The 70,715-nt window shown below is 49.3% G+C and overlaps 2 protein-coding genes across 2 annotated transcripts; one reads left to right on the top strand and one right to left on the bottom strand.

The window, feature by feature from the left end:
• The first annotated feature begins 21,461 nt into the window (after nucleotides 1–21,461).
• Nucleotides 21,462–32,803, top strand: LOC310883972 (unconventional myosin-VIIa-like). Its single transcript, XM_083805095.1, has 12 exons — nucleotides 21,462–21,880; nucleotides 22,990–23,143; nucleotides 23,315–23,470; nucleotides 23,677–23,782; nucleotides 25,070–25,183; nucleotides 25,981–26,068; nucleotides 26,255–26,361; nucleotides 27,283–27,468; nucleotides 28,419–28,535; nucleotides 29,245–29,328; nucleotides 29,601–29,720; nucleotides 30,720–32,803. Exons 1-12 carry the CDS (start codon nucleotides 21,754–21,756, stop codon nucleotides 30,807–30,809), a joined length of 1,449 nt encoding a protein of 482 aa, XP_083661221.1. The 5' UTR covers nucleotides 21,462–21,753; the 3' UTR covers nucleotides 30,810–32,803.
• A 498-nt stretch (nucleotides 32,804–33,301) lies between these two features.
• Nucleotides 33,302–65,303, bottom strand: LOC310880958 (glycerophosphodiester phosphodiesterase domain-containing protein 5-like). The gene is given in 15 exon segments (XM_083797510.1): nucleotides 33,302–34,892; nucleotides 35,986–36,068; nucleotides 37,183–37,330; nucleotides 39,059–39,136; nucleotides 39,138–39,370; nucleotides 39,898–40,048; nucleotides 40,903–40,985; nucleotides 41,328–41,473; nucleotides 42,960–43,053; nucleotides 44,374–44,472; nucleotides 46,042–46,101; nucleotides 50,653–50,746; nucleotides 51,594–51,697; nucleotides 52,436–52,644; nucleotides 65,210–65,303. Coding segments are annotated over 14 exon segments (1,803 nt in total). The 5' UTR covers nucleotides 52,619–52,644; nucleotides 65,210–65,303; the 3' UTR covers nucleotides 33,302–34,645.
• Nucleotides 65,304–70,715: the final 5,412 nt, after the last annotated feature.

Genomic DNA, 70,715 nt, shown 5'->3' with positions numbered 1-70,715 from the left:
AGTAGTTCCAGGATTGCTGTTGTTTTACATATCATTAGCAACCAAAGGAGTCAGTAGCATAAAGATATCAGTTCACTCGCTCATTTCAAAAAAAAAATAAAATGAATGCCCCTATGCTTCCAAGGAAACACTGTCCATGATCAGTTTGTTTTCTGTTGGCCTTGGTCTAAGAAGCAAGAGTTTTCACCATCATCTTGCAGGCAGATCTTATCTTCCTAAGAGCAATTGTTCTGTTTGCTTTCTCTTACAGGGCAGGTCTCCACGAAGCCTGACAGCACTAATAAAATAACCCTAAAAGAAATCCCAGTTGATTTTTCCTGTGATTTTTCTAGAATATCAGAACTCTTTGAAAGCTGTTTAATTACTTGAGTTGAAACGAAAGTGTGCGGGGAAGGACCTTGATTCACACAATTTGGCAAAAAGATCACGACTTGTCCAACAGCTGCAAGAAGCACACACAGGCTTTCTCCTTGCTCCCCCGAAGCATCCAGCGGTGCTGCAGGAGGGCTGCATGGTCCTGCCCTCGTTCCCCTTCCAGTTGTTTTAGCTGTCCCGATTGCTGCTGCCTGCTTCCTTCCCTCCTCAAGTCATCCACAGCAGAGAGCAGCCTCAGTGCTGGAAGAGCAGCTTGGCAAAAGCAGGAGGAGTCCAGCCAGCAGAAGATTTACTTTATTAAGATAAACATGGCCTAAAGGCTCCACATTATCTTTAAAAATAAACACAGTAAGAAATACGAAAACAAACTGGCTTTGCTACGGGTAGGTCAGGTTCAGATGTTCTCAGAAGATCTTCCCAGCCATAAAATATACCCTTCCCCTACCGTGCCCATCAAGGAGGATGGAAAGACAGTTCACTACGCAAGATCAGCAGCGTACCTGTTGCGTGCCCTCCCACATTCAGCAAACGATACATCTGCTACCCTTCAAGGCAGATCAAAGTTTTAAGAACACCCCTGTGAAGGAGGAGCAGGAGGGGACAGGGACAGGTAATTCGGTTTCTGTAGGGAACATCTAAAAGGCTTGACACGACGGCTGTGCTGGCTCCCCCGCTTTAATGGTTGTTCTTTGCTGCTTCTTTAGCAGCAAGAATCAGAGGAGTGAGACTAGAAAGAGGCTTTGCAATTTTCAGGAACTGGTGCTAGGAAGAGGAAAAAGGAAAAAAAAAGGTTACATTTCTCAGAACATGTCCCAAAAGCCTGGTGTTTACACAAAATATCAGGACCTAGACCTGTATGAACTCCAACAACCTCCAAGCAGGTGAAACAAAAAAGGCACGATGAGCAAGAAAGTTCACCGTGACTTTTGGGCCTTACCTGAACTGATAAAGAGCTTTGCACCCAACACATCCTAATTTCTCCAATGTTTATACACTCTCAAGACCAAGCAAGTTCTCCCAGGAAATAAATTCATGCAAAATCTACAGTGAAATTCTTTGTGGAAGGGAGGTGTAAGTAAAAGCAACCTGTGCAGTTCCAAAACATTGCACAGGGCTTCCTGCAGCAATCATCTCTCCATTCTTCCTTTCCTGTCACCACAGATCTGCTGAAAACATTGCCTTGGCCTTCTAAAGCTATTAGAAATTTTCAGAACAGCTGGGACTGAAGAGCACAGCAGGGAATTCACAACAGGACCAGTCAGGCCATCTCCTATACCAGGTGCTCTGTTCTGTTAAACAATATTGATTATCGAGCATGCAACAAGCAGTAGGTGGTGTCACAAAGTGCTTCTTGCAGCACATGTGGTGTTTGTTTCGGGGGCAAGGCTTAAAACATAACATCTGGAACAGAGGAAGAAGTTTTCCCTGTGTTCAGGGTTAAGTGGAAAGCTTGCAATACTCCAGCCTCGCAGAGAAAGTCTAGGTTGAGGACAGAGACTGACACAAAACAGCCAATCAGACGAGTGGAGGCATGAAGCCCACAAGCTGTTCAGAAAACCCAAAATAATTAAGTCCCCCAGGACTTCTGAGCATCAGAAGGGATCAACCACCCAATCTGAACATACTTCAGAGGTGGAAAAATCCGAGGCCAAAAGGTAAAGGCAGGCAGAAATGCTGCAGTCCCAATGTTCTCCTGCCCCAAGGAACACAACCCTGCTGCTGTCTGATACTCTGGAGCTGGCAAGTCCAGGAGAAAAAGTCAGCTTTCATCTACTGCCATTCTTTCTGCCGGTGATTAATGCTTCATTAGAGTCTCAGAAAGGCAGCAGCACTCCCAAAGCTGAACCCAGTAGACAAACTAAAGGAAAGAAGGGAACACCAAAAAAGAGACAACTGTCTCACAGTCGACGTCTGAGGGCCCCATCATCACCGATTTATTTTACAAAGAGCTGAAGCACGTTTTCCACCCCCGTGGGAGGTCTGACAAAAGGAAACACATGAACACTCCTCATCTGTGTTGGTAAAAAGCCTGGGAGCTTTGTCCTTCACTTTCACCACGAGTCCAGACAAAGACACCAGGTTTTCAGTGAAATAACTGAGGATTTCTCACAAGCTTGGTTCCATCACCTCTGCAGGAAGAGCTGTATCTGGCAAAATGTGTTAACGCCAAACTGCTGCAGTTAATGCAAGACGTGCCCCTTCCAGAAAGCTTTGGGAACTCTCCCCCAGAAGGGAGACAACCAGAGCATTCGATAGCTGGAAGCCCTCCTGTTATCCAAATGGGAACAAGCACGGCCAGACCGCAACACCACAGCCAGATGTTAGGGTGAGCTGCGTGAAGAAGCCACGGGAATTAAGGGGCTCGGCAGCTGGCAGGATCGGGGCACGGCAATTATTTGAGGTTGGTTACAGAACACGCTGCACAGCTGCTGCCAGTAGCAAGTACAGCACAAAAAGGAAAGTACTCTGTTAACGCTTCGTTAGGGATTTGGGGTTTTTTGGTTGGTTGGTTTTGGTTTTTTTTGTTCGTTTCTTCATGGTAAATTATCTCTGCTGTGCTTGTGACTTCAGATGACGCAGTATTTAAGACCCCAAATGACATTGCTCCACGTGCCTATTCTCACTCTAGAATGCTTAATTCCGTCCCGTTCCCCGGCACTTACCTGGAGCAGCTCTTTTGCAGAACCTCTTTTTTCCACGTCCATTTCAAGACAGCGATTTAGGAAGTCTCGGAATATGGGTGAAAGCTTTTCTGGATTCTGCAGTTCCGGAGTCCCGTTAGTAGCAATGAGATACAGGGCCTAAAGCAAAGCAAGCACCAAAGAAACAGGAGGTTACGAAGGTCAGACTCCAGCTGCAGATTACAGAGGCACCCATTTTTCCTCTCCCTCCCCACAGTTCAATGGGGAAAAACAAAACCAAAACAAACCCTTATCAGGGTGACTAATAAATGCTTAAGTTTCAGCAAAGAGAAGAGCTGCCGGCCCTATTTTTATGTGGATGGGATCCAATCCTTTCTTGCTTTACCGTCGTAATCTGGGTTTGGATCCTGCAGCCCTCTCAAGGGATTAAGAGGACAAAACCAGCAGTCCAGACTGTGTTTACAGAGGGAAGTTGGCTGGCACAGCTCTGCCAGTGCTCGACTCCTGCAATAACTATATCCTCATGGGAAGGTACCCCTGAAGAAACAGGAGGCTTTCTTCTCTCGATACTTTGCCCAAATGCACAAGGCCTAAAAAGTCAATACTCTAAAGATGCAGTTGGTCCCTTACAAAAGATGGCCAGTAGGTTCTCAAGCAGCACTTAACACCCTACAGAAACAAGTGGAGTCGTTTTGCTGCTGCTTGGGAATGAAGAATTCTCTAAGAATCAGGAAATTCAGAATTCATCCACTGCAAAATTTTACTATTAAAAGAAAATCGCTAGATGCCTTTTAAAAGGAAACAGACATCTGGCAGAGGCCTTCTGAGCTCACTGCTCATCACATCTCAAGGTAGAGGTCTGATAGCCTGGGAACTGCAACAAGTTAAGTTAAATGAGAGCAAAGCACCCCGTTGCTTAGCCATCCTCATTTAACTCCATACCAACTTTTTCCTTTCGCATTTCTTCACTGCTGCGCTTCTCTCCCAAAATCATCTCCAGTAAAAGAGGTGGAAACAAGTTAAACAGAATTGTTCTAGATCCCTTCGTCCTGTTTAGCTTAGAAAAAAAGCCATAAAACTGGCTTACACCAAGAACAGCCGCATTCCTACAAACTGATAGAATTTCCCCTTTCATTAAAGAATACGAAGGGAAAGACACCAGCAGGGGCAAAGCCTGACTAAAGGCTTGTTAAACCTGGAGCTTTACTGGGAGCATGCAAAGAGGAACAATGCACCAGCAAGAAAAAGCCCTGTTTATAAAAGAGTAATGTGGTATTCTTTGAATTCAAGGACAGCTCTCTTCCCCACTCACAAGGATTTAAGAAGCCGGGCGCTCTGGGGCCAGAAGGTGCCCCTATCGGCCTCTCCAGAAAGGGGGGAATTATGGATGCACCACATCATTAACTCAGACCCTACCTGAAGGTCTGCAACAGGAACAGCCTGTGCCCTCTGCCACCCAGAACCAGTCATGGCTTCTAACTTAAATGACCACAATCTTCTCACTACAGCATCTAAGGAGACGTGTAGCTGCATGTGATGAAACCACAGCGGAGGTTCACCTGCCTCCTCCAGAGCCCAGGTTAACCAGCAGGCTCAGCGAAGGCCTGAGGGCAAAAAAAAGGCACTCGCTTACTCTCAGGGGGTTTTCATTGAGGTAGGGGGGTTCTCCTTCGATCATCTCGATGGCCATTATCCCCAGTGACCAGATGTCCACTTTGGGCCCGTAGGCTTTTCGTGTCACCACTTCAGGCGCCATCCAGTACGGGGTCCCCACCATGGTGCTGCGCTTGCTCTGTTCGGGAGTGATCTGGGCACAGAAGCCAAAGTCAGCTGGAAAAGCAAAGAAGGAGGGAAGAAAAAGTTAGAAACCAGCAGGTTTCTCCAAAAACAACACGTACTGATGCCAATGCTGTGGTACAAGCTAGCCTGTTGCACTGCCTGCTACATTGCTGCTGCAAAGGAGGCCCTGGTTTTGTGGTTAACAAGGTGTTCAGGAGTAAGCTTCTAAATCTGACTCGCTGAGGCCATCAACATCACAGAGCTGCTCACTTGTCGATGTGATGTGATGGTGATCAGTAAAGAGCTGTACATGGATGCTGTGAAACGTGGCAGTGCAGCATTTGGCAGCTGTAATACACTGTGTAACACATGCTCTCAAGCCTGTTCCTGGGTCTGTGAAAACAGAAACCAATGCCCAGTCTGTCCTCCCTCCACCCACACCCACCAGCATTATCTGGTCGTATTTTCAGTCCCAGAGATAGTATTTCCCCAGAAGATGTACCATCTCTCAAACACGATTTGCTTTCTAGAGCAAATACTGTGTTCAGAATAAATTTAAGTACCTAATTTGGTACTTATTATTTTCTTTGAGAAGACAGAAAGCTGGAGAGCCTTCCTGTGGAAATTGCTTGGCCCTGTCTTATTTGCATTTGACTTTCCAAAAGATCACAGAATAATAGAATCATAGGAAAATTAAGGTTGGAAAAGCCCTCCAAGATCACCTGGTCCAACCATCCCCCTACAAACAATGTCACCCACGAAACCACGTCCCCAAGCACCACGTCCAACCTTGCCTTGAACACCCCCAGGGACAGGGACTCCACCACCTCCCTGGGCAACGCGTCCCAATGCCTGACCGCTCTTTCTGAGAAGAAACGTCTCCTAATTGTTTTAATTGGTGAAGAGTAGCACTCTTTGTTCAATTCTTTGTTTTAATTGTTGAAGAGTAAGGGCATGACGTTTCCATTTTTCCACTCACCAGTGACATCACCTGACTGCCAGGACTTTTCAACTGTGATGGAGAGCGGCTTGGCAACCCCATCAGCCAGTTCCCTCAGGACCGTGGGATTCATGTCACCAGGTCCCATAGACCTGGACCTGTTTACATTCAGCAGGTGGTCTCGAACCTGCTCTTCACTTACCGTGGGTGGGACTTTGCTCCCCCAGCCTCCACCTACAGGTTCAGGGAAATGAAAGACTTGGGAAGCCCATCTACCAGTGCAGACGGAGGCAAAGAAGTTGCTGAGTACCTCAGCCTTCTCCGTGTCTGTCGTTACCAATTACTCAGGTATAGAAACTCACTCCTAATATAAGAAATTAGCCACCTCTAATCGCTTCCACACTACTATTTTCACCCCTCAGTTTATTTTCACAAATGTTAAAGGCGCATGGTGGCCCCTGGGGACTCCTCCTGTCAGCCCAGCGCAGCAGCCCGAAGGGAGCTGGGTCCTCTCTTGTGCTCTTCCTCGAGGCTCTGTGCAGAGGGGCTGACACCTCTCGCACAAGGGCTGGCGGGTGGGAAAGAAACACGCACACAAGCCCTGAATATCAGCAAGAGTTCTTTATTGCCAGGTGTTTGGTGGCTCCAAGCTAATGCCTGGGATGGAGCCTGCGCGACGAGGAGTAGGGAGCTCGCCGGGCCCTGCTGCGTAGCTACCGGTGTTCTCTCATGGCACGCAGCAGAGAGCTGCCGGGGTAGTCCCAGGTCTGATGTGGCCGAGGTGGATCCACTTCCATGGGTTCCTCCGCCTCTTCTTGTGGATCCACCTCCATGGGCTCCACGGTGTCAGGCAGGAGGACAAGCCAGTCCTTGCCTGGGACTGCCCACACGGGATGCCTCCCATCAGCTGTGTTCTCCGGCCAGGGTGCCGAACGAGGGGGTCGCCCAGTTCCATTGCCTGGTCCCATGCCACTCTCCACTTGATATTCATTCGTGGGTTTCACGCCGCCATCTCTTTTACGGCCACGGCTGGGTCCCTCGCTGCGATCTGGCCGATGGGCACGCCTCTGCTCCCCACGGCTCTCCGCATCACGCTCCCGTCTTCGCTCCACACCACCACTGCACCTCTGGTTAGGCCCAGGCCCCCTGCTGCTGGATGTCTGAGGGGCCGGCCTGTTCCCCGCATCGCTGCGGTGCCAGTGATATCTCCAATAATCGTCTCTGGGCCGGGCAGCAGGCTTCCCCCAGGCACTGATGTCTTTTGTGCCGCAGGTGCTGTCCCTCTGCCCATGAGACATCTTTCTCCCATTAGCTGCCATCTTCTCGGTGCTTCCTCAGATCGCTTCGCGGTCCTCACACCGAGGAGGGCTGCCGCTCGCCTTGCTCCTTTCTCTGGCCTTCCTCCTGCCGCTTACGCTGGCTCTCAGAGGACCGAGTCGCTGAGCAAGTGGCGGGCCAGCGGCAGGGGGCCTCTTTTATAGGGCCCGGGGCAAAGGCGTGACAGCGGTGGCCACTGTGACCTCAGCAAGGCTCTGTGATGGAGTGGCCCGTGCGAGGCCAAAGGCGGCTGCGTTGGGAGAGGCCTGGAAGATGCCCTCATGTGGACAAGGAGGAGGGCTGGGGGGGCTGAGGGGCCCCTTTTCTGGGGCTGGCTCCCCCCCAGGCCATTTGGCTTGACAGAGAGAAAGGCTGCCCCATGCAATCCTGCCTCAACCCATTTTTTCTCCCCATCTCCAAGGCTTAGAATCTCTGGTTAACAAAAGAAAACTCCATCAACAAAACCAAACCAGACCCATTCAAAAGGCTAAAGCGGTCACAGCTGAAGTACCCATCTTCAGGAGATCTTTGATCTGTTTGAGGGCAGCACAGCCCCAGGAATTGGAGGGGAGCAGCCAGGTTAAGCCCGGCAAGCTCACGGAGTTCAAGCTCTAAATTCTCCCAAAAGATGAGCCTCGGGACCAAAACTTGGGACCCTTCTGGGCAATAAAAATCAGGGATGCAGGAAAAACATCACTTATATAAAGTGCAGCAGTTTTCCCTGAAGCATGCGATAATAACCCTCTCTTCCTCTCTTGTACCTACCAGCGTATTGCCTCTGCTCCTGCTCATTCCCCCCACTTCGCTCCCAAATAATAAGACCCTGCAGAACTGTTCCCACCAGTGAAAACGCTAAATTTAGGTATGAAAAAGTAAAAGTTTAAAGATCCAGGGCAGGTTTTGTGTGTCCCAGTGCATATTTAGCCTTGGGACACCCCTCTGAGATAACCACAGGTACATTTCCCTCCCGTGCAGGTGGAAAAAAAAGGCAGCAGTGGGATGAGAGGACTGGGGTTGGGAAGCATTTTGCAGCCACGAGGTTTCAACCAGGACCTCTGCAGAAGCTCCTCTCCTTTGCCATGGGACTAAAAATAAAATAAAATAAAATAAAATAAAATAAAATAAAATAAAATAAAATAAAAACACTCAAGTAATGGTGTTGAGGGAAATACTGGCAGAGCCACCAGCCCCGTTACCACTTTTTCAGGCACTTTTGGGGTACGTTACCAGGCCCTCCGGTCTGCCTGGTGCCCGGCTTTGTGAAGTTTCACGAGGGGAGCAGCAGGATGCAGGATGACACAGTTTGGCTGCCGGGCTCTCATGGGACAAGGACATGGACATGGGATGCACATCGCAGCAGTGCCACCACCAACTAGTTTGCCAGCTCCCCCTTCCAGACGTTCCCTTTTTCTTCCCCCTCCGACGTGGGGCTCAGCACCCAAATGGCTTGTGAGAGCTCGGCAGGGCTCCCAGTGCCAGGAGGCTGAGCTGGGAAAGTCCTCTTCACGTTAGGCTTGGTTTCTTGGACTTCCAGCACCCAGCTCTGCCCTACAGCCACAAGCGGATAAAATCCTACAGCAGGGGGCTTGTGGGGGCACATGTGTCCTCCCCTTAATATTCCTTAATCCAAGCTGGGACGAGGCACTTGCACAATTATGTAGGTGATAAACTCCTGCTCTTGTCATCAGCCTCACCCTACTGACCCCACATGTAAAAGTGATGCTGGGGAGGGCAGCTTTAGGGACCGATCCCAAATCCTCCCCCGTTTCCTCCTCTGCACCTGGAGCCGCAGACACCAAGCTCTACCTGGGGAGACAGCAAGCAGCCAGGAGGGTCCATTTCATCATCTGCCTCCTCCTCTTCCTCCTCAAGCTGGGCTCTACATCCTGCTTCCACACTGGTGTTTCTCAGAGCATTAATGACTTCCAAACAGGTGAAAATAAGCAGTAGAAATCACACTTTCTGCATCAGCTTTCAGCGTAAAGTCACTTTGCTCTATCAAGTAAGATCTAATTAAAACAGATCAGAGAAACACAACTCCTTCAAGCACCCCCCAATTCATTTCTGCAAGCGTCATTGAAACAAAGGGGAGGAGAAGCAGGTCATTCATTCAGGTTTTATTTAAGGTTTCAGCTTTGCTTTCTAAATGGCTGAGCTGACCCTAACAAACCGGGCACTACCGGAGAGTTACACCAAGGCAGTACAAAGAAAGAGAAACACGTTTTCCAGCTGATTTTAAAACGGCAAATGCCCTTGTTATTTCCCAGCAGGACAAGACACACAGACACCTGGCAGCAGGTCAGATTAGCTCCAGCTCACTTAGCACGAGTTGTTGCTCAAAGACATAAGGCTCAGTCCTCACTCTGAGCACCCCTTCATTGCACAGGAGCCCCCCGCTCCTTCCTGCTCCCAAACAGGATGCCTCAATCCACCGTAGGCTGCTCCAGCATCCTCCAAATTCCCTCAGCAGTTGGGAAACTGAGCTTTTACCTTTTGCTTCCACCTACACCTGCAACCATCCTCTTCCTCAGACCAACACCATCTTCTGTTGCCCTCCCACCCCTTCCCTGGGGGCATCCATTTCGGCTGCAAGTTTCCGTCCAGCCCCTGCCGGCATCGCTGTTCTGCCACCACCGGCAGCTCCCTGCTTCTCCAAGACCCCAGCCTTGATGCTGAGAGCTGTCATTAGCAGCAAACCATGAGATCCGCCCTAGGACATTATCTATATGCTCAATCCAGTGTGTTTACAACCCCAAAATACATCCACATGTTCTCTATTACTATCAAAATAAGCCACTGAAAAGTCTCCGTATTTTATGCTAGGGAGACAAACAGACTCAGCCTTCACCTTTGACAGCTTCCATATGAAAGATGCTGGGGAATCTGTAAGCTCATAATTAAGAAAGGCGTTCAGATACGTACCATTCTTCTTGGACTTTGGGCTGGACCTTTCACTGCCAGCTGAGCTCAGCAAACTTGAAGTACCAGCAGCCTACAGGCCACTTCAGCCCATCCTTGCATGGTAAATATCATCTGGTGATACCAACCCGTGATACCTTGAGACAGACACGTTCGGATACTAACGGAGATCTCAGCTCAGAAGCGATCTCAGCTCAGCCAGCCCCTCTCACCCAAACTCTTGGCCCCACTGAACTTAAATCAATCATTTGTTTAAAGAAAACCTAGGGCTGCAGTAATCCAGCTCAATATCAGCTCTTTAAATATAGGAAGCTTGAAATGCACCAGCTGCTTCTTAAATACGATATTCTTCAGTGCTTTGGAAAAAAAAGAGATGGGTTTTACCTTCCGCCACCACCAGGAGCTCTGGGAGCTGTAGCACGTTGTGCCATTTCGGCACCTAACCTGATGGGGTTGCTGAGGATCCCATAAAAACAAAGCAGGTTTTCAGGATGGATAGTCAAACTGAATATTTCATGTTCTCATATAGAAGAGAGAATCTAATAATCAAATAAATAAGGGCTGTGATTAAAAATGGTTCAGACTCAGTAGAATTAGTTCATACTGTAGGTATATTAAAATATATTTTAAAATGCTACCAAATCAGTTCTCTTCTCTTGGAAGTTGCGTTCAAATCCCAGCAGTAAGGATGTTCTCAGAAAAAAAAATAAGAATTATTAAGTCAGACACTTGTGCTAACAGCTCTCTGTAGTGACCAGAAAGTGCTGTAAAAGGCTATGCAGCAGCTGCCACCAGTGCTGAAGCTGAGCGATGCCCAGATGAACCTAAGAGTAGAGAAAAGGATCCATCTCTGGACAAAAAAAAATGTATCTCATTCTCCTAAACTAACTACATTCTTTTATTTATCTTTTTATTTAAGATTTCTGAGACCATGAAAACACGATGCGTCTGTTAACTTGGAATTGGGGCTAGGTACAAAGTAGCAAGTCAAACTCTTTCGCATCACAGGTTGGTAAAATAAAAACAGGAGAAGATGACATGTCTACAGCCGCTGTCTTACAGCTTCCCAGTGCATAGCTCTCAGTCCTTACCAAACCAGTAAGGACCAATCCACAGTCGAAGTCAATGAGACAGAAGCACATCACGGGCTTAAGAATGGGGAGAAACAGTCACTCCTGCAGATTCCTTTCCAATAGGCAACAGAGAATCCAGCAGAGTAACTTAAATACAAGTCACCCTTTTTACCATTTTTCCTCCTGCAGAAAAATAAGCTCACGGATTTGCTCGCAGGTAGGGCACATCTGCATTACCGCTCTCACCTCAAAGGGGTGTCAAGGATGGAGTGGGAAGGGAAGGCGAATGGAAGTCAGCAACACTCAGTACATTCATGGATCAGGTTTAATCCTGTGCTGTCAAAAAATGTCAATTGATGGGTCAATAAGACCAGAGCAACATTAGATTTTAGACCTAGTGAGATCTAGCCCATCATTCCTTCCCATCTACCCCACGCGTGGCATTTGAGACTTGCACAGAAAATAAAAGCAAACTCCTCACCAAAGAGAATTATCCGAGGGTAGTGGCCTTCCCTTTCCCGATCTCCACCCCAGCCCCAAGCAGAGGAGCTCATCAAGAGATCAGGTCCCCCCCCAGGGCTGGCAGCTTTGCTGCTCTGCCCAAGGAATTCATCTTGCGAGGGGAAACTCTCCATATTACATGAAGATGAAGAATGTATACAAGGGGAGGAAGGCAGAAGATTTGGCAATGGGCTTCAGACATTACAGACTCACGTCAGACAGTGGCCACCCTGTAGCCTGAAGGATGGGAGAAGACACCAAAAAAGCAAGGGACCTTACAGGCTTTATCTACGCCTGTAAAACCAGTGCAAGGGCTGTCACGTATCGCAGAGTGAATGGGGAAAAATATATGCATATATTTCAATCACAAGCCCAGGGCAGGGAGGAAAGGACTGATCCAGCAGCAGGTGTCAGCAAGAAGCAGGAATGAGTTTCTGTGCAACACAAGTGCTTTGGGGAGAGGAGAACTGGATTAAACTCACCCTGGAAATGACCAAAGCGATACGTACAGAGAAAGCAAGATCTTTTATCCGTTCCCTCTGTGTGCAGTTACTCCTCTTCAGAGCCACTCGCTATCCCACAGGACTACAGAAGCTTGTATCACTTAATGCATCGCTTGTAAGCACCCAGTGACGATAACATGAAAACCCATCCCATCCGACAGAGCTGTCTGGTGACAGTGAATTCTCCAACCCTCCCTCAGCCCCGAGTTAAGAAATGCAGCAGTCCTTTTATTAAAAATCAGGATACAGTTCAACATAACGCCAGTGTTTACACCCGATCTCTCTAGTAGTTCCAGGATTGCTGTTGTTTTACATATCATTAGCAACCAAAGGAGTCAGTAGCATAAAGATATCAGTTCACTCGCTCATTTCAAAAAAAAAATAATAAAATGAATGCCCCTATGCTTCCAAGGAAACACTGTCCATGATCAGTTTGTTTTCTGTTGGCCTTGGTCTAAGAAGCAAGAGTTTTCACCATCATCTTGCAGGCAGATCTTATCTTCCTAAGAGCAATTGTTCTGTTTGCTTTCTCTTACAGGGCAGGTCTCCACGAAGCCTGACAGCACTAATAAAATAACCCTAAAAGAAATCCCAGTTGATTTTTCCTGTGATTTTTCTAGAAATATCAGAACTATTTGAAAGCTGTTTAATTACTTGAGTTGAAACGAAAGTGTGCGGGGAAGGACCTTGATTCACACAATTTGGCAAAAAGATCACGACTTGTCCAACAGCTGCAAGAAGCACACACAGGCTTTCTCCTTGCTCCCCCGAAGCATCCAGCGGTGCTGCAGGAGGGCTGCATGGTCCTGCCCTCGTTCCCCTTCCAGTTGTTTTAGCTGTTCCGATTGCTGCTGCCTGCTTCCTTCCCTCCTCAAGTCATCCAAAGCAGAGAGCAGCCTCAGTGCTGGAAGAGCAGCTTGGCAAAAGCAGGAGGAGTCCAGCCAGCAGAAGATTTACTTTATTAAGATAAACATGGCCTAAAGGCTCCACATTATCTTTAAAAATAAACACAGTAAGAAATACGAAAACAAACTGGCTTTGCTACGGGTAGGTCAGGTTCAGATGTTCTCAGAAGATCTTCCCAGCCATAAAATATACCCTTCCCCTACCGTGCCCATCAAGGAGGATGGAAAGACAGTTCACTACGCAAGATCAGCAGCGTACCTGTTGCGTGCCCTCCCACATTCAGCAAACGATACATCTGCTACCCTTCAAGGCAGATCAAAGTTTTAAGAACACCCCTGTGAAGGAGGAGCGGGAGGGGACAGGGACAGGTAATTCGGTTTCTGTAGGGAACATCTAAAAGGCTTGACACGACGGCTGTGCTGGCTCCCCCGCTTTAATGGTTGTTCTTTGCTGCTTCTTTAGCAGCAAGAATCAGAGGAGTGAGACTAGAAAGAGGCTTTGCAATTTTCAGGAACTGGTGCTAGGAAGAGGAAAAAGGAAAAAAAAAGGTTACATTTCTCAGAACATGTCCCAAAAGCCTGGTGTTTACACAAAATATCAGGACCTAGACCTGTATGAACTCCAACAACCTCCAAGCAGGCGAAACAAAAAAGGCACGATGAGCAAGAAAGTTCACCGTGACTTTTGGGCCTCACCTGAACTGATAAAGAGCTTTGCACCCAACACATCCTAGTTTCTCCAATGTTTATACACTCTCAAGACTAAGCAAGTTCTCCCAGGAAATAAATTCATGCAAAATCTACAGTGAAATTCTTTGTGGAAGGGAGGTGTAAGTAAAAGCAACCTGTGCAGTTCCAAAACATTGCACAGGGCTTCCTGCAGCAATCATCTCTCCATTCTTCCTTTCCTGTCACCACAGATCTGCTGAAAACATTGCCTTGGCCTTCTAAAGCTATTAGAAATTTTCAGAACAGCTGGGACTGAGGAGCACAGCAGGGAATTCACAACAGGACCAGTCAGGCCATCTCCTATACCAGGTGCGCTGTTCTGTTAAACAATATTGATTATCGAGCATGCAACAAGCAGTAGGTGGTGTCACAAAGTGCTTCTTGCAGCACATGTGGTGTTTGTTTCGGGGGCAAGGTTTAAAACATAACATCTGGAACAGAGGAAGAAGTTTTCCCTGTGTTCAGGGTTAAGTGGAAAGCTTGCAATACTCCAGCCTCGCAGAGAAAGTCTAGGTTGGGGACAGAGACTGACACAAAACAGCTAATCAGATGAGTGGAGGCATGAAGCCCACAAGCCGTTCAGAAAACCCAAAATAATTAAGTCCCCCAGGACTTCTGAGCACCAGAAGGGATCAACCACCCAATCTGAACACACTTCAGAGGTGGAAAAATCCGAGGCTAAAAGGTAAAGGCAGGCAGAAATGCTGCAGTCCCAATGTTCTCCTGCCCCAAGGAACACAACCCTGCTGCTGTCTGATACTCTGGAGCTGGCAAGTCCAGGAGAAAAAGTCAGCTTTCATCTACTGCCATTCTTTCTGCCGGTGATTAATGCTTCATTAGTGTCTCAGAAAGGCAGCAGCACTCCCAAAGCTGAACCCAGTAGACAAACTAAAGGAAAGAAAGGAACACCAAAAAAGAGACAACTGTCTCACAGTCGACATCTGAGGGCCCCATCATCACAGATTTATTTTACAAAGAGATGAAGCACATTTTCCACCCCCGTGGGAGGTCTGACAAAAGGAAACACATGAACACTCCTCATCTGTGTTGGTAAAAAGCCTGGCAGCTTCGTCCTTCACTTTCACGAGTCCAGACAAAGACACCAGGTTTTCAGTGAAATAACTGAGGATTTCTCACAAGCTTGGTTCCATCACCTCTGCAGGAAGAGCTGTATCTGGCAAAATGTGTTAACGCCAAACTGCTGCAGTTAATGCAAGACGTGCCCCTTCCAGAAAGCTTTGGGAACTCTCCCGCAGAAGGGAGACAACCAGAGCATTCGATAGCTGGAAGCCCTCCTGTTATCCAAACGGGAACAAGCACGGCCAGACCGCAACACCACAGCCAGATGTTAGGGTGAGCTGCGTGAAGAAGCCACGGGAATTAAGGGGCACGGCAGCTGGCAGTTTCGGGGCACGGCAATTATTTGAGGTTGGTTACAGAACACGCTGCACAGCTGCTGCCAGTAGCAAGTACAGCACAAAAAGGAAAGTACTCTGTTAACGCTTCGTTAGGGATTTGGGGTTTTTTGGTTGGTTGGTTTTGGTTTTTTTTGTTCGTTTCTTCATGGTAAATTATCTCTGCTGTGCTTGTGACTTCAGATGACGCAGTATTTAAGACCCCAAATGACATTGCTCCACGTGCCTATTCTCACTCTAGAATGCTTAATTCCGTCCCGTTCCCCGGCACTTACCTGGAGCAGCTCTTTTGCAGAACCTCTTTTTTCCACGTCCATTTCAAGACAGCGATTTAGGAAGTCTCGGAATATGGGTGAAAGCTTTTCTGGATTCTGCAGTTCCGGAGTCCCGTTAGTAGCAATGAGATACAGGGCCTAAAGCAAAGCAAGCACCAAAGAAACAGGAGGTTACGAAGGTCAGACTCCAGCTGCAGATTACAGAGGCACCCATTTTTCCTCTCCCTCCCCACAGTTCAATGGGGAAAAACAAAACCAAAACAAACCCTTATCACGGTGACTAATAAATGCTTAAGTTTCAGCAAAGAGAAGAGCTGCCGGCCCTATTTTTATGTGGATGGGATCCAATCCTTTCTTGCTTTACTCTCGTAATCTGGGTTTGGATCCTGCAGCCCTCTCAAGGGATTAAGAGGACAAAACCAGCAGTCCAGACTGTGTTTACAGAGGGAAGTTGGCTGGCACAGCTCTGCCAGTGCTCGACTCCTGCAATAACTATATCCTCATGGGAAGGTACCCCTGAAGAAACAGGAGGCTTTGTTCTCTCGATACTTTGCCCAAATGCACAAGGCCTAAAAAGTCAATACTCTAAAGATGCAGTTGGTCCTTTACAAAAGATGGCCAGTAGGTTCTCAAGCAGCACTTAACACCCTACAGAAACAAGTGGAGTCGTTTTGCTGCTGCTTGGGAATGAAGAATTCTCTAAGAATCAGGAAATTCAGAATTCATCCACTGCAAAATTTTACTATTAAAAGAAAATCGCTAGATGCCTTTTAAAAGGAAACAGACATCTGGCAGAGGCCTTTGGAGCTCATCGCTCATCACATCTCAAGGTAGAGGTCTGATAGCCTGGGAACTGCAACAAGTTAAGTTAAATGAGAGCAAAGCACCCCGTTGCTTAGCCATCCTCATTTAACTCCACACCAACTTTTTCCTTTCGCATTTCTTCACTGCTGCGCTTCTCTCCCAAAATCACCTCCAGTCAAAGAGGTGGAAACAAGTTAAACAGAACTGTTCTAGATCCCTTCGTCCTGTTTAGCTTAGAAAAAAAGCCATAAAACTGGCTTACACCAAGAACAGCCGCATTCCTACAAACAGACAGAATTTCCCCCTTCATTAAAGAATATGAAGGGAAAGACACCAGCGGGGCAAAGCCTGACTAAAGGCTTGTTAAACCTGGAGCTTTACTGAGAGCACGCAAAGAGGAACAATGCACCAGCAAGAAAAAGCCCTGTTTATAAAAGAGTAATGTGGTATTCTTTGAATTCAAGGACAGCTCTCTTCCCCACTCACAAGGATTTAAGAAGCCGGGCGCTCTGGGGCCAGAAGGTGCCCCTATCGGCCTCTCCAGAAAGGGGGGAATTATGGATGCACCACAGGATTAACTCAGACCCTACCTGAAGGTCTGCAACAGGAAGAGCCTGTGCCCTCTGCCACCCAGAACCAGCCATGGCTTCTAACTTAAATGACCACAATCTTCTCACTACAGCATCTAAGGAGACGTGTAGCTGCATGTGATGAAACCACAGCGGAGGTTCACCTGCCTCCTCCAGAGCCCAGGTTAACCAGCAGGCTCAGCGAAGGCCTGAGGGCAAAAAAAAGGCACTCGCTTACTCTCAGGGGGTTTTCATTGAGGTAGGGGGGTTCTCCTTCGATCATCTCGATGGCCATTATCCCCAGTGACCAGATGTCCACTTTGGGCCCGTAGGCTTTTCGTGTCACCACTTCAGGCGCCATCCAGTACGGGGTCCCCACCATGGTGCTGCGCTTGCTCTGTTCGGGAGTGATCTGGGCACAGAAGCCAAAGTCAGCTGGAAAAGCAAAGAAGGAGGGAAGAAAAAGTTAGAAACCAGCAGGTTTCTCCAAAAACAACACGTACTGATGCCACAGCTGTGGTACAAGCTAGCCTGTTGCACTGCCTGCTACATTGCTGCTGCAAAGGAGGGCTGGTTTTGTGGTTAACAAGGTGTTCAGGAGTAAGCTTCTAAATCTGACTCGCTGAGGCCATCAACATCACAGAGCTGCTCACTTGTCGATGTGAAGGCTGGTGATCAGTAAAGAGCTGTACATGGATGCTGTGAAACGTGGCAGTGCAGCATTTGGCAGCTGTAATACACTGTGTAACACATGCTCTCAAGCCTGTTCCTGGGTCTGTGAAAACAGAAACCAATGCCCAGTCTGTCCTCCCTCCACCCACACCCACCAGTATTATCTGGTCGTATTTTCAGTCCCAGAGATAGTATTTCCCCAGAAGATGTACCATCTCGCAAACACGATTTGCTTTCTAGAGCAAATACTGTGTTCAGAATAAATTTAAGTACCTAATTTGGTACTTATTATTTTCTTTGAGAAGACAGAAAGCTGGAGAGCCTTCCTGTGGAAATTGCTTGGCCCTGTCTTATTTGCATTTGACTTTCCAAAAGATCACAGAATAATAGAATCATAGGAAAATTAAGGTTGGAAAAGCCCTCCAAGATCACCTGGTCCAACCATCCCCCTACGAACAATGTCACCCACGAAACCACGTCCCCAAGCACCACGTCCAACCTTGCCTTGAACACCCCCAGGGACAGGGACTCCACCACCTCCCTGGGCAACGCGTCCCAATGCCTGACCGCTCTTTCTGAGAAGAAATGTCTCCTAATTGTTTTAATTGGTGAAGAGTAGCACTCTTTGTTCAATTCTTTGTTTTAATTGTTGAAGAGTAAGGGCATGACGTTTCCATTTTTCCACTCACCAGTGACATCACCCGACTGCCAGGACTTTTCAACTGTGATGGAGAGCGGCTTGGCAACCCCATCAGCCAGTTCCCTCAGGACCCTGGGATTCATGTCATCAGGTCCCATAGACCTGGACCTGTTTACATTCAGCAGGTGGTCTCGAACCTGCTCTTCACTTACCGTGGGTGGGACTTTGCTCCCCCAGCCTCCACCTACAGGTTCAGGGAAATGAAAGACTTGGGAAGCCCATCTACCAGTGCAGACGGAGGCAAAGAAGTTGCTGAGTACCTCAGCCTTCTCCGTGTCTGTCGTTCCCAATTACTCAGGTATAGAAACTCACTCCTAATATAAGAAATTAGCCACCTCTAATCGCTTCCACACTACTATTTTCACCCCTCAGTTTATTTTCACAAATGTTAAAGGCGCATGGTGGCCCCTGGGGACTCCTCCTGTCAGCCCAGCGCAGCAGCCCGAAGGGAGCTGGGTCCTCTCTTGTGCTCTTCCTCGAGGCTCTGTGCAGAGGGGCTGACACCTCTCGCACAAGGGCTGGCGGGTGGGAAAGAAACACGCACACAAGCCCTGAATATCAGCAAGAGTTCTTTATTGCCAGGTGTTTGGTGGCTCCAAGCTAATGCCTGGGATGGAGCCTGCGCGACGAGGAGTAGGGAGCTCGCCGGGCCCTGCTGCGTAGCTACCGGTGTTCTCTCATGGCACGCAGCAGAGAGCTGCCGGGGTAGTCCCAGGTCTGATGTGGCCGAGGTGGATCCACTTCCATGGGTTCCTCCGCCTCTTCTTGTGGATCCACCTCCATGGGCTCCACGGTGTCAGGCAGGAGGACAAGCCAGTCCTTGCCTGGGACTGCCCACACGGGATGCCTCCCATCAGCTGTGTTCTCCGGCCAGGGTGCCGAACGAGGGGGTCGCCCAGTTCCATTGCCTGGTCCCATGCCACTCTCCACTTGATTTTCATTCGTGGGTTTCACGCCGCCATCTCTTTTACGGCCACGGCTGGGTCCCTCGCTGCGATCTGGCCGATGGGCACGCCTCTGCTCCCCACGGCTCTCCGCATCACGCTCCCGTCTTCGCTCCACACCACCACTGCACCTCTGGTTAGGCCCAGGCCCCCTGCTGCTGGATGTCTGAGGGGCCGGCCTGTTCCCCGCATCGCTGCGGTGCCAGTGATATCTCCAATAATCGTCTCTGGGCCGGGCAGCAGGCTTCCCCCAGGCACTGATGTCTTTTGTGCCGCAGGTGCTGTCCCTCTGCCCATGAGACATCTTTCTCCCATTAGCTGCCATCTTCTCGGTGCTTCCTCAGATCGCTTCGCGGTCCTCACACCGAGGAGGGCTGCCGCTCGCCTTGCTCCTTTCTCTGGCCTTCCTCCTGCCGCTTACGCTGGCTCTCAGAGGACCGAGTCGCTGAGCAAGTGGCGGGCCAGCGGCAGGGGGCCTCTTTTATAGGGCCCGGGGCAAAGGCGTGACAGCGGTGGCCACTGTGACCTCAGCAAGGCTCTGTGATGGAGTGGCCCGTGCGAGGCCAAAGGCGGCTGCGTTGGGAGAGGCCTGGAAGATGCCCTCATGTGGACAAGGAGGAGGGCTGGGGGGGCTGAGGGGCCCCTTTTCTGGGGCTGGCTCCCCCCCAGGCCATTTGGCTTGACAGAGAGAAAGGCTGCCCCATGCAATCCTGCCTCAACCCATTTTTTCTCCCCATCTCCAAGGCTTAGAATCTCTAGTTAACAAAAGAAAACTCCATCAACAAAACCAAACCAGACCCATTCAAAAGGCTAAAGCGGTCACAGCTGAAGTACCCATCTTCAGGAGATCTTTGATCTCCTTCTATGACCAAGTGACGCGCTTGGTGGATGAGGGAAAGGCTGTGGATGTGGTTTACCTTGACCTCAGTAAGGCTTTTGACACCGTTCCCCACAACATTCTCCTCAAGAAACTGGCTGCTCGGGGCTTGGACTGGCGTACGCTTCGCTGGGTTAGAAACTGGCTGGATGGCCGGGCCCAGAGAGTTGTGGTGAATGGAGTCAAATCTGGTTGGAGGCCGGTCACTAGTGGAGTCCCCCAGGGCTCGGTACTGGGGCCGGTCCTCTTTAATATCTTTATTGATGATCTGGATGAGGGCGTCCAGTGCACCCTCAGTAAGTTTGCAGATGACACCAAGCTAAGTGCGTGTGTCGATCTGCTCGAGGGCAGGAAGGCTCTGCAGGAGGATCTGGATAGGCTGGAGCGATGGGTGAGGTCAACTGCATGAAGTTCAACAAGGCCAAGTGCCGGGTCCTGCACCTGGGGCGCAACAACCCCAAGCAGCGCTACAGGCTGGGAGATGAGTGGCTGGAAAGCTGCCTGGCCGAGAAGGACCTGGGAGTATTGGTGGATAGTCGGCTGAATATGAGCCAGCAGTGTGCTCAGGTGGCCAAGAAGGCCAACAGCATCCTGGCTTGTATAAGAAGCAGTGTGGCCAGCAGGTCTAGGGAAGTGATTGTCCCCCTGTACTCGGCTCTGGTGAGGCCGCACCTCGAGTACTGTGTTCAGTTTTGGGCCCCTCGCTACAGGAAGGACATGGACGTGCTCGAGCGAGTCCAGAGAAGGGCGACCAAGCTTGTGAGGGGTCTGGAGAACAAGTCTTACGAGGAGCGGCTGAGGGAGCTGGGCTTGTTCAGCCTGGAGAAGAGGAGGCTCAGGGGCGACCTCATCGCTCTCTACAGTTACCTGAAAGGAGGCTGTAGAGAGGTGGGGGTTGGTCTATTCTCCCACGTGCCTAGTGACAGGACGAGGGGGAATGGGCTAAAGTTGCGACAGGGGAGTTTTAGGTTGGATGTTAGGAAGTACTTCTTTACCGAAAGGGTTATTAAGCATTGGAACGGGCTGCCCAGGGAGGTGGTGGAGTCACCATCCCTGGAGGTCTTTAAAAGACGTTTAGATGTAGAACTTAGGGATATGGTTTAGTGGAGTACTTAGTGTTAGGTCGGAGGTTGGACTCGATGATCTTGAGGTCTCTTCCAACCTAGAGAAATCTGTGAATCTGTGAATCTGTGGGAGGCTGTGCTTAGTGGTCTAGTATTCCTTCCCAGTGATCCCTTACACAGCCTGAGACCACGTAGGCAGCAGGTGAATTACGTGGGGACATTTTCATCTCAGCTCCAAAGCATGCACCACTGCTGAATGTAGCTTACCAGACTGATCAAAAAACTCCCGCTCCTGTTTAGAGGGGTTGGCAGCCCATGGAGACAGACCAAGTCCTGTGAGATGTCTTCACCCTGGTGGGTTTGTTCTACTGGGCAATATTCTTTCATTGTTGCTGCCCATCTCCCTCACCACCCATTGCCATCACCCCTTCTCTTGTGGTTAGAAGCTTTTTTTTTTTTTTTTTTTTTTTTTTATTTCAGTAGAAAAGGTGCTTGGGTAGGGTCCAAAAGGGACTTTTCTGAGCCCTAGGAAAGGAAAAATGACTACCTTTGGACACAGCGGGAGACAGATACTCTGTAAAACTGTGAATAGCCACTTGGTGTAAGAGTTCTTTATTCTGGTGTTGTGAACAGCCTTCCAGGTGAAGCACTGGTTACACACAGTCCATTTTATCCCTGTAACCTCTCCACCTTTCCTTTTGCTTTTCCTTTGCCACCAGGCCACCACCCAAGCACACCCTGAGCAGGGTCATGATCACCAAGAGCCGTGGGAAGGACAAGTTGTGGTGTTACACCCGTGAGCCCATCAAACAGCCGTTGCTGAAGAAGATCCTGGGGAGCGAGGAGCTGTCCCAAGAAGCCTGCATGGCCTTCATTGATATCCTTCCACTTCCTGGGGCACCCCTTGGGCAACAGGGCTGACAGGCAAAGGGCTGAGCAGCTTCTTCAGAGACCCAACTAAAGCCCATAGAAAGGTTTCTGGTCCCTCTTAAGGGCTTTGGGACCATGTCATGGACTTGGAGATGGATCTGATCCCGAAATCTGTATTTGAGCATCCTTGAGAGCTGATGGGTGTCTTCTCCATAAGCAAGGTCCAGGGAGTAAGTTACTGAGTCTTGCAGGTACACATCGCTTAGCGGTTAACTCAACAGTTCTGTTTTGGCTTGCTTCAACTCTCCAGGATGCATCTGCTGTAGAAGGGAGTAGACCTAATCATTATGGATACAAACTAGTCCTCATGGCCTCAGGGACAGGGCTTGATGCCTGAGTATCACTTTCCTGGCAGAATAAAGACAGCATGGGAGAAAGAAGCTGAGTACAAATATAAATCTAACCTGTGGAAGTCGCCTTTGTGTTTTGGTAGGGTTTTGCTCTAGGATACAGACTTTAGTTCGAACAGTTCTGTTGGTATAAACCCGGTACTGATGCTACAGCACAGTTACTGCTGCTACAGTTTTCCTCCTAGCAGCAAATAACAGCAGTAGTAGGAACTAAAAGGACTGGTAAAAATTGAGAACATCTGCAATTTTATCATTCTCCTTTCCATGTTAAACACATTTATTCAGAATACTGTGACCTGTTGTCATGCAGAATAGGTACAATATGGTGAAGTGGTGAAGGTCATCATTTGGTTTATGTTACCACAGCTCCAGTGCTGTCTGCAGAGCTCTGCCTCATGACACCAGCTGAAAATCTGGTCTTTTATAGTGGTATCACTATGTGTGATCAGGTAACACAGTAGTCACAGAACTTCCCTAGGCCTACATCCCAACCACAAAGTGGTTCTTTCTGACCTGAGATGATGCATGAAAAAGAGAGAGAGCTCGCTGGACATCTCCTAAAGAAATTTAAAGCCTTACCACTGTGCCCCCTCCACCAAATTGCAGCCACTTCTGTAGTCAAATGTGGGATGTCTTTTATCACATCATCAACAGAAGGGCTTCTCCAGACCTCCCGCTTAGCTGATCCTTGACTCCTGCCTCCCACCAGTGCTGAAGTACATGGGTGACTACCCATCCAAAAGGACCCGCTCAGTCAATGAGCTGACAGACCAAATATTTGAAGGTGCCTTGAAAGCTGAGCCTCTGAAGGATGAAATTTACTGCCAGACCCTGAAGCAGCTTACGGACAACCACATCAAGTAAGAGTCGTTGGTTTTGCTTGGGCCAAAGACACTAGCCTCTGTTGGGCAAAGGAGATCTGGAGCCTAAGCACGTCTCCTCCCCTCTAGCTGAGAACCACCCACCCATGCCAAAGCACAGAGCAGTGTCCACGCCATAACTTTTTTCCTCCTGGATCTCTCCTCGTTTAGGTACAGTGAAGAGAAAGGCTGGGAGCTGCTGTGGTTGTGTACAGGCCTTTTCCCTCCAAGTAACATCCTCCTGCCCCATGTCCAGAGGTTTCTGCAGTCCCGAAAACATCACCCGTTGGCAGCAGACTGCATCCAAAGACTCCAGAAAGCCCTAAGGTACAGCACCAAAAGACCTCCAGGTCCTGACCATGTCACAGCATCCAAATATGCATTAGAAATTACAAGTAGGAGATGTTTTGGTAGTAGTTGGAGGGACACTGGAAGCTCACAGCCTTTCTCTGCATTCAGCCAAACTGAACTAAAAGGACTTTGGGTGGAGGATGTTGCTGATGCTATGGCACTTGCCTCTCCCTGTTTTGCAGGAATGGATCCAGAAAGTACCCTCCCCATCTCGTAGAAGTGGAAGCCATTCAACACAAAACCACCCAGATTTTCCACAAGGTTTACTTTCCTGATGACACCGATGAGGTAAATGGGATAGAAGGAAACTTCATTTTTGTCAGGATGGATGTCAATTTTCTTATTAAAATCCCAGAAAAGGCTACTGTTGTTTCTGATTCAGAAAAAATTCAGCCTTCCCAGAAGAGTCTGAAACAGCAGCATCAGAAAGATCCATCCTTATCTACCTTGGTGAGGCAGGATAGAAGACTGGAGCTCAGGGGTCTGATTTCCTGCAATTCACCTTCTCCAGACATGGGTGCTGAGTCAGTCTTCACTGCAAATTTTGACTCCAGGAAGAGAGAAACAGGATGTGTTCATCTCCATCCACGCCCTCAGTGGTTCACAGGCCTTGGCCATCAGTTATTTGCAGCCTCAACTGACAGATTCAGTCCACCAAACCATACCCAGCTGGGTACCAGTCCCAGGGACTGGGCTGGGAGCTGGCAAGAAGGAAACTAAAATTATTCCCCATTCTGACCTGAGATGATGCAGAAATCATAACATCTGCACTCAGGAACCTTTCATTAATCATCTTAGACATTAATAAGGCATGTAGATAAATTGAGGCTGGAGCAGATAGGCATGTCCTTGCAGGTACTACTCTCTCATGCTACTGATTAGTCTCCCAGTGAGGTTTGCCTGCTCCTCTCTTTCATCATGCCCTTGGGCACAACTAAATTCTTGTATTTCCAAGGGAGTTTATGTGAAAAGCAGTGCACACCCATGAAGGGAAAAGGGTATTCTTCTCCAGTAGCTGTGTGTGTGCCCATGTTTTTCTGTAACGGGGTTTTACAGATCTCCTGGGACTTCTTATCACTCTGAGTATTTTTTTCTATGTGACTAGTAATAAGCTGCTTTATACACACGCATCTGTGTGAGAGCCAGTAGAAGGAGGCAGAGGGGACTTCGGCACGTGTCTGTGGTCCCTTTGACCATGGCAGTCACCCAGGTGGGCTGGCCAAGTAGTGTCCCTGTGGTACAACACGCATTTGCACTGAGGGGCAGTGGCACTGAGCTCCAGGCCATTCTCTCATGGTATGTGGAACATGGGTTCTGGTGGTTCAGGCAAACGTGGCCATGCATGGGACTGGCAGAAGTTTAAGTTCCCAATAAGTTCCCAATAAGAAGTTCATGGCTGAACTTCTGCAAATTTCCTTTTCACATGTCCAGAGCCACAATCCATAAAATCACTTCTTTCGTTGGTGGTGGGCACTTACATCTTTTCACATATCTGAGCCTAGAGCTCCTCGAAGAGAGCATGAAGCAGAAATTAATCTTGAGGTAGCAGTGGTGATGATCTTCCTTTCTTTGTAGGCATTTGAGGTGGAGTCCAGCACAAAAGCCAAGGATTTCTGCCAGAACATCTCCAACAGGCTGCTCCTAAAATCTTCTGAAGGCTTCAGCCTCTTCGTCAAAATCTCTGACAAGGTGAGTGACCCACACAGAGGCTGGGGTAATGCCAAAACACTCGGTGCTTCACAGCAATCATCCCAAAGGGCTTAAAACACAAACAGGCAAAGGTCTCCTGTGTTGAGAGCAGGTGGCTTTAACGCCCGATGATAGCACTGTGGCAGCCTGCTGTGTCCTGCTGACTGAGTGATGCAGCCAGTGCCACCCTATGTGCAGGATCTCACACTAATTGTGGCCCACCGAATCCCTGTGTGATCCAGAGTGAGGCAAGAGTCACTCTTTTTTTGCCTTTGTTGTCATTTTTGTCATTTTTTGCCCAAAGAGGTCACTGCATTGCGAATTAATTGAATGTTAAAGAGCACATGGGGACTGCCAGATGGAGCCAGCCTGGTCCCCTCTGGGTAGCTGTTCCTGTGGTGCTGCATTGATCTGGGGCAAAGGAGATAGGGTCCATCAGGAGAAAGAGGTAGAAGACCCATGTTGCTGAGACGGTGTCCTGGTTTTGGCTGGTTTATAAGGATTAAGAAAAATGTGCAAGCTTAGAGCTGCCTTGGGCAACTGGAAGAAATCTACAGAGATAGTCATCAGGAAGGGAAATTAATTGCTCCAGGGAAACAGGAAGGTGCAATAAGAATTAATGGGTGGAATTAGAGCGAGTTGTTGGCAATGGCTTTCTGGCATCAGCAGTTTGTAGCAGAGAAGTCTAATTGAGACAAAGCAGTGAGCAAAAACTGCAGGAGATGGGGCAACAGCCAGCCCTGCCTGTGGCCTCTCGCTGCTTCCTCAGCCTTTGTAACCATGTGCTGTGCCCCCAGGTCATCAGTGTGCCCGAGGGCGATTTCTTCTTTGACTTTGTGAGACACCTGACGGACTGGATAAAGAAAGCAAGACCAGCGAAAGATGGTAACAGTGACTTTTCTCCCTTTGGGGTCACGCACAGCCCTCCTTGAGCCCTCCAGCCCTTTTAAAGATGGGCCACGCTGCTGTGGTTGTGCTGCCCGTGCCAGCCCTGGGGGCAAAACCTGACAGATGACCTGGCTGGTGCTCTCAGCATTGCTCTCAGATCTGCTCCCTGCTTCCTTCGCACAGGTATAGTGCCTTCCCTCACCTACCAAGTGTTCTTCATGAAAAAGCTCTGGACCAACACAACGCCTGGAAAGGATTCGATGGCAGATTCGATCTTCCACTATTACCAGGTGCTCTGGGAACCTGAGATAGCAGCAGAGACTTTGGGAGGAATTAGGGTGGAAAGACTGTGTATGTGCAGATGCATGAAGTTTTACTTTTAACAGAACAAAGTCCTGCCTTCAACAGAGAGCTATGAAGAACAGTTGGGTTGTATGGCAAGGACCAGGCTTCATGCACTGTAAGGCAACCAACTCAGCTGAGATTTGGGCCAGATGTTCTTGGGAAAGTAGCAAGAAGTGGGACACAGTAGCACTCAGCCTTAGCAGGGAGTACAAATTCACAAGCATTCTGAAGGTTTTCAGCTCCTTCATTCTTGGGCGTGAGCTGTGATGGTCCCAGCAGCCAGTCAAGAAGCTGCAGCTCTTCTGCACTTGTTTCATCTGGGAAGAAAGAGACATGTGCATGTCCCAAAGCTTTTTCATACAAGTATGCAAATACACAGATGTTCCCTGTGTTCTTGCCTGGATAAAGCAATTATCCTAATATTATCATAGCCTCTGATGCTTTGATAGTTACCTGACACATTTTCAAGCATCTTTTCGTAATGGGGGAATAGATTGAAAAAAAAATGAAAAGGAAAAATAAAGGGAGGAAAAAAAACCCATTCAATTCCAATTGTCCATTACAAGGGTTGGATTTTCAGCAATGAGGGAGGGAGAACAAGACTGTAGGTTCACACATCTGATACCTACCACAGGGACCACCCTGTAACACGAGAACGTTTCAGGCCAGAGAGGATCTTTAGACATCAAGTGTGGTCTCAGCTGAGCAGCTGCCTGTCCACCACACTTGGTACAACAACTATGAGTGTTCCTAAGGCAGAGCCTCATATCCAGGAGCTGGAGACCTCCAAAAATGTGATTTAGCACCAGAGGGTGAAGGTCTGAGGTCACCCCCTCTATTTCTGAATGGCTTTCTTCCACATACAGGAGTTACCAAAGTACCTGCGCGGCTACCACAAGTGTACACGGGAAGAGGTCCTGCAGTTGGCAGCTCTCATCTACCGGGTGAAGTTTGAGGATGACAAATCCTATTTCCCCAGCATCCCCAAGCTTCTGAAGGAGCTGGTGCCTCAGGACCTCGTCCGGCAGCTCTCTCCAGATGACTGGAAGCGGGTAAAACAGCAGCTTTAGTCATAGGTCAGGCTTGGTGGGGGGAAACCCAGCATCTCGTGTGACTTGTCTGATGTTCAACACTGAAGTCAGGTTGCCAGAAGGAGTGACCCATGGTCCCTCTTGAGCCTTAAAAGGGCCACAATCTCTCCAACAGCACCAAGAGAAGGAATTGTACATGTGTTCAGACACACACACACGTTGTGGGCTTTGTGCTGCACGTTGCTGTGACTGTAGTGGTGGATGCAGTGCTGTATGGACACATCTAGGGGATGGTCTCATGTAAAGCTTTGATGTTGAAGGCAGACTGCTGAGCAGAAAGGCAATTCTCCCCGCTTTACACAAGGAGAGCTGTGGCACAGGTACGGACAAGTCTAGGCCATAAAGTAATGTAGATGTCTCACTGCCAAGAAACAATCTTGTAAGTCCTTTCTGTTTGCTGGGACTTGAACTTGGCCATGTGTCTAACAAGCAAATTATTGGCTTCTCTGTGTCGAAGTCCCCTCAGTCCCTTCTGCTCCCAAAATTGAAAGATCAAAATTTATAATCCCTATAATGGAGTCATCAGTACAGCTTCTAAGAAAGGACCTACTTTAGTTCCAGGCTCTGCTCCAGTGACCCACCAACACTTCTGTGAAGTGTTCATTGGAGCAGAGACTAGAATAGATGTCTCCACCTGGAAAACTTCTCCAGCTACTTTCTTGGCCCAATTAATATTTACTCATCCCAAGAAACTTGCCATCTGAGAACAGCTAATAGGCAGGAAGAACTGATCACAGGTTCACCATATGCTGTGGTTTGTTAATGAATCTCAGCGAAAGCCCAGTTACCGTGAAGCAATTATGGTTTCTGGTAGGATAGTCCGTCTTTGTAGCATGATGCTTCTTTACCTGCAAAAATCTTTGGTCCAAGGTAATGCAAACCCTCCAGCTCTGCTGTCCTCTCTGTTGCAGTCCATCGTGGCATACTACAATAAGCACGCAGGCAAAACGAGAGAAGAAGCCAAGCTTGCCTTCCTAAAGATTATCTTCAAGTGGCCTACATTTGGATCAGCATTCTTTGAAGTGAAGGTACCTGCTCTGCCTGGGGGTTCCCTGGCAGCTTTGAGACAGTATCAGAAGTCCCGTATCATGGAGGGGTTCCAGGTATGCAGGGTTGTCCCAGTGCCTGGAGTGGAACAACCCTGATAAGACAGGGAAAGGATGTAAGTCTCTCCATCAGTAAAGGGCTGAGATACTCATTTATGGCTGCCCTGTCTCTTTACAATACTGGGGCATTGTAGAGCATCAACGTATCTCAGTCCTCTTCAGGTCTATCCTCGCAGCTGTACTGCTGAGGAGGCAAGAGCCATTCTCTGTTTTGTGAAGGGAAAGGGGAACGTGTAATTTTCACACACCTGCACACACTGTGAACCCAATCCAGATCACCCATCATGGCACCAGGTTCCCATCACAGGCAGGGGAGGCCAGTAGTGATGAAGTCCAAGAACTCTGGGCACCTTATTGCAACCCCCCATACTCAGGGACCATACATTAAGCATGGTGTGGAAACATGACGCTGAAACCGTTCATGATATCTTTGAACTTAGGCACCTTAATTTCTGTCATGTTCATTAGATGGCATAGTGGATCTGAATAATATCCTGTGATTTTTCCACCCAGAGTGATTTAGCTGCCAAATGTAAATGCAAATGCTGGCAGAAGATACTGGGTGAGGAAATAGGAAAGCACCTGATTTAGCACGACGCTTCCCCTAACCAGTTCATCTCATTTCCAACAGCAAACTACAGAGCCAAATTATCCAGAAATCCTTCTAATTGCCATCAATAAGCATGGAGTGAGCCTCATTGATCCCAAAACCAAGGTAAGCAAGACTGAGGTCTTCACCAGGTGCTCCTGAGCCAACTCCCCAACCCCTTACAGGGTTAATCCCAAAGGCTGTGCTATTCCACCAGCCACATGGACCTTCCAGTAGAGCAGTCCTCCACGAGAATGGAGGATCCGCAGTCTTGCACTTCACTGCTGTTCCTGTGAGGCCATGGTATATTCTCATTTCAGCAGACATCCTTGGTCTGCTTGAAGGAAAGTTAAAGGTTGAGGCTCTCGTGTTGAGTGTGAGTCTTGTGTTCCCACCAGGATATTCTCATCACTCACCCCTTCACCAAGATCTCCAACTGGAGCAGTGGCAACACCTACTTCCATATAACTATCGGCAACCTGGTGAGGGGAAGCAAGCTGCTCTGCGAGACATCCCTGGTAAGGAGTGTTAAAGATTGATGGGCACAGTTAGAAAAAATCCTGACTTTGGCAGGCTAAAATAAACTGCTTCCCATAAGCCATGTCTCAGGGATTCTCTGGACTGAAAGTGGTCTCATAGAAGACCCAACAATGTGTGTTTTTCTTTTTTTATTTTTATATTTTTTCCCCTTGATTTCAGCACTGTCTGGTTGCTGTCTCCAGAACAGCTTTTCCTAGGGATGATTTAGATATTAAGTATGGGGATATGTTAAGTGTGTAAGGCCTCACCTCCTATGCATCCATGGAGAGCTTTATGGCAGCACAGAGTTCATCCAAGACTTCCCTGCCACTGCCCCCAGGGCAGTAGCACTGGACAAGCCTGTAGTAAGCAAACAAGCAGCACTCACACCATGGCTCTGCCCAAGCAACTGGGGCTCTCATTAGGTCCATCTTCCAAGTTACAGGCAAGCCTGAGGTTCTTGGGGCATTGCCGACCCAGGAACATGGGACACTGCTCCATGTCACTGGAGTGAAAAACGTATCAAAGCAGATGTGGGCTCAGGGGGTGTCCTTTTACCAAGATCCTTTGCCCAGCTTGTACCTACTAACAGCCACAAGGAAAAAAAAAAAGAAAACAAAACACTTCTGCTTAGTCTATCTTAAACTCAAAGCATGTAGGATAAAAAGTCCTGTCCTGTTATTAATTTGGGGCGTTCACATTATTTTTGGCCATTTGAAAAATCCACTCCCCTTCCAAAGCTCCACACATCCTTAGCCTCAGCAGCCTCCTGGGAGAGACTTGCGCTGTAAATTGTGTTTGATCCTTGTGTCAGGGCCATATCACTCAAGGAGAACTGTGGAAAAAGGAAGAAGGAAAAAGAAAAAAAAAAAGAAGGGAAAAATATACCTGGAAACATATATATAAGTTAACGACTTGTAGCAAGTGTGTTCAAGAGGCATGAGCCAGAGACCAAGCTGTGCTATAAAGGCAGGTAACATCTTCTCTCTCCTCACCAGGGCTACAAGATGGATGATCTTTTGACCTCGTACATCAGCCAGATGCTAACAGCCATGAGCAAACAGAGGAGTGCAAAGGGTAGCAAGTGAACTGCAAGAAGCCACTGGCAGGTGGCCATGGGGCTAATTCGCCAGCTGAGGGCTGTGGGGTACCCATGCAGCTGGGGGAGAACCTTTGCCTCCCAGATGTGGAAGATGAGCCGAACGCCGTCAGGGAGTTCGCTGGACTCTGACCTCGAAGGCTCCAATCCCACCTCCCCTTCGAGCGAGGATGACTATCTCTGACCCCCCGTCCTCCTTCCCCACCCTGCACCCCGACTCCACCTTAAACCTCAAAGATTTCCAGGGGACACCACCGCTCTCAGGCAGTGACTGAGCAAAGAAACTCCGGCAGGACGTTTGCCTGAACCCAACAGCTGCCATCAAAAAGGCTCTGGGAAGAGGATTTGTGTGTGTGTGCGTGTGCGTGTGGCTTGGTTTGGTTTGTGTTTTTATTTTAAGTAAAGAGAGAGCTATTGAGATGCTAACGGCTTTTGGTGAGCTTATGGGCATTTCAGGTTTGAAGAGGAGTAGCAGAGCCCCAGTCCATGCTGGAAAGGTGTCTGATGAACACTGCGGGGCTTGTTTTTTGACATCACAGAAGAATACACCGTGTTCTTAAGGACAGGAAGAAAAAGCAGGCTGGGAGGAGCACATTTTAACCAGGAATCAGAACAAACAAACCACTGATCGAACAGGCTAGAGTACTGAAGTGCTGTCCGTGCAATGCTGGAAATATTTAAAGAACAAATTTTAAAGTTCTGTTTCTTCTTCTATTTATTTTTTAAAATATTAAAAAGAAAAAAAAATATCCCGCAATTTGCGCTGGTATCTGGACGATGACTCAGGGCTGAGGGCGACCTGCAGGACAATTCCTCGCCCTAGGATCCCCCTGGCACCGTGACAGCCAGTGACTGGGGCACATCTTCCCCAACCTAAGGGCTCAGCTGGAAGTGAAGCTCAGAAGATGTCATCTCCTTTTGCCCCCCTTGTGTCCAGACAAATTAACCCTGGGAGGATCTTTACTGCAAGCTTCAACGTGGACGTAGGGATTTCGAAGTTCCTGCTCTTGGAAGATTGTGGCCAAGCCCATGTGCAGAAAGGGCTCTGATCTAAACACGGACTTGGCCATCACAGCTGGAAAAAACTTAATGATTTTGTTGTGCTTTTGTGTGTGTTGCTGTATAAAAGGGCTCTCTGCCAGTCCCGGTTGGAGCCTGAAGCACTCTCAGAGAGCACAGGCCCATGATTTCAGAGGGTTTTTCTCCATCTTTGGTTGGCCCTGCCGATCTGCTGGCTGGTTGTCCCATTGTCCACCCAGCACCACGCAGTGTGGAGCAGCTCCTTTGGACCAGAGCTGGGACCTGCCGGCAGAGAGGAGGCTAAAGGCATGTCGCGTCTGGGGGGAGGTAGGGGAAGGAGCATGGGGTGCCTTTCCAAAATCCAGGCTTCAGAGGAGCACGTTCCTGGGCAGGTGGCATCAGGAGGGGTGAGAAGTGTCTGCTGAGAGCTGATGTTGGTGTCACTAACCAGTTAAGCTCAAGTAACCCTTGCTGGGCTTACTGGGCTCAGTCTCCCAGCGCTGTGGCACCAGGAGCACTACCTGCCAGGCCACCAGGAGCACGGCATCTGACGGGGATACAGCAGTGGCTTTGGACCTCGGTCTCTCCACCAAAGCAAACAAAATGCTGCTTGGAGACGTCCACCAGCCAGCCAGGGCTGCTAGGAGATCCCCCTTACCACCACGACGAGCCTCCAGCCACCCCTGCCGCCCACAACACGCTCAGTAGACGATGCAGCCTAGCAATGTTCTCCAGTGCTGGTCTGGGCCAGCTTTCCCCCACCGCCACCCTCGTCCCTTCGTTCACAGCTCTGTTGGCCTCCCGTGCACCCCACCATTTAGGGGGTGCTGGGACTCTTGTGTGCGTGTGCCTGTGTGTCATATGTATTAGCATCTGCTGGCCTCTTTGTATTCACACCGAGCAATGTAACACGAAAAAAAACGTATGTCCAAGTGAAATATTCTCATTAAAAGGCATAAAGTGGCTTGCGGGAGGCTGTCCTGCACTGTGCAGTCGTGGTGGTGGCTCCACGGGTGGGATCAGGGCCCCCAGGTCCTCAGCAGGGAGAGGACTTCTGGTGGAACGGGGCTCCTGGTGAGAATATCCGGCAAGGGGGAGCGAACCGTCAGTGGACACAAAAATTAAGAAAATTAAGAAGGGGGGTAGGGAGCTAACACCATCATTAGGATCCTTTCTGCACGCTTCATAGATCTGGAGCTGCTCTACACCAATCCTTTTGCCCTTTTCCAAGGGAAGCTACTGCTTTTTCGCACATCTAGCCTCCAAAATACCTCAAAATTGCAAGCTTAGAAAATTTGAGTGCTTTTCAGCACAGTTAACTTTGAAACCCTGTACTTCCCTTTCACCTTTTATTTGTGATGATATGTTTAATCAGCAAAAACACACCTCTGAATGATGATGATCTGAATGCCACGTTCTTCCCCTTTCCCAATCCCCTAGAATAAGAACAAAACAGGATTGGAGAGCCAAACTGTATTTAAAACATCACCTAAAATTTACAAAAGAAAAAAAAAAAAAGTTTTTATTATCTGTTCAAGTAGAAATGTATGGCTTAAACCTGGAGATGTTCACATCTCCCTTGCAGAACAAGGCATGGAATTCCTTCCCTGTATGTGCCAGCAGCCACCGGGAGAAATGAAAATCGGAATAAATCCCAGGATGCAGAGCAGGTAACAAAGACCTTCCCAAGGGAAAAGCAAACAGGACACCTCGTGGAACCAGTTCACACCCAGCTCGATGAAGAAGTGTTGTGCTCCTGGTTACTGTCCCGGTAGTCACATGGCCAAGGCACCAAGAAATCCTTTAGCATCTGTGGAAAATACTCCCTCACCCACAGCCAGGGTGAAGTCTGTCCCATTGGGGTTTACGGCAGGACTAGAGGAGGGGAAAGGAAAACCTAAGCTGTCCCTGCCTGTGTTATGGAGAGGCACAGACCCTGGTGAACCATCCAGCAGCACTTGACCGTCGTGGTGGGGCTGGGGAGCTCCTGGGGCTGGAGCAGACCTGAGAGGAGGAAGGGAGTGTGTGGACAGGAGACTGGAGAGATGTGGACAACCAAGGGCAAGGAGGACCAGAGGGTGCTCGGGTGTTTGCAGCGAAGATAAAAACAAAGCTGCACAAACAGAGGGCTTACACACTGCAGGAGGGCTTACAGGATGAGGTACAGTGGTCTCAGAGGGAAATGGTGGTTCCTACACGAATCCTGCCAGGGAGGTTTAATCCTTTCACCGTGGTGCACAGCTTCGTCATGGACGCAGCCCCATCTGTGCTCCTTTACACCCCAGGGATCCCTGCCAGGCATGGGACTGAGAGGAAAGCAACAGGAGAACAAGGTCAGTGCTCATCTCCATCGGGGTCGTGGTGGCAAATGGCTGCCCCTCGCCAGGCAGGCTGCTGTTTGCACCTCAGCAAGGGGCAGCAGGGCAGGCTTTGCTCTCCGATCCTCCGCGAGATGGCAGGTCTGCACCTCCTCCTTGCCCGCGTCAGGCCACGACAGCAGGCATGTTGCTGAGCTCTGCAACAGAAGACAAGCAGTGAGCTATTGACACACCTCCAGCTATTTTGCCAGCAGTCACAAGCAAACAGCTTGGCCAAAAAAAATCCTGCAGCCCAGGTTGGGTCATTTTGTCTGCTCCTTTAGTCCAGAAATCTGGCGCATGGGGGTATCCCCAACAGACCCCACCTTGCCGTGGAGATCTGAGAGTGCTCAGTGCCCTTCTGTTCTTTTTTCACAGCATCCCAGAGTAAAGCAGGTCAGAGGGGACCTCTGGAGCTCTCTGGTCCAACCTCTGCTTGAAGCAGAGCTCAAGGTTGCTCATGGCTTTGATGAAAAGTGATGTTCATCACTGGGGAGGAACCACAGCACTGCACCCATGCTGAGATAACCCATCCATCCTTCACCACGACATGGGCGTGACAGAGGTGACCCCGAGCAGGATCCATCTCCTGCCCCCCCTCACCCCGCTCACCTGTCCTGAACTTGTTGTAGGTGCCGCTCTCCAGCATCGAGCCACCATCGTGGGCACAGCAGGAGAAACTCCGCTCTCGCCACCTGCCAGGGGCAAAGTGCTTGGATCAGGCCACTGCTTGCTGTGGTTCCCCCCGCAGCTCCCTGGAGCCCCGATCACCCTTTTTCTACTTTGTCAGGGCAGGACCTGGCCTGGTACCTGAGGGTTTGCTCAAGTTTTTAGTGAGAAGGGATCCTGATGCACAGCTGTGATGTCTAAGTGTCCACGTTTCACGTGTAAAACAGCATTTTGAAGGCGCCTTTTTGACTAATCCCTCTCCAGCCTTCCAAAGCAAAAGTATAGCTGTCTCTCCTTTTCCACACCAAAGCACTCCACATAACCACGCCATGCTTATAAGCAAGCCAGGCTGCTCACCCAGGATCTTCCTGATCTTTCCCCCTGCTGTGACCCGCAGCAGAGCTGTGCTCCCAGCACCCCTGCAGAAAACAGCCCCGAGCTGGCTGGTCTGGTCCCTCCACCCACCCACAGGCAGGTGAAGAGCTGAGCCCAGCACCTCCTGCTGTAGGAGCACAGCCTGGCTTCTGATCCAACCACGGCAGAGCTGAGCATCCAGCAGCCTGACCCCAGTTTCTCCGTTATTAAACATAGATAATGTCTTGGACAGCACAGAAAGAAAGAAAATAGTGTCTGTGACACTCAGGTATTTCTGGGTATATTTCATATTTCAGATAGTTCGTCTGGGAGGATGGATTCCTCAGTGACTCTGATATATGCAGACAGAGACATGAGGTGCACAAATATTAACAATGAGAGCTCTCCTCCTAAGTTACATCCAATGTCCAAATAATCTAAATAGTAAAAAATAGAAAAATCAGTTCGTTTTCCAGCTTTGATAACTGGATTCTGCTGCTACTCTAAACACACCAAGTCTGCACTGAATCCTTTGGGTAGGTGATGTCTGAGTTACCAAAAGGAAAGGGAAATATATAGCAAGCAGGAGCAGTGCAGAGGTTTTTGGAGACTTTAAGGCCTTTTTTTTTTTTTTTTTCTAATTCTTGAAGAGGAAGATGTCCTCTAGAGCAGTTTTAACCCTTCAGGTCACTGAAAGCATCCCTTCATTCCTCCAAGGGGGACAACAGATGAGGCTAGCACGGCCACTAGCAGCTCAGTAGTTACCAGTGCAGAGCGAAGATGAGTGAGATGAGGAGCACAGAGGCCAGGTCCGTCAGGATCCACATGATGTTGTACTGCTGCGGCGTCTGGAAGGGAACAACAGAGGACGTGTCCAACACCAAGGACCCCGAAATACGCAAGAAAGCTGCTCTAGCTCCTCCTTGCTTCTTGATCCTAGCAATTCAGCTCCCTGGTGTGCATGTGAAGTAATATCCTTACGGTGTTTAAGGTATTTGGTGGCATTTTAAAGAGGTCACCTGCCAGTGGGTGTTGGTGCAAAATCATCAGTCTCAATAAGGACAAGTCCGCTGGGTGGCCAAGGAGACTGGACCACATCACAGTAAATACAACAGGGACTTGTTTGGACAGGCAGGCCCTGTAGTTTCCTTTGCTTCCCTATGACATTAATATCAACAGATGGCATTTGGCTGCCCCTGGAAAAACTGTACTTAAGTGAAAACCAGAGAGGGGCTGGGTTGGCTCCTGCTTCAAGTCCAAGAGCATCTGAAGATTTGTCCTCACATCAGACCACTCCCGCCCTCAGAATGGACTGAAATGATGCGGTTTTCTGGGTGGGAGATGGAAGCACTGTAAAATCTACTTCAAGAGTGTGAAACCAGTCATTCAGAGTGGTAACCTGAATGCAGGGACTCTGGTGAGACCAGTGACCCAGGTGCTCCGTAGCCCTATAGGTTGTCAAAGGCACAGTAGAGGGCAGACAAGCAATGTGAAAAGTTCCTCACAGCAGGGTTTTTTTTTTTTTTTTCCCTTTGGGCTTGTGACAACAGACCAAGTTGAGAAGGAATGTAGGCGTTCCTGGGATTTAGGAACTTTTGACAGCAATAAGGTTCTTTAGAAGCTTAGAGATTGAAATCCTCATGCGATATCCACATGTACCCTCAAAGGCCCCTTCCTTTAACCCTAGACAAGTTTCAGTATGACTTATTTTCCCTCATGTCAGGCCTGAGTCTCCAAGTCCAGCCAACCAGGGTTCTTCTCCATGGACCAAAAAGAACCAGGAAATGAGGGTGATGATACCTGGTATGGCTCAGAGGAATGAGGTAAACCAGGTTCATGTTAAGTCCGTCTGCATGCAGAGGGACTTTATTCATGCACAAATCAGCCCATGGTCTCTAAAGGTAGCCATGAATATCTGCCCCCCATTTTGTACCCCGGGAACAAGGGAGGATCACTGCTTACCATGAGGAAGAGGGGCTGGCTGAGATTCTTCAGCGTGTGGACAGCATTAGTGGTCACAGAGTGTGCCCCCGAGCACCACGCCAGGGAGAAGAGCCACGGCTCGTTGATCACATAGAGGTTGGTGGTGATGTTTGCCTCAGCGTATTTCCTTTAAAAGACCAAGAGGCAATTGCCTTCATTAAGGAAAGCAAGGAGGTTAGTACTTCCTTTGGGCTGAATCAAGGAGAGCTGGCAATTCTGTATGGCAATTCTGTCCTAACTTGTTATAGGACGTAGGTCAGGAACAGAAAGGAAGCCCAACCAGCCAATAATCGGTTGATAATATCTAATTCCAACCCCTACATGGGCAGGGACACCTCCTGCTAGGTCAGGTTGTCCAGAGCCCCTTCCAACCGGCCTTGGGCACCGCCAGGGCTGGGGCACCCCCAGCTCCTCTGGGCAGCCTGGGCCAGGGCCTCAGCGCCCTCAGAGGGAAGAATTTCTTCCCAACGCCTCCCCGAAGCCTCCCCCCTGCCAGGCTCCAGCCGGTGCCCCTCGTCCTGTCCCCCCAGCCCTGACAAAGAGTCCCTCCCCAGCTTCCCTGCCCCCCCTGCAGGCCCTGGCAGGCCGCTGGCAGCTCTCCCCGGGGCCTTCTCTTCCCCAGGCCCACCACCCCCAGCTCTCTCAGCCTGGCACCACAGCAGAGCTGCTCCAGCCCCTGAGCATCCTCGCGGCCTCCTCCGGGCCCGCTCCAGCAGCTCCGTGTCCTTGTGCTGGGCCCAGAGCTGAACGCAGCGCTGCAGGGGGGGCCTCCCGAGAGCGGGGCCCAGGGGGACAATCCAGCTGGGGGCTGCCAGCTCATATTCAGTATTCCACCTAAAAATGCATTTGTCATCTCCCAATAGTGTGTTTAAAATAATCTTCAAGGTCATTATTCACATTTCTTATGTTTGCAGCAACAGCTGGCCATCTGTGATGTCCTTATAAGTTACTGAAATTTAATATGAAGTGATACCATTTCTCTGTATAACTCTAAGGGAATGTATCATCAGTATGAGTATTTGTAAATTTATCTATAGTCTGCCCAGGATTTACCCAGATTTACCCAGATGGATCTACCTAGCATTTTAAATGTTGGGAAAATTATCATTAAGAAAACATGGACATTATTATTATCCAAAGGGCTAAACGTTTTCTTATACTTGTTTTTAATTATTTTTCAATGCTTTTGAGCATGGGAAAGAACAAAAAATCCTGTTTACAAAAGGAGAGCTGGATAGGTAAGACATTTCATATGTGTTTTTAAAAATATCTGTTTATGTAAGACAACCATTTTGGAGAATCCTTCAATAAATGTGGAGCTTTCCATTGGAGAGATTACACTGTTAGTGTGTCCCAAGCAACAGAGTACTGGTAGCAACAGAGACAATAATGAAGTCTCCAAAATACCATCTACAAGAGTGTTGTGTTCTCTCACCACAGCATTATGCACTCACACCGATGTTTGTGGAGGCCATAGGAGGTTAAATAGTTGTTTGTTCATTCTCTATGGTTCATTATTAGCAATACTGAGGATGGCATGTGTAGAAACCTGGAGACACCTGCATCCTTCTAGTCAGAAAATCCTTAGATCCCAGTGAAGTAGATATGGACTTGGACAAGGAGGGGTGCTACCCTCCTTGCTACGTATGCTACCTCTTGGCCCTACACGGGGTATACAGTAGGAATGAAATAAAGTCCTTCAACTCCAAAATGTAACAGGGTTGGCCACAACCTAAAAGAGCTCTTGCCAAAAATGCTGTAGATCCTAGAGCTGGTCACCGGAGGGAGGCATTGCCACACACATGAAGCAAATATCCTCTAGACAACAGCACTTCGGGCTGAAACTGCAACCTACCGGATATCTTCACTGGACATTTCAGTGTAGGCCAGATTGAGTTTGACAATATTGTCCATCAATAGGTCTTCAACTGGGCCAGCCTACCAGATTGGGTCTAATCCCGGACTCATTGAGGATGACTTCCAGGGTTCTGTTGATCCACGAGTACCTGTAAGGATGTTTCTCTGGAGGGCGGTAGAGATCAAATATAACAAGTTTATTCTGACTGTCTGCAAGGCGCAAGAAATTACTTAGCTTGTAAATTGACTGATTCATTGCCTGGTTTTGATCTGCCCTTGACAGTGAGCCCATGCATGAAAAGGGTTTGTCCTAGAAACAAACAGATGTAAAAAGGAAATCAGTCAGCCAGTCATATCTAGGAGCAAGCTGCATGCAAACATTTCATACCTCTGTAAGCGAAAAAGTTTGGCATCAACCCTCAGTAGGTGAGGATATTCTATTCTGCTTAGCTCTTCTACCTGAGAAACATGGATAATTAACCCAGATGACACTGCTTCTGGGACATAAATTGTGTAGCTAGCTCTGCTGTTCTTCTCTGTCCCATCACGTAAACCGTATTACACACAGAACCTTGCACAAGTACCTGTTTTCTTCTTTCTCCAGACCATCTGTTCTGCTGCTGCCATGATAAGGAGCTACAAGAACACCCACCAGCCAAACAAAATAGGTCTCCTAGGCCTAAAGGCCAAAAGGACAAAGCAAGGAGACCCCCAACTGAATGACTTCTACCAACTAAGTGTGGGCTCAACCAAAAGTTTCTCTCCTAACTTTCATACTAATAAGCTGTAGCCAGCCAGTGTCTCTTCTACAACATCACAGTCATTTATGGTGCTTGCCTTAAGGAACCATGCTCCAGCATTCAACTCCTTCAGGGTATCCCAGGAGAACAAGGCTGCATTTTGAGCAGTGTCGTTGGGATAGACCTCCCTGATGTTGGTTGTCCTCCTCAGGCTGCTGTCATGCATGAGGAAAGGAACTCCGTCGTAGCTGTTGGAGAGCAAGAATTCAGGTCACCTGGAGTGGAGATCATTCATGGCACAAGCAGAGTCAAACCAGGTGAGAACAACGTGTGGGCCACCATGAATGCAGCAGTACAGCCTCCCTTAGAGCAGAGGGTAGGGTAGGAAAGAAGGCTGACACTCAAGATACCAAACTGTTTCAAGCTTAAATATTTCTGGGTGACCTTGGTGAAGCTGTACCTCACTGTGACTCATTTTTCTCAGGGGCAAAGTGGAGATGGTGGCATTTATGCCTGCCAGCCCCTAAAAGAAAATGGGTAGTAACTTGTGGCCAAAGGCTCTTTTTGCTGACACCAAAGTGCTTCTACAGGTTTCAGAGGACTGAAGTTTAAATGGATAGAAAGGCAAAATTCTCTTTTATAGAAAGGTCTTTATTAATAGAACACCTAAGTATTAGTATTTTAGTTACTTAGTGCCTGGAAACTGCTCATCCTGCCCAGTAGGTTAGAAGGTCATGGCAAGGAGTCCCATACACAAAGGTAATTAAAGGTCTAGTAATTATATCAATGATGGCACAGGTCTAAATACAATTTTCTGGTGGTTTCTAGGCCTGATAAGACCTTCAGTGAGGCCTGGAAGTCAGACTACAGTAGGAACTTGTCTCTGTATGTTGCAAAAGTATTTAAAATATACTGTAGAAATAATGACTGTTAGATAAGAGCTTATTGAGAAGAGCCATGTCCCACAGCCCTTAGCATCATGCAGCAGCTGAGGGACCCTGTCCCAGCCGTTGGCAGAACCAAATTGCCCAAAATTACATGGCTCCAAAGGCAACTCTTAGAAGAAGTATCTGCTTTGGGAAGTGTGATGTTTTTCCCTTACCTAATGGTGACATCTGTTTCAAGACCATCCCCACCATGTTCAATTGTCTTCTGAAATGACATCTCAGTGTTTTCTGGTGCCAGCTGGGGAAAAAAAATGGGCCATGAGCAGACTGGCTTTAGACACACTCTGGAGGACTCTGTAAATACTTTCTGTCTCCTTGTAACGCCTGTTTTGTATTAAAGGACCACCATTATCTTGTTAAAGTCTCCCGTTTGCTTTCTTCCACCTTAGCCACCAAACCCACCATGTCCCTCAGGGTTCCCTGTTAGCAAACCCACAGAGCGATCATTTGGCACACAGTTCCAAACGGAAATGTCTCCCTTTCCACCCTCCATTGATTTCTTGGGGGGAAAAAATGATGATGATGAAGGCAACAGCACACAGGATGAGGAAATGATGTAAAATAGCTTCTCCAAACCTACCATCGGTGCTCCGCGGTGTCCAATGAGGGCTGGCTTTGGTCCAAGTGTCCCCTCCTCTCTGATGCAAGGAGAGTACATCCCCAGAGGTATCAAGAAAAGAAAGAGAAGGATAGCCAGGTATGGACCAACAATTACCACCTGAACAACTGCAAAAATTTGAAGGAGGAATGCTAGAGTTAATCCATTTGGTAGCACAGCGTTTGCCTTGCAGCTTGACTTTTAATACAGCCCTCCAGCTAAGTAACTGTTGGGCTTTGTCCCATCCCATTTTCCATCCCTTCTTCCCCTAATTTTCACCGTCTGTCCAAACAATACAGTCCAGGACAAAGAAGGATTTGGGCTGTTTAGGCTAGGATTGCAAGTTTTGTGCTGCAATTGCATCTCACTATGCCTTCCAGCAAGACACAGCCTTCATTTCTTTTTCATTGGAGATGATGCAATGCAATTTCCCCCACCTGTAGAGGAATGATCCTCAACAGAAGGATGCTTTTTTTTTTTTTTTCTTACTCAAATAAGAGCAGGCAACATTTTAAAGTTTCATTCCCCTCCAGGTGAATGCTTCCCTGGTTCCTTCAGACTGCTGTCAGTGGCTTTCTGTATGTGACATGCAGTCTCCTACTGACACTGACTGCATGGGTACTGCATCTCAGAAACCTGCCAAGTCATTACCTATGGTCTCTGGAGTCTGTTGACATATTACTCAAGAGTCCCAGTGGGCAACCTTCACCTCAGAGAATGAAACAGTTCCTCTGAGAAGCACCTGTGCACCAAAATTCCTTATTTAGGTGGGTACCACCACCCCTCTGCACACTGTATTAGTGGCTCTGAAAGAACTTGGGGTTACACCAAGTCAATGTATGGAGTTGAGTGACCATTAGGCACAGTGGGTTGTAAAGTCTTGGGTCCCAACATGTTCCTCCCTACCCCCAGCTGCAGTTAAATGTAGAGAAATTCCTAGGTAGGAAACAAAATGCTCCCACCAGCACATTCTGTCTGAAGTCAATGGTTTCTGTTACAACTCAACATCTGCAGATGGGTGTCATGTAGACAACACTGGATATATGGAGAAACTGGGTCAGAGAAAAAGAGCCAGAGCCAGGCTCTTCTGCAGTTGTTCTTGACTCCTTGCCCTTACACTTCCTGGAGCTCTCAAAGGGATAACACCAGGAAAGGAAAGCAAAATTCCTTAACAACCAATCTGAAAGCTCTTTTCCCCATCCTATCTGGCTTCTCCTAAGATCCTCTAGTATGGACTGACTTTCTGAGACAGTGAAACTGAGCATAGCAATTTCGGACACTGGTTGCTCTCTCCTGCAAAATTCTGACCAAATTTTCACGCATGATCTAGAACTTGGGGACTTTTGCTAATCTCCTTATCTTTAGGGCTTGTCACTACCTTGGTATACACCAAAACTTTGCAAGGTAGCATGCAAATCACTAACAAGTATGGACAGGCCCGAGACAGTGCATAGGCTAAGCCCCAGCCCTGCTAATTTCTCTGGAATACTCAAAAACTAAAATTCAACTCTAGCTGGAATGTGGATGTGGGAGGAAACGGCTCCTGCACGCTTGATTTTCCACACTGATATGTGTCTTTTGTCATACAGGGAGCAGGAAGCAGAGCTACTGTACCTTTCTTATCTGCTCTGATGGCATACAGAGCCATGGGCCAGGAGAGGAGGACCATGATAGTTATTGCCCCTATGTGGAGATAGGGGGCTGTGATCTGGAAAGGAGAAAAAAGGATTTTATTCAAAGGATGAAGTGTCGATACAGACAGAAACAAGCCCCAACACAGCTGCAGCCTCCCACATAGATGGGCTCCTGCTGTGGACATCAGCAGTTTATCTTCTCTCCCACACCCAGGTTGGATCCACAAAACACCTCCTGAGTCAGGGCAGAGAGATGTGCCTGGCTGGTTCCCCGCACTGAGGAGTGCTCCTCACTTCAGTATAAAGCTCTCCTTTCCTCTCAACCAGCCAAAAGGGACAAGTCTGTCCTTGTCCAGGATGGTTTGGCAAACAATCACCTTTACTACTACGTCATAACCTGTGAACATCTTCCAGAGAGCACCAGTTTTAATCCAATCTAATCCAGTCCAATCTTATCCATGTAACAGTCATCTCCACTGCAACTAAATCATCAATCTAATGTCAACAAACCGGAATTTCCTCAGCCTTTCCTACCGCTTGGCCAACTCTCTAAAATGTAAGGGTTGAAGAAAAGCAGAAGTCATTGAGAGATGTCATTGTGTGTGAGAACGTCTGCCCTGGATACCTGATCCCAACTTCTTTTGACCAGAAGCAGGATGCAGTTGCATAAACAAAGGTGCCACCTGAGATGTCCAGGATATTTGAGATAGTTATGCAGGGCTAGTGGACAGAACACAGGATCTGCTAAAGACTGGTGTCCTTTGGGAACAGCAGCTGAAGCATCTCAAAGGGCATGAACACCCAAAATAAACCACACCTGTGGGAAACCCAAAAGATTTTGTGTCTCCTTCTCCCCATCCTCCTCCCCTAGAGTCTGAAAAGGGGAGGAGAAGCTGACACTTTCTCTTTACCTTTGCCAGTGCATTAGCCCTGATTCCCTTCCTCAGGGAATGAAGTTCTTCTGGGTCGCAGGAGACTGAAATTGGGCTAATGCTAAAAGCTGCTGAGCTGGCATGAGCTGAGTAGGGAGTGAGTTCTCACTCCAGTAACCCCACCAGCCAAACGGATCTGATTTACCTGCCCTCAGCACCTGCTAATTAACAGTGCACTTAAAACAAGTTTGCCAAAAAAAAGGGAAAAAAAGATACGACTTCCCCAAAGGAGACATGTTATATCAAACAAATAGCTTGATACCAAACCTCAGGTCTTGGCTTCCTTCCTTCCTACGGGAAATGTTAAGTCTTAATAAAAGTCTATGCAAAACTGCACAGACTGCCAGGAAAACCCATGTGAAAAACATTTACCATATGGAATATTTTCCACTGATTGCCACACAATACTTCAAGAAACCAGTTGCTTTTTTCAAAGAACCTCCTTTCAAACAAACCTCTTACCTGGAATGAGAGGCGGACTGTTTTCCACTGATCTCCCCAGAGTACAGATAATATGAAGAGGGCTGTGATAGAGAAGCCCAGGACAAGAAAAGTCCCAATCTGGGGAGATACAAAGGACATTAATAAGCTTTGGTATTTCTGCATAGGGTGTGCAATCTATTTGCCTAACAGGCTTCTTTAATCAGCTTGGACTCAATACATTCGGGATGCACAAGCTTGGCTGTGCCACTTCATAGACAAAGAGATCTAATGGGACTAAAACCAGACCCACAGTGCTATAAATTGGATTTTCTGTATGGCAAAACTGATTTTACAAGTTAAGTACCTAACCTGAGTCAGCCCTCAAGGCTCCCTCTCTAGTCACGGGAGAAAGAGAGGAATTTACAGAGGTGATCCATTTCCACTTGCTTTATGATAAGGGATGCCTCTCTCTGTCTGTTGATGCAGATGGAGCCTAGATGAACAACTATCGTTAAATTCTGTAGTTGGCTGAACTCAGAAACACCAAGTTAAACCCAAAAGAGACATCAGCACAGCTTCCTTATGCTGAGTTGCTTTGGAAGAGGCTTCAGCAACTGCAAACTTTTCTGTAGTTCAGAAATAAGAATTTAATCTTTAACTAAAAGAAAAGTGAAGGGGTAGCTCATTCTGTGCTGTGGCTTCTTGCCCAGGTTGGTACCAAGCAGTTATGATGGCAGGCTCTTCCTGGAACCTTATTTGTCTGCTGAGAACTAAACACAAGTAGAAACTGGAACCAAGGCCCTAACTAGTCTTCAGGGAGATCCTACAGATCAGCATCCTAATAATCAGCCCCTAATCTCTTCCACATAGGGACGCAGTGTTGGTATTTTCCACAAATTGCTCTACAGCTTTCTGGATCTTCTGGAAGCCCATTTTTGATAGTAAAATTGATCGTTTCCACTGTGTAAATGAAGAAACAGAGGATGGAGTATTCTGACATTCAACTATTCCCCTTCACAGCAAGATTTGCAATCTTATTACGCTTTCCCCTAAGCTTCATGGCTTATTTTTTAAAAGCCTCACCTGGCTTTCAAGAAGTTCTTAAGAAAGGTGGTTTCTAAAGCATCATTTTGCAGCAACAGCTCCCTGAGGAGTTGTTTCTATGCCTTCCAAACTCCACGTGGCTTTTCCAAAACCACCCCAAGACGAAAAGACACGGGGCACCAGGATGCCTTGGAAAAGCCAGGTTTCTGTTCTGCAGAGGAAGCAGCCACTGTTTTTAAAGCTGTTGGGTCCTGCTACAGGGACTTACGCTGTGCTCCTCATGGAAACTTTGCCTTTGTCTACATGCAACCACATGTAGGCATGTCAAATGCAGACATCCTCACCTCAGTGAGTCACCACGGGCTCCTTTTAGAGCCAGTGGGGAAAAAAGGTACTTTAGGTGTGATTCATCTCATCTCAATTTAAGTGTCTATGACCAGCTGGATGATTTGCATCCTCGGAGGGTTCATTTCCCGCATCTGACTGCACAGGGAGCTTGGGGTGATTAGCTCACTTGGAGATATCATTAGTACGGATATTTAAAGCCTCCTAAGATTAACCTCCTCCCTCTCTCCTATGATCTAAGCTGTTTTGCATGCAGGGAAACACCACAGGCTGATGGTTTAAAGCATGGTTAGGGTTACCAGAAAACCCTCTCCCCACCTTGTGACTCCAGTGCAGGTACAGCTGCTGACCTTCTGCAAGCAAACACATCGCTAGGACCTGGGAAAGCAAGAAGAGATTGTTTGCATCCTGGTACAAAATGACAAAATGAGGCATTTCTGGAATTATTTTTGTATAGGGAAGTCACTTTACTCTAGACCTTTGTGCACAATGGCAAGGCAGGACAGGTGGATGGAGAGAAGCGGTTATTGCTACAGTAAATATGTTCCTGAAATGGCCAAGCACTCACCAAAACTGCCTTGTAGGGTCAAAACCTTCTCATGGGTGACAGATAGTTGAGCATTTTGGGGTACACACTTTGTGACTGCACTCTGATATATAGAATATGGCCTGGGCCAGCAGCCATGACATGAAAAATAGAGCAGCAACCTTACTTTTTTTCTATGTATTTGTTGTCACTAAAGGCACATCATCCATGGGGGACAGCTCAGGGAATAAAAGTCTCAAAAAAAAACCAAAAACACAAAACAAACAAACAAACAGAAAAACAGAGCAGAGAGCAAAGGAAAGCACACAGTGACAGTAATTGCAAGAAATGCAAGAAATGCACATCTCAGAACGTGGAAAACTGCCTTGGAGATTCAAAACCTCTGGTTTGTATTAGGTTAATTTTTAATTCCCAGCTGTGGCCCTATGGCTGGTGTGCTCCTTTCCCTGCTGGCAGGTTGGAGCCCTTGGGGATCAGGGTCCCTTAAGGACAGCAAAAACCCCAGCCAGGGCAGGGGACAACCTGAGATGCCCTGAACACCAAGTAAAGGATGAGGAAAACCAGTCCGTGGCTCTTCTGGAGACTAGCTTCAGGTTGTCACAGACAACTGATGAACCTGATGACAAGTTTCACCAGCCCAGATGCCTTGCTGCTGTGCAAACACGTGGGTCTATGCTCAGGTGCATGGAGCAAGCTTCCCAACAAGTGTAAGGGATGGTCTGGGAACCAGTATCACCAGATATGAGGGTTTAGAGAAAAAACATCTGTTAGCAGTCATCAGTGCTCCACTGAGACGATAATTTATGATCCAGGTCCTTGCAGACTGTAACACAGTGGGACTGTGTGAAAGCAGGACAAAGAGATTTAGGGCAATAATGTGCTGGGAAGGGGAGCTGTTCTCCTGAAACCCAACTATAAAGGAATGTAAGGTGATTCCGACCCAGCTACAAATACCCTCTCTTTCCAGGATGATGCTGATTTGAGGCAAGATAAGCTCAGCAGAGAATACAGATCAGCCTTTAAGGGCTACTTGACATGTCAGCCTCCTTTAATTGAATCCTACACCCAGGACATGATGAGTAACCGCGGGAGCAGTTCACGGAGAACTGAATTACTGCTGAAGATCTTAAACCAGGCACATTTAAATAAGCCATTTTAGAAAAATGAAGGGAAAAGACACTTTCAAAATCTCCCCTTTTCGGCAAGCAATGTTACGAAGACTTGGTCCTTGCCTAAGGTGCATCCAAACACCTACTTCAGAGGCCGTGCTCAACTAGACTCTCCCCTGCTACTCCTGTGTAACTTTCTTACAAAAGATGCAGCATATTTGGGGATGCCATTGGAGGAAAAGCTCGTTTTTATGGATAGAGGTAACAGCTCATTACCAGCTTACAAGAAGTATAATCACCAATTTTTATCCTCGAATGGTGAAGGAGGAACTCTTGCAGTTGCTCCACTGGTCAGTGGAGGAGAACACGTCTTGATGGACCGGTGAGATGATGTGATGTGGACAAGATCTGTCCTCTGTGTGCTCTGGCTCCTCAAAAGCTGCCTCAGGACCTGTCTGATCTGCTCTTCCATGGAGAGCAGCTGTGTTTAGCAGTGTCTCACACGGTTCCACCTACAGCAAGACTTCTTCAGGCCAAAGGACAACCACCACCAGCAGGTCTGGCTCCTCCAAACTGCTCCTACACATACCCTGGGATTCACTGCAATGGGGGCTTGACAGCACAAGCCAGGTTTCTACATTCACTTTCTGGCAAAAAAAAAAAAGCAGGCTTTCAGAGCTTCCATGACACCCCAGTGTCTCAGGAATGAAGGCTTGAGGTCACTCTTTGGACTTCACTACCAACGTACAATTTTGAGTCGTCTTCTTAGTGTATGAATGCAGAGGCCCCAGCACATCTGAACCCCTTTACATTATACAGTCAGGAGTTACCTCCTCAAAAACCCCTTGGAATGAATGTGTTTAACTGCAGAGAGGCAAATATCATCTTCTGTGTTTGAAAGACTGAACAAGAAAGTATTTTTCTTCTCCCCTGAGCCTGAACTGTCCTGCAACAAGACCCCGCAGCTTAACCTTTTAGCTCTAATGGGGATGAGAAGATTGCCTTGGGAGTGATAACAATTAAATTAATTGAAACTGATTGTCTGAAGAAAATTACACTGATGCATGCAGGCGGAGAGAGCCTTTGCACAGACAGCAAGTGCTTTGTTGTGCAGCACTTTGTTCAGCCACTGGTGGCTGCTGGGCAGAAGAGTGTTTGCTTCAGTGGTTCACAATAAGGACGTGGAAGGAGGCCTCCAGGCCCCAGTTGGGTGGAGGAAGAGACTACGATGCTCACAAACAAAACCACGCCAAGCACTGCTTGCTGTAAAAACTCTGCTCCAGCAAGGGCATCAGTGTGCTCAGCTTTCTGACATGTTGGGCTGCTGATGCAAAACATCACAAGGAAGCATTGCCTGGGTGAAGATCTCTGGTCCCTCCTGCAACACGTGGAATCCTCCCTCCTCCACATCCCCATCCCATGTCCCTGCAGGTCAGGATGTCTGTCCCAGGTGATTGAAATTGGCTGATTCAGCCAAAAACTGTTGAGAAATAACAGGCAGGCAGCACAGCCAGCCTCTTAGGAAACAAGGCAAAAGCAAGTTTTCACACGGAGCCAACATGGTCACAGCCCACCATGGTTCAAAAAGGGTTTCTACGTGTGCCTAAGACCTGGTGAAGAACAGACCATGGTTTAACCTAAGTCTAGCTATGATGTGTGATACCAACAGTCTTGTAGGGAAGTCACACATCACAGGAACCACCAGTGGCTCAATGCAGAAGGTATTTCTGCTGTGTTACGCCCCCTGAACATCACTTGGGTAGGAGGGAGAAGTGCTCAGGGAAGTGCCAGCTGGCTGTGGTTGCTCAAGAGTGCTGAACCTCTGGAGATGAATGTTTTTGGTGGGATAGCAGTAGCCTGATGCACCCCAAGGTGGGAGGTCCCTGACTTGCTGTAGCCATGCCCTGCCTCTTTTGCCTCTGTGGAAAGCCACTGCACATTTTGAGATAGCAGGAGCACGAACAGCCTTGTGCCTCCCAGAACTTAACATCAGTGCATGCAGGAGTCTTGCCAAATTAGGCACGATGGACATAATGATGCAAGCAAGAAGGGCAAGTGCCCTTAGAAATACCCAGTGACTTTAGGTGGGTTACTTAACAGCTTCATGAAGATGAGGAGCAAATGGATCCTGACCGCACATGCATCTTTGGCAAAGCTCAGAGTTGCCCAAAGTAACATTGCAACCACCAAACTACCCACACTGATCCATTAACACCAGGAAAGCTAGGTAGACCTAGCTAAATAACAGAGATTAAGCTCTACAGCCACCAGCACGCCTCAAAATCCTTGTAATTAAATATTGTTATTTGACCTACTTAAAGATAAGTTATTCCACAGCTTTTATAATGCTATTGATTGCTTGTAGCATGGCCAAGCAGCTGTCCTATTTCTCACTTTGTTATTTTATTGCTAGCACTGAAATAAAATCACTATTTATTTGTACTTCAGCAGGGACAAAGGACCTTGGAAATCTGTTGTGTTGGGCACTGCGTGAGCAAGGCTAAGAGAGGTTCCCTGCCACGGGCAATTTACAGGCTGGCTATATGATGAGACGTCAATGAACGGGTAGGAGCAGCAGGAACTGATGATAAAAGCCAGTTGCCTTGGTCACAGAGGTGAGTCAAAGCCACAGCGTCAGCCCCAGCACCTGGCATCTCAAAACGCAAGCTGGAGCAGGAATGAGACTGAAAGTGGGGAAAATTTAATGCAGTTTGGAAAAGTGAAGACCTCAGGAACATAAACCTCTTTGGGCATAAATTTAAGGAGTGTTTTGTGACCACATCTGCGGTCTCCAACTGGAGACAAGCCCTCCAGCAAGGCAGAGAGAATCAAGGCAGCTTTAGTGATAATGTTTCCCTTCTTCTCATGAGTTTTACACTTCAGGGTTAGAGGAATAACTCTACTTTGACAACCCATCACCACTACAAGACTCAGATCTCCATACTTCCCTGCTGTCAAATAACAAAACTCAGCTTCCACATAACCAATACTGGCACAGCTTTCCTTGTGTTGATGGAGAAATGGGTCAAATTCACCAAAGGGAAATCACTGAGGGAAATCACAGAACCTACATCTAGCTCAGAGACACCTGTGTTGAAAATGCTCATCCGCAGGTGGGAGAAAGTACCACAAATGCTCATTGTGTTCCCAGTCCTCCCCAGGTAGCTACTGTCAAGCGTCAGGGCAAGGCTGAACTTTGGTCTGACACATTAAACCATCCCTGTATTTATTTTCTAGGCCCGTAACTCACTCCTTAACAGGAGCCTTACTTACCAACAGCAGCGCGATGTACATGAACAGGATTGCAGCCACTACCAGGAGAACAAGAGACCAGAGGAACCAGAAGCCCAGGTTCCCATAGTTATACCTAAAAAGCAATAAAACCTTATCATAGCATTTGTGGCACGTTAGCAGAAGGGGCTGCAGGGAAAATATATTTGAAGGAGAAAACGCCAGAAAGCTGGAGGAGCTACAGAGGCGTATCCCAAGCAGAGAGAGGGAAGCTTTCCTTTCTATCCAAAGGCTCAATAACATTATTACACCTGAATAACATTATTACACATTATTATATATTATTATATATTACATATATATTTTATATATTATATATAATATAATATAATTATTATTATATATTTGTATTATATATTATATTATATATAATATTATATATATTATATTATTATAACAATGAATAACATTATTACACCTCCCCTTCTCATGGTATTTGAGCTATCTGGATGGCATCTGATTTTAGGGGCCAGATTTACATAACTGCTACCTACACAGTGCAGAAGGAAAGGATTTGCATAAAACCACACTGGTTATTTCTCTGTCTCCAGACTGGGAACATGAAATTCTCTTTGCTCTGCGATAGCTGCTGCAATACCTCTGATGCCAGCCACTATGCTTCTTCGGAGGGAACAGGAAAAAAGGAAAGATGACCAAGGGAAGGAAAGAGCCATTTAGTCCCTTTCATTCACCATTTTTGCAACAGCGGCTGTTATCTTTCTCACAAATCCACACTTAAACCTGTACACCGTAGCCAAGCAAAGGGCAGAGCCTCAGCACCTCTGGAGACCCTGGGAGTTCATTTAGGGTGCCAGAACCAAGATGTGAAGGGACCAAAGCTTTGGCTCGTGACTGAAGTGCCCGGCCTACCTGGGGTGTCTCATTAAAACCCGAGTGGGAAAGGAGGAAAACGTGGCACTTACCAGTCAAAGTTGTTGTAGTCATTTTTCGCTTCACCCCACATGTACAGGAAGACGAGAGAAAAGCAGAAAGCTCCAACGAGCAATGGGAAAAACACGCATTCCCGCTAGAGAGGGAGACGAAGGACAATCGGTCAGAGCCTCGTTCACTCCAAAACAAGCAGAGCAAACAGCAGTCACTGCTTGCTTCTAGGCTGTCCGTGAAACACGTGGCTTGATGCTGGACCTTCTGAAGCCGACCTTCTCCTACGAGGAGAGGCTGCAAGAGCTGGAGCTGCTGGGCCTGGAGCAGAGCAGGCTCCGGGGGCTGCCAGCCATGGCCACCGGCACTGCCGGGAGGTGCCGAGAGGCCGGAGCCAGGCTCTGCTCAGGGGTGCCCGGGGCCAGGCCCAGAGGCCCCGGGCCCAGCCTGGAGCCCAGGAGGTGCCCTCTGCCCCTCAGGAAGCACTGCTGGGCTGGGCGGGTGCCGGAGCCCTGGCACAGGCTGCCCAGAGAGGGGCTGGGGGCTCCTCCTTGGGGATCTCCAGCAGCCGCTGGACGTGGGGCTGGGCCCCCTGCTCGGGGTGGCCCTGCTGGAGCAGGGCTGGCACCACAGGGACCCGCAGCTGCCCGACACCACCAGCCACACGGGGACACTCTCTCCATGGTGGCACAGACAAACTGAGCCTGCCAGAGAAGCACAGCAAGCCCTCCAGCCCCAGGAGCTGCCATCTAGGACACCAAGAGACCGCGCTGGGCTCTAAGGGAGGTCAGGCCTTTGACCCACAGCATCAACCGCTTCTCAGCTTGGACTGACTTTTCCCAGTGCAGAAATGAATGTCTTTGCTGATTCTGAGCTAATTTACCGTCTTGCAGCAGCATTTCCCAGGCTCGGTCCTTCTGCGTTGGTACCGCTTCCACCGGCAGCTGTAGAAACCCGCCAGGCAGGAGATGAAGGGCTGGTGCTCGTACCTCTGCAGCAAGTGCCGACGTACCACCTTCAGCTTCCCAAACTTGATCCTCTTGAGGCTGGTGGAACTGGCCTCCATCTGAAGAGCTTTATCTCATCTTCCTCCTGAAATGAGGTCACAAGATTGATGTGAGTCTCCTTGCCTTCGGGGTAAGCTTTTTGTGTCAGAAGGAGAGGAATTGTTCCCAAGAGGATGCAGAGACCAGCAGGTAAGGTGGCTGAGGACACCCCACCTAACTTTATACCCCTGAGAGAGATGTCTAGAAGAAAAGTACGGTCATTGCAAGTCCCCTGAGTGGTCAGTGGTTATAACTTTGGTGCTCTGCATCACCTCTGAGGGAACCTCTGCCTCCCTTTGACTCTACAGGGAGCTCTGGGAAAGGAAATCATTAACTTTAGCCCTCCATGCAGATTCCCAAATAATGTCAGATGAACCTGAGATGAACTTAGCCATGGGAATTAGCTCAATATCGCTGTGACCTCTCTGCAACCCCTTACCAGTTTAAGTAGTTCAGGTAGGAAAGGGACCAAAACTCTCCCAGGACACAGTCCTCTTATCCTAGAAAAACTGCAGCGCTGCAGAGACCGATCCCTGATGGAAAAACTATTTCCTGACTCAAAGAGCTCTACTGGCAGCGTGTTGGAAGGCCAGAAAGAACAGCTGTAAAGATGCACACATGGGAGATCTGTTCATAATCGGGACTTTAAACAAAGACTCCGGTGGTAAATTGCAGCCGATGTTAGCAGTGAAGCAAACAGCACAGGGGTTGTGCCAGCAAAGAGCAATTTGCCCAGCAGGGCACTATCGAGACCACAAGGAAACATTAAGGAAAAATAGTCCTGTGTTGGCAGACAAACAAGCACCGCTATCCATCGCTTCTTTGGAGAACAGAGATATCCTGAGATGCTCTCCGAGTGCCATAGTGCCCCTGAGTCCATACCGGTCATGTTCAGATGCAGGCATATCTGCTGCAAAGTCCCAGCTCAGGAGTCCAATCCCCTTAATTTATCTGATGTAATAACAGTAATTTAAGAGCAAAAATGAACAGATTGCTGCACTACACACGTGGGTAAAATGTACATGTAAATAGTTTGCAAACAACTCCAAGTCCTGCGTTTCTTTGCAGAAATGAATGGATAACAGCTTGCAAATTGACACTACATAAAAACAACCCCAAAAATCCAGCCCTACGATCAGTTTGCAGAAGGCACAAATAAAACAAGATGCAAGTTAAAACGGAAATGATGCTCTCCTGATGTATTTCCTGCTATATGTTCCCAGCCTAACAGCAGCTGGGTTGCAAAGGAGAGGGGATGGAAATGAAGCACAAGAGTTGTCAGTTCAGGCTGCTCCTAACCAAGAAGTGCCCGCGTGTGCCATGCCCTGAATGCCTTCCTGAGACAGAGGTGTTTGCCCGTCCACGACACTCAGTTCACCAGCATCAGATCCGGAGGCAGCAGGAGGTCACCCCCTGGTAAAAAATTGATGCTGCTCTCACATGGCGACATGGTGAGCCTGCTCTTGAGTAACCCATCACAGGCAGTTTGTGGGCTCTGTGCCACCGGTGAGTGGTGTAGATGACATTTGATCCTGCTGTCCTAGTCACCTGGACTAAAATATGCCTGGCATAAGCCCAGCGATTGCCAAATTGCCCCAGCTGTGTCTTCTGAATACGTTTGAACCTTCAGAGCTCTTACCAGAAGGTTTACATGTGCCATGCGGGTGCAGTATTTGTTACCTTCTAGTAGGATCCCTAGACCATGATTTTCCCCATCAGTGAAGCACAGCATCGTTTTTTTCCCCAGCCCTTGATTTAATGCTTCATCCTTTCCCTCCAGCAATAGCAATGAAGACACTGGTTCAAAACCAGCAGCTTTGCTGTCAGAGGACCATGAAATTTGCTATTGCATTCTTAATGGAGACACGAGGCTCACACATCGATATTTATCCATCAGTGTATAGGATTTGACAGGAAAACAGATGGCAGAGACCTCAGCACATTGTCCTCTCCATCTGGCTGGCGGGATGTTAAATCTGGATGTTAGTCGAGATGTTAGACTAGCTCTCTCATAAAAAGGGTGATGGAGATACCACCAGCTCCCAAGGCAGGCTAATCCTCTCTGAATTTGCTCTACCATTAACAGTTTTTTTTCAGTGCCTGGCCTCATGTCTAACAGTTTAAGCCCACCACTTCACGACCTGATCTTGATGGATCTAGAGAGGAGAGTAAATGTTTCCTCTGTTACGTATTTCACAACTGTTTGGATGACTGCCGTCTCGCTGGAGCTTTTGGAACGGGTAAGCACAACATCTCACATAATGGGAAACATTCACGTAGCTGCCTTTAAGAGAGCTTCAGTCTTAACCACAGCCAAACAAACCAAGAAATCCTCTTGAGCATCCACTTCCTGGCAGCATGAGGTGGGTTTGGGATGTCCACGTGCAGACCTCAGAGCCCTCGGTGCTCAGAGGGTTCATCTTGTCTCACGGCTGAGCCCTGGGACCCCGGATAATGTCCTCAGGGGACCCTGGCACCCACTGCTTGTCATCCTTTTGGGAAGTGACACTTAGGAAGCTGAAGTTTCGGAATCTCAGTTTGCAAATTCTGCACCGAGGAACATCTGCAACCCAGGAAACATCTTCAGAGCTGTTTATAAGAAGGAGCCCATCATCCTCAATCATCCTCTACCATTCTTCCTCTCCAGCATGGGCTGACTAGGGGATGAGAGCTCCTGGGGCTGAAATCCCATCCTGCCCAAAAGAGAAACAGCAATGCACAGAAGACCTTGCAGTGACCTGCCAGCCCCATCCAGAAGTACAAGAGGCTGCCGGAGGTTAGAGACCAGGGATGCCAATAAAGCCATTATATCACAGCTGATGGGAGCAGAAAGCTTTCAGCCAAAGCTGAACGTGCCCTGCCAAGCCCCAGATCATGACTTGCCCCACAGCTGCTCCTGCTCCCACTGGGCATGCGGGGCTCACACTGGAAAAGCAAATGGGAGACTTGGAATCCCACGGCTGCAAGGGACTGCTGGGTCCACTGGGGAGCAAAGCACAGGAGATGCTTGAGATATTGAATAAAGAAGGCATTCATGTGTAAATTCAAAGGAAAGGGTTGATAGGGATAAGGAAAACCAGGCCTTTCACACAAGGGCAGGCAGAAATGTCCCTCTCAGCTCCAAATGGGTTCAAATCCTCAGCCTCCCCGTCCTTCTCTTTCTCTGTGTCCTCAGATATCGTGTTTAATTTAATGCAAGCTTCCTCACACCTCTGCCCCCCTTCGCTTTCTCCATGACCCTCCATCCCACAACCTCATCCTTGCTCCCAAATTTCCAGCCTGCTGTTACAGCTGCACTGGGGCGTTCAGAAGCCACAGAAACATCTCTCCCAAGGTATGGCCGAAACTGCAATGCCTCAGACCACATCAAGCACTGAAGCCTTTGACTTCACTAGCACCTGATCCCAACAAAGATAATATCCCAGCTTCTGGACCCAGCAACTGGGATAAAGGGGCAAAGAACATTGCAGCATATGGTGGGTGCAGAGTCCAAAAGACAGGAGGGCCACACGAGGATCTGGAGCAGTTCAGCCATTGTTAGGACACAGCAAGAGACCTCACAGTGCTTGGTCTAGATTTGAAGCAGAGTGCTCCTAAAACTTGGAGGCTGCCTGCAACCCCTCCCCAGCTCCACCAGACAAAAGTAAATGGCTGGAAAAAGGGGACAGCATACCCCAAATCCATTCACTGGGAAAGCCATGGGAGCAAAGAGCAAGCAGGAAAACATGCATCAGCAGGAGAGCAAAGTTTAGGGCTTCAGCAAGTGAGCCATGACAGCAGTAACACATGTTTTCCAGCTCCATAATCCCAAGAGACCTCAGGTCTTTCCCTTGCAAACAGAGACTGTTTGCTCACAGATAAGAGTCCCCGTAATTGCAGGCATTTGAGCGGGGCTGCTCATTTCCCACTGCTCGACAGAGAGGGAGGAAAAGCATGAGAACTAGCCTGGGGGGTGGTGGAGAAATGAGCTGGAGAAAAAACTGGGAAATACATTCAGCTGCAAAGCCAGGATGCAGAAGGTAGTGCAAGCAGAGCTGGCTGGAGAGGCACGTGCACGAGCAAGGAGAGGATCCTTGCCTCATTATTGTTATTATTATTATTATTTGATGCTTAGAGCTGGGGAACTCATCTTCTGAGTGGTAAACAGGTACAGAAGCCAAACCTGGCATCACCTATAGCCTTCTCCTTGAGGCTTTGAAGTCCATGCTTTCTCCTCAGCATCATGATGCCTTGTGAAGCCTGATGCAGGCAGCAGGTAGGGGTGATCCCTGCTTCGCCCATCCCATTTCTAAGGGATTTGGACAGAATTTGGAGAGAAAGTAAACCCTGTGCCAAGGCTGAGCCTTCCCAGCGCCTGCAGCTCCTTCGCCTGATGGTGGAGATGCCACTGAAGTCGCCTGGTACAGAGACCCCCAGTGCCATCCCTCTGCTCTCTGGGGACATCACACCCTGCCCCTCCACCTGGGAATCTTCAGCATTATCACACCAACAAATTGGAAGGAGAAAAATCAACATCCAGACATGGTGCTGGTTGGTCACCGTCCCCACGAGCTGCACACAGACCTTGCCACCAGCCAGAAAACTCAGCAAAGAGCCTCCCTTAAACCTGCATTTCCAGCCCACAGTGTGCCCGAGGATCTGGATCACAGCCTTGGTTTCCTCTTGTTCCACTGCCATCAGCCTTCACTTTCTTTTCAGAGCACACAAGAGGTTTGACACAGGGAAGGAAGAAGGTTGATTTGAAACACGACTAGTCAACACCTCCCTGTGATACGGGATATACATCCTTTCCTTTCCCTGGCAGGTGATAATTATAATTTATCAGCAAGACATTCAACAGCTTCTTTATTAGCCCTAATTATGCCTTGCTTCTGCGTGGGATCCCAGGGAGGATGTGCAGCTCGACTCGAGTATGTGCAAAGTAGCCCTGAGGACTGATTAGCTGTCGGTTTGAGGCAGATGACAGCCCTCAGCACACAGAAATGCTGGGGCTTACCCCAGAAAATAATGAATGAACATGGAAAGAGAAGGGGTTAATGAGGAATAAGTGCTCCCGTGGCTGCAGGAACAATACTCGTTTCATTTTGTGTGCTGTTGTACACCTCCAGCATGCAGTGGCTGTGGCTCTCAGAGCTCTGGGGAGGTTTCCAGCAAGGTTAATGTCCCGTGTTTTGCAATATGCCTCCGCAGTTTGAACGGTCATAAATGATCACGCCTGCTTCAGACAAATGAACCTGAAAATACAGATGAAGCTTTGCATCTCTTCGGGTTGCAGAGGGACTTACAGAGGAGTTGGTGCTGGGGCTCAAAGGTCGGCCATCCAGCGTGAGCTGTGCTGGGAAGGGGTGCTGTACCCTGCTCAACACGAGCCACACTGGCTGGTTAGACCAGGATTCATCTGAGGATGCAGGCAAATGGATTTTCCGAGGCAACCAACCATATATTTTGGGGTGGAGGTGGGGGTCAACTTGACAAGCCCTACAGGAACCCCAATTGATGAGGATGATCGGTACGGTTTTGGAAACACTTCTGCCAGCTCCAGGCTTCTGCACATATCCCTGCGTGGAGAAGCAGACATCACTCCGATGGTGATGGGCTCACCTCAAAACAAAGCCAGGCATCGTCCATGAGAGTTTGGAGCAGAAAAGGTACCTTAATCCCTGCCTTTATTTCAGAGGGCTCATCATAGGAAGGAACGCTTCAAAGTTGAACCACGTTTTAGCCCAAATTACTTTTTTTTAATCCTCTCCTTTCCCCAAAAATTGTTTGGTCTCCCTTCACTTCAAGAAACTCTCACAGTACGCTCTCATGTTTTGACCAAGTTTGTCCCCAGCCCCCGGGGTTGACTCATTATCCACAACCTCTTGCAGAACCCTCGTCTAATCCTAATCATCATCATCACAAATCACAGCTGGTTTTCTTCATCTTCAAAGCACTTTGCGGGCTGCCTCAGCGAATGCGTGCCTAGGAAATTATTGGCCCAGCCTCAGAGCATGTGCGATGGATTTTGTGCAAATGCTTTCAGTTTTGTGTTGAAACAGGCAAGGGGAAATTGTCGTGTTTGTCAAAGGGCCTCACAGCACTACAATAGATTTTTCCCTCTTTCCTGCTAGGAGCAAAATGAGTGTTTAGAATAAAGGCAACGAATAGTAGCTTAGTGGCTTGACATAAAAATGAAAATAAAAGGAAGAAGAAAAAGAAGGGGTGGAGAAAGACTTCCCAAGTGCCACAGCATTGGCTGGACTTTTGGCTGGAGCCATCCCTCGTTACACGGAGACTTCCCAAAAGGGCCGCGTGGTTTTGGGTCTGCAGAGGTTCGCCTGCTGCCCCAGTCCCTCCATCTTCGAGGAGCAACGGTGTAGGACTGGCACGTATGGGGATGCTTTCATCTACAGAAATTTTCCTTTGAGGGGGAACAGGAGGTAAATCCCAGCATAGCTGTCCCGTCGGGTCGGGGTTTGAATTATTTTTGCCTGCCAGTTGCTTGTAGAGAGGTTCCAGCCCACCTACCTTTCAGAAAGGTCCACCCAGCTCACCCCGCTGTCCTTCTGGGAAGTCCTGCCCGCCCCAACCCTCCTCACGGAAGGTTCCACCAGCCCCAACTGTCCTTCCAGAAACTTCCACCGCACCACTCGAGTGAAGGCCACCCCCAGCCTTCAGCCCATGCCAGTCTCAGGTCTCCAGGACCCCAAGGACTGAAGCTTCAGCCCCTCCATCATGGGGGGACAAGAGGAGGAGAGGGCAGAAGCTGCACCGACCCCTGCCCTGGGGCTCGTTCCTCCAGGGAGGGGATGCTCCAGGGCCAAGGGGAGAAATGGGGGAGAGAAAATTCTGGCTGAGAATAATGAAGTCCTAAACTCTGACATCAAGTGTTGACCCAAACGTAGCAGGTTTTTATGCTGTGGTGTCTCTTTCCTGTAATTTGTCATGAGCTAAAATGTGGAGAGGGTCCAGTTCAGCCATGGAAGGGCCTGAAAAACATCAGAAAACTCAAGTAAAATAAAATAAAAGGTCGACATTCACTCATAGGACATGGCTCTTTCTTTCTCCTAGAAGACGAATTATAAGGCCTGGAAACAAGGTGGGACTATGTAGGTGCAGAACCAGGGGTAGTGCCCCCGGAGAGCCCAGATCTGCACACCAGGGCTGCCAGATATCGGGGTGTTAAAGGGCTCCACTTGCAACGAGCCCCAGGATCGCATTGCTTCCCAAACTTCCCTTTCAGGCTCGTTTCATTCACGCCCACGAGAAAGCTGAAGGGTTGAGAAATCCCCCGCTGAGCAGCCAGCATCTTGCACGCGATGCTGGAGCAGCAGCAGATGAGGCGGGATGTCCCGGCTGGGACAGGAGATATTTGCTTGCTTAAAGTGAAGAGGGAAATGCTGTGTGGCATTAAATATCCATTAATGCAGAAGCAAGGCTTCTTTTTGTCCTGTGGTACCTTGCTGCATATCCCTAGAGGCATGATGCACTGCACAGCACCAAATTTGGGGTTAAAGGACCTTGTGGGGGTTATTACCTGCTAGACCAGAGCTTGGGGTGGGCTTCGAGCCTCCCTACATGAGACTCGTCCCCCCTAGAACCAGAGGGCACTCCCTGGGCAGCCGTTCACGGTGTCTTTACCTGCCCTGCCTCTTCGGGCCACTAGCCACCATGGTGGCCAGCCCCCCAAAACACCCTGGAACAGCCACGGCATTGCCCCACCACATGTGGGGTGGCACACAGGTAGCTCTGGCCCCATTGCTGGGCCATCAGCAGTTCCTTTCTTCTGTTTTTTACCCTGAGAGCCTTCATACAGCTGATTTGTAACCCATGAGCTTGGGCTACAGCCCCACATTGCTCAACATGTCCGTTATATGGATGTCCAGTCTTTTGGGGGAGCTGGATTCCCTCCTCTGGGCACTACAGGTGGGCAAAGGCAGAAATTAGCCCCCAAAAGGGTCGGGAACTGTGAGCTTCCAGCTGTGAGCACAAGGAGGTGGTTGAAGCCAGATGTCGGCCCCATTCACAAGGCAGCTGACAGCCCCGAGATTAGGGACACGGTTTGGTGGGTGACATTGGTGGTAGGGGGATGGTTGGACCAGATGATCTTGGAGGGCTTTTCCAACCCTAATGATGCTGTGATTCTATGAGATGTCCGTGTCCACATGTCATTTTGGTCATGCCAAGAGCGAATGGGGAGCACTGGGGAGATCCTACCTACAGGTCAAGCCTGAAAACAAGCCTGAAACTCAAAGCGACTGGTTTGAGAGGAAGCTGCTCCCCACATTTCGGCGTGGTCAACAGGAGGGTTTTGTCCTCACCTGGCTCATAGCAACTTTGCAGGTGGTGCAGGGCATGGGGCTGTGTTCAGCACGGTCTCAGGTCACACGTGGAGCTCAGCCTGGGGCTGTGCCCCTGGGTGGCCCCCAGCTCTCCAAGAAGTCTCCGCCACCCTTGAAAAGTGGCCACAGCGAAGAAAAAAGGGCTGGGGAAGGAGGAGGAATAAATCCCTTGGAAGCCAAAAAAAAAATAAAAAATTAAAAATGGTGCTCAGAAAAGGGGGGAAACATTCCTTTGAAGATAAATCCCACTTTGTGCAGTTCAGCACATCCTGGCTCGGCTCCCACTCTGCTCCTGGGAATTCCTAAGCGGCTCTTTGTGCCCTACTGCTCAGGGGAGATGATGAGATGGGGACGCAGCGTGGGGGACCCCCGCCGGCCCCCCCAGCCCTGCTGAGGGCAGCGCAATGCCGCCAGCGCCATCTCCAAGGGAAGACTTTGTCAGTCGGCCAAAAGGGGGAGAAGAAAAGAGGTCTGCAGATCACATACCTCCGCCGGCGGCTCTGCAGAGCCCTATTCAGCCAGGACAAAGGACGGGGGCCCTGGACGGTCACCGCCCGAAGCCCCCAGCGCCAGCCCTCCCGTGGGCTGCCCGTGTTAAAGTTCAGGGTTTGGAGCAAAACAGCCCTGCAAGGAGGGGAGGAAGGGACGCTTTCCACGCCGTCGGCCGGAGGTTTCTCTATTCAGCTATCCGCAGCATCCATATGCATCAGGGCTGGCCCGTTTTTACCCCGTAACAATGCCGCCCCACTGTTCCCAGCGCACCCCCCTTTCTGGCTAATTCAGTGCTACGCGTTTCTGCATAAGTCATCGCAGGAAAGTTTTGAAGGGATTTAGGGAAAGGATGGCCTGACACTCAAGATCCACGCCCAAGATCCCCATCCTGGTTCCAGCCTCCCAGTGTGGTGGAGCCATCACCCAGAGCCTCCTTTTCCCCCTCATGAACATCTCCATCAGCAGTCATTCCCTGTGCCATTTTCCATGGGGCAAGGGCGTGCTGAAAGCACGGTGAAAGCAGCAGATGACGACTTCACAGCTCATTTCTTTTTCACCCATCGTGAAAATCTCCAGGGCCTGCTCAGCAAGGCAGGTGCATGGTGGTTTTCATCGCATGGGCACCACCTCGTGCAGAAAACCAGCGTGCAGGACCCCGATGGACAACCTCAGGACCTAGGCTATGGTTGGCTCTGCGGGGTCAACACCCAGCAGCGCTCACATCCCAACAGATCAGAAGAGGGTAATTTATTTAGCCGTAGAGTCTGTGGTGGGTGTTTCAATTCCTCTGTTTTAGTTCCTCTAGGACCCATCTCCTCCGTGTTTGAGTGGTTACAAGGAGTGAAGAGGAATGGGTACAACTCAACCCATCCAAGAGCAGGCATCTTGAACAGGTTGGATGAACACAGCCAGAGTGCCAGGGCATGAATCCAGCCCAAGACATAAGGACATTCATCACTCCAACCCAAAAATCCCAAGCACCATTTCTTGGGCCTCCCAGGTTGCCTCGATTTAAGTATGGCCCTTGGGCACCAAAGCCCATTGCTGCCTGGAAACCCTGCCTTTGCTCTGGGTCTGTCCCCGCTGCAGTAGGAAGAAATGCAGGATTTCTCCATGCATGGTTAAAGGAAGCAGTCACGGGGACCACAGAAGTTCAACAGGCTGATTGAAGGCGGTAGTTCCCAATGCTGTAGTGCCTCATTCTTGTGGAATGGCCCCAAAACATCAAGCCCCAACCAACAGTCACCATAACACAGTAACACAGGCACAGCCTGGCAGCAGGCGAGGGAAGGAAGAGGTAAAGCACTGCTTGTGTAGTTTGGGGGAAGGGGAAGAAAAATGGATCAGAGCCGTTCACCTGCATTTCACGCCCAAATTGGGATTTGCCTAAGCAAGAAGCTTTAAGAAGTTTTCAGAGAAACGGAGCACTTCGGAGAGCGCTGACCCCGCAGAACCTCTCAGACCGCTTTAAGGCATGAATCAATTAAAGCAATCACGGAGCAAAGGTTAATCAGTAGCAAGTACATCTTAAGAAATAAGTAGCCTTTTAAAAAGCCATTGCTCCTGCCAATTCCTCCCCCCTCCCCTTCTTTTCTAAAGTGGCTTTTAGTTCTCGGACTCTGGAGACCTTCCAAAATAAGTCCTGTGATTAAGTGCGGCTGCAAAATTGTGCAGCGGCAGGGGATGGACCCGAGGTAGTCACAGCAGCTCGGTACCACGGGGGGCTGAACACCTTCCAGAGGCCTCCAGCTTAATTAGAGCAGATGGAGGCGGGAGGGATGAGGGATTGCTTTTTGCAGTTAGTTTTGAGAAGGGAGGAAATGAGGCGGGAGGGTAAGGAGGGGACTGGCTCCACAACAGGTCTACGCAAGCAGCGAGGCTCCAGCCCGAGCATGCAGGCACACGGCAGTGCTTCGAGCTGTTCCCGTGCCGTGTCCTGCCTGCAGAGGTGTTCCTCCTTCGGGCAGCCTCCTCTGCTCCCCTGCACAGGGTGTCCGAGCCGAGCCCATGCTCAGCCTGGTGTGAAGCCCATCGCAGGCATCCTCTCCGAGCTGCTCCATCCGTTGCCTCCCTTCCTGTGGGATCTGGAGCCCAAAGGATCTTCCCAACTTCTTATCCTATCCACTCTTCTCTGAAATAGTCCAAGACCTTCCCGTCCCAAGCCACCAAGAGGTCACTTGGGCAGGATTTGCTCCACGTGGGGAGGATGCAGGAGCCCATGTGCCGGGTTAGGGCACCTCAGCTGATGGGTGATGCCTTCAGAAGCCGCTTGCACACAATTATTACAAATATTTTTCTGAAGCTTCTGGGTTCTTGCACAGCAAGCAAACAAAGCCTCATTGCCCCAAAGCTACAAATGTAGAGAAATAATGCTTCTTGTGTGTCTTGGCTGTTATTTTATCACACTAAACACCACCATACATCAACTATTTGCACAGAGGAACTTCCTAAGACACACGCAGTCCCGCAGCAAGTGATCACCAAGATTAAAGAGCTGCTTTTTCATCACCCCTAATGACACCTCAAGCCCAAAAGACACCATCCAGTCACCTCCTCGGTCCAATGCCATGCCATATTCTGTGATTCTGTGGTAAGAAAGCCACGGGACCGGCTGTGAAACCCAGCTTTCTATTTCTCCGCAAAGTTTCCAGGTCGCCCTGGAAACCCTGCACACCTTTTAAACATTTCAATTGCAAAGTTGCAAAGAGGCAGCTTTGGCTCCCTTCGCATGCAGAGCATTTTTTCAGTTAAAATCCATCTGGTCCCACAGCACATTCTGCATTTTCTTTTGTTAAATGCAGCTAAACTCTTTGAGCAGCTGTAGGAAATTATTTCCCTTCTCCTTTACCCTTCCACCTGGTGTCATGTGCCAGAGAATAAGTCCAGAGAGAGACTCCCTTGGGAGACCTGGATTCCCAAAGAAAAAGTAGGAGGGAAGAGAGGGTGATGTACACCCTCTGGACCTCCAGCCAGATGAAATCTGCGTTATCCAACCCCAATTGGTCCCCGCGTTGACACCAGCTAACCGAGCTGCTCCTGATTTACACCAGCACGCAGCCCTGCACCAGGGCACCCAGCCTGGGGAAGGGAAGAGGTCGCCCATCCGAGCTGGCTCGCAGCGGGTGGCAGACCCGAGAGCCTTTGCCCCCTTCCAGCCATCCCTACCAGGTCTCTATGATTTGCAGCTCTTCCCAGATGTTTGCCCTTTCACGGGTTATTTGCTCCCGGGACGACCTCCCTGTTCACACGCCGGGCAAGCTCGCGGAAAGAAAGAGAGGCTCCTTTCTCCCGTTTACTATGGAAACAGCCCTTTATCCGAGGCATTACAAATGCTCAGCCGCCAGCTCCCTCCCACCAGCCCCCGGCTCCAGCAGCCCCACCGGCCACCCACCGCTCACGTCTCTCCCCAGCTCCCCTTCCTCCCCTCAACAGGTGACGGCAAACTTCTCTGGCAGGGGTGCCAGAGCGAAGCCGGACTCCTAAACTCCTTTTTCTCTCCAAGAAGTCACCGGGAACACCCCCCTTTGCAAATAATCCCCTTTTGTTCCCTCTTCTCCCCATCCTCCTGCTTTTTGGGCTTTGTTTCTCTGCCACCCAGGCAGCAGCTGCGACAATCGCCCCGCTGTCGGACGCCAACCAACACTCTCAAAACTCCGAAGAATACAAGAAAAGTCCTAAAAATCCACCTTCCCCCTCGCAAAGCTAACTTTTAGGGCAGGCAGGAACGGGCAAGGAGGTATGCATTTCACATAGGTGGGGGGAATCTTTAGCACGAGGACGTTGGAGGTAACTCACCTCGCCGGGACGCACATGGAGGGGTTATTTTTTGCTTTCTGCTGCTCTTGGATCGCTGTGTCCTCTGCTCGTGACACTCAGGACTCGAATGGTGGCACCGCTGTGTGACACCCAGTGTTAGGGAGGCTGCCGGAGCCGTCCCTCCCACCGTAGGAGGGGCCACGTGAGGCTTCATAAATTCAGCCCCCCGAGGCTGGGAAAATTAAAATCCCATCATGGGATGGGGGCATGGCTCCTGGAGGAGCTGGGGACTCGTGGGTGAAGCCGGGTTTGATCCGTCCCACGCCCTGCCCACCCAGAATGTGAGAGGCTGGTGTTAAAACGCTGCCCTGGCAGAATTATGTGTCCGCAGGGTGGGATTCGAGGAGATATCCCAAAGGCGATTTGGGCAAGACATTGCTGATCTTCAGAATTAAAACTAACAAGCTTCCTCCTGGAAAGCATCTCCTGCAGCCATGAGCCCGGGGCATGAATCTGTAGCACACAATTTCTGAGCAGCCCCAGATGCAAACAGTGCTTATTTTATTTTATTTTATTTATTTTTTATTTTGCAATGGTTTTTGGCTTTAAGATCTTAATCCTATTAGAGACATAACTCCCTTGGGAGGGGGTGAGGGGCAGATCAGTGCAACAAAAGCAGTTTGTGCGGTTGAATTTTGTAACTTCCAATGCATGGTGGCCTTTTGGAGGGATATCCGTGAAGTTTCTCAGGCTATAAGGCTTACCTTACACAGCTCCAACTTCTATTTAGTTCTCCACTGCACAAGAGACCAAAAAAAAAAAATCCCCCCTTGCCCCAAAGGGCTGCCTGAAATGCCACCACTGCAGGCTTTTCATCCCCATCACTTTTTACACTGGGATTTTTCCTGTTGGATGAAGAGAAGGTCCCTGAAAAGAAAATTCAGCAAACTGCTGTCTAAATGGAGAGGAGAAGAAGGGGGCAGAAATGATGGCCCAGTGTTTTTTAGGCAGATCACATTACAAATATAAACTTTTGATTAGAAGATGGGCCACAGAGATGACAGCCTGATTCACTCTGAAACCTAATGACGAGCAAAGGGCATATAACAGTTCCACTGTAAAAGCAGTACTGGTAATCCTTGGATAGCACTAGATCCTACAGTACCATCATTTTCCTTTGGAGTTAGAATATTAAATAATGAGGGAGCCACAAAAGGTTGCCGAAGGCAGAAGCAGCTGTTTCTGTTGCTGCTTGTTTCTATTCCTGACCACCTTCAAGCTAACACTCAGCTGGCTGGGGTAGAGGCACGGCGTGGGGCTGTGTGCAAGCCTGTAGATAAATTACTTGGTTTATGGTCTGATTTCTGGAAAACTGATAGCGAGGGCAGGGAAGGGTGAGACTGAGAAGCCTGATGGCACTGATACGATGCAGGGAGCAGCAAGAGCAGCTTCCCCAGGTACCTGACAGGTGGGTGTCCAGCAGTTTTAGTCTCTGGGGTTGATGTGCTGGGTTATCCTCCTGAGCGGTGTGCTTGTGGCTGTGCTGAGCCCAGTTTCACTGCGGTCCTTGCCCGGGCTGCCTTTCCTCCAGCTGCTGCATCCTCAAGGTGTGGACAGGCTCCATTGGGTATGTGGGGAAAAAGGGGACAGGGCTGAGCAACATCATCAGCACAAAACTCCTCCCTGCAGCAAAGGGCAGACCATGAAAAAGGAAAGGACCATCACTGAAAACACAACCAAAGCCCTACCCCAAACCAGCAAATATCCCTGCTTCCCCCCCCCCTCCAAAATACCAGCGTGCTTTTGCATCCTGCCCTTTCCTCTGGGTGCAGAGACGCAAAGCCCTCGGTTTGCTCTGCGATCACCTGGCAGATGACGTAGGGGCAGGGCGGGGGCTGCTCTGCCTGCGGTATCTTTGGCTCAGAGTTCAGCAGCTTATCTCAACCAGAAAATCCTTGCCCGGTGTCCCGGCCGGTGTCCCAGCCCTTCCAGCAGCTGACATTGAAGGGAGAGCAAGCGAGCGGGGTTGTTATCACGCTCCACGTGATGGACCTCATCCAGACCTGCTTTGCACCAGGACCTGCTGGAGCCCTGCCCTGAGGTTTATGAGCCCATAAAGAGGGCATCTGCGGGGGCCGGAGCCGTAACAGCCCGGCTCGGGGATATCAGCCTTGAACTCCGCTGAATTTTGCCTCTATTCGTGTCAGGAGAAGATAAAACCGCGGGGGAACGGCACAAACAGGGAGCGCCGGGAGCAGGGACATCTCGGTGCCCAGGTGCCTGACTAGATGCAGAGTCCCGGGCTGCATTTTGGTGAGAAATAATCACATTTTCATCCTACCACTGTCCCCCAGTGGCTTGGGACATTTGTATCGATGGGGTCGGTCACCCCCAGGCTGAGCTTGTGTCCCTGCTCCGTAGGGTTGCACAAGGAGCTGCTGCGGAGCCTTGACAGCAGGTGACTCGTGCAGGGAGCGAGGTCCCCGTAAGATTAACCACAGAAACTGCAGTGTTTATGGGCAGGAACGATACAGGAGGAGGGCAGGAGGGGACTTCAGCCCCTGCTCTCCCCTGGGGTTGTTCTCCTGTGGCAGCACAGCAGGCAAGTCTGCCTTTTGCAGGGAGCTGTGTCCCACCGAAAGGCAGACGGTCCAGTTAGCGATGGGCTGGGGGTGGAAAGGAGCAGGGGTTCAGTAAGGAGAAGCACAAAGTCCTGCAGCAGGATGTGCTGGGGGCCCCCAGCTGGGCAGCAGCTCTGCAAAAATGGACCTGGGGGTCCTGGTGGGCACCGGGTGGAATGGGAGGCAGCCACGTGCCCTTGGCACTCAGAGGCCTCGTGGTCTTCTGGGCTGCCTGGGGCAGAGCAGGGCCAGCAGGCCGAGGGAGGTGATCCTTCCCCTCTGCTCAGCGCTGCTGAGGCCGCCCCTGCAGTGCTGGGCCCAGCGCTGGGCCCCCCAGCCCCAGCCAGAGCTGGGCACCCTGGGGAGAGCCCAGCGCAGGGCCCCCGAGGTGCCGAAGGGCCTGGAGCACCTCTGCCGTGAGGAGAGGCTGCGAGAGCTGGGGCTGCTGGGCCTGGAGCAGAGGAGGCTCCGGGGGCTGCCAGCCATGGCCACCAGCACTGCCGGGAGGTGCCGAGAGGCCGGAGCCAGGCTCTGCTCAGGGGTGCCCGGGGCCAGGCCCAGAGGCCCCGGGCAGAGATACCTCCAGACCCTCGACACGGGGCATGTCTGAATGTAAAGACTCTGAGGGCAGCTTCACGCTGAGCAAAGGAGGAGCAAAGCCCATGTAGATGTGCCAGAGGTTTCTTCTAGAGCCCGTGACCTGCTGGCTGCACACCTTACCCAAAGCGACAGAATTTAAACTCAAAAATCAGCTTTAGGCAGCCAGGCAGTTTCTCCTGAGCCCTGGGACTTACAGCTGGGCTTTGAGCATCTTCTCCTAATGAGCTACATCCCTCGGGCAGGCAGCCAGCTGGGACCACACAGATTTATCCTACAGCCCAATGCAACACCCAGCTACAGGGAGCACAAATACAGGCTGTGGTATGGCCAGGGAAACTTTCACACTGCACCCCAAAGCTCTCCCTCCCACAGCAACAAGCGCTCTGCCTCTTGTAACTCCATTGCCTACTCTCCTTCATGGGGCTGGTGCTGCTGCATTGTGGTCCGGCTTGCATGGCATTACAAAAAAAGGGTGAAAGCCTGTCCTCTCCTTTCTTCTTCTTTGTTTCATGGCTGTCTTTTAGTCATCATTTTGCTCTTTCCCAGCAGAAACTAGGAGTTTGCAATGCAGGTCAAACAGGAGGATGCAACTTGTGATAACCCAAAGGTCCAAGGAAGTCTCAGTGAAGCAGATTCAAGGAGCAGCGAGGAATGAAAACCCCTGGGAAAAGCTCAGGAAAATGCCAAACGTTTCTGTGCCTGAGCAGAGTGAGGTGGGGGAGACACCGCTGGATGTCGGGAAAAGAACACAGAGAAGTTTTGCTTTGTTTTCTGCCTGCTCTGCTGCTCTGCACTGCCTCCTGCCTCACGCTCCTCCAGATTCAGTGGGTCAATCTGGACCAAGGCGTTTGTCCCTTCTCTGGTGGCCCCCGGGTTATAGGGACACCCTGCTACACCCAGCAGGGACGTCACAGCGAGGTTCCCCCACCCCTGGGTTACAAACCCCATGGCTGGGCGCCCTTTAGGGACCAGCACCAGCTGCTCCTGAGCCCCACTGAGTTTGGAGGGGCTCAGATTTGGTGCTCCAGTTTCGATGTTTCCAACGGCCCAGGCTGTGCTTGGTGGCACTTGACCTCTCCAGAGGCTTCTCACCCTTCTGCCCATGGCCCTTTATGGCACAATCCCAGTGTGCTCGAGTCCTGGAGACCACTAGAGGACTTTAGCTTGAGCAGGACAGGGGAAGCCACCTTGCACTCATCCCATAGCTCTAAGCAGGCCCTGATGCTGGTGCCAATACCTATCAAACCCACCAGCTGTCACAGCACAGTGGTGACAGGTCCCTTCCCTCTAATCACGCTTAGTGAGTATGGGGCCACCAGAAGGCCCCGTTAGACCTGGGGAAGCACGAGGGCACCTGCAGGCACCCACCCTGCTGATGCTCAGACATGCACCCTGGGGGCTCTTCTCTTCTCTTCTCTTCTCTTCTCTTCTCTTCTCTTCTCTTCTCTTCTCTTCTCTTCTCTTCTCTTCTCTTCTCTTCTCTTCTCTTCTCTTCTCTTCTCTTCTCTTCTCTTCTCTTCTCTTCTCTTCTCTTCTCTTCTCTTCTCTTCTCTGCTCTGCTCTGCTCTGCTCTGCTCTGCTCTGCTCTGCTCTGCTCTGCTCTGCTCTGCTCTTCTCTGCTCTTCTCTTCCCTGCTCTGCTCTGCTCTGCTCTCTTTTCTCTGCTCTCTCCTCTCCTCTCCTCTCCTCTCCTCTCCTCTCCTCTCCTCTCCTCTCCTCTCCTCTCCTCTCCTCTCCTCTCCTCTCCTCTCCTCTCCTCTCCTCTCCTCTCCTCTCCTCTCCTCTCCTCTCCTCTCCTCTCCTCTCCTCTCCTCTCCTCTCCTCTCCTCTCCTCTCCTCTCCTCTCCTCTCCTCTCCTCTCCTCTCCTCTCCTCTCCTCTCCTCTCCTCTCCTCTCCTCTCCTCTCCTCTCCTCTCCTCAGGGCTAACCAAACATTAAAGCACATTCCTGAGAGCATTTTCCAAACGCCCCTTGAATGCTGGCAGGCTTGGGGCATCAACCACCTCCCGAGGAAGCCTGTGCCAGTGTCTGAGCACCCTCATGGTAAAGAAACTTTTCCTGCTGTCCAGGCTGAGCCTCCCCTGGCACAGCTCCGTGCCATTCCCACGTAACCCAACGTCGGTGCCCAGGGAGCAGAAGCCAGTGCCTCTCTCTCTGCATTCCCTCCTCAGGGAGCTGCAGGGAGCAGCGAGGCCACCCCACAGCCTCCTCTTCTCCACCCAGGTGCCCTCAGCCTCTCCTCTCAGCACCTGCCTTCCAGCCCTTTCCCCACCTTTGTTCCCCTGCTCCGGAGGCGCAGGCACTCCTCAACGCCCAGCTCTCAAG

The sequence above is a fragment of the Anser anser genome (assembly GCF_964211835.1).
Source record: "Anser anser genome assembly, chromosome: 1".
NCBI lineage: Eukaryota > Metazoa > Chordata > Aves > Anseriformes > Anatidae > Anser > Anser anser.
Note: the sequence above shows the minus strand (reverse complement) of the source record. Positions and strands in the feature narration are given on the sequence as shown.

Coding starts and splice junctions, on each gene's coding strand:
- LOC310883972 (XM_083805095.1), top strand. CDS start 21,754: ATGATCACCAAGAGCCGTGGGAAGGACAAGTTGTGGTGTTACACCCGT. Junction 26,069..26,254: donor AGCAAGACCAGCGAAAGATG/GTAACAGTGACT, acceptor TCCTTCGCACAG/GTATAGTGCCTTCCCTCACC. Junction 29,329..29,600: donor TCATTGATCCCAAAACCAAG/GTAAGCAAGACT, acceptor TGTTCCCACCAG/GATATTCTCATCACTCACCC.